The sequence below is a fragment of the Lactuca sativa genome, chromosome 9 (genome assembly GCF_002870075.4).
Source record: "Lactuca sativa cultivar Salinas chromosome 9, Lsat_Salinas_v11, whole genome shotgun sequence".
Taxonomy (NCBI): Eukaryota; Viridiplantae; Streptophyta; class Magnoliopsida; order Asterales; family Asteraceae; genus Lactuca; species Lactuca sativa.
The window spans coordinates 42,218,971-42,291,059 of record NC_056631.2 but is presented as its reverse complement, the minus strand read 5'-3'; the positions used below and the strand labels follow the sequence as shown (position 1 = coordinate 42,291,059).

The 72,089-nt window shown below is 34.6% G+C and overlaps 5 protein-coding genes and 3 pseudogenes across 11 annotated transcripts in view; 2 read left to right on the top strand and 6 right to left on the bottom strand.

Moving 5' to 3' along the window:
- Positions 1-4,625: 4,625 nt before the first annotated feature.
- LOC122194440 (heat shock cognate 70 kDa protein-like) lies at positions 4,626-7,237 on the bottom strand (annotated as a pseudogene).
- Positions 7,238-11,679: 4,442 nt separating this feature from the next.
- On the bottom strand, positions 11,680-13,940 carry LOC111898273 (heat shock cognate 70 kDa protein). The gene is made up of 2 exons (XM_042898292.1): positions 13,724-13,940; positions 11,680-13,466 (listed from the first exon to the last, which is right to left on the bottom strand). Exons 1-2 carry the CDS (start codon positions 13,938-13,940, stop codon positions 11,851-11,853), a joined length of 1,833 nt encoding a protein of 610 aa, XP_042754226.1. The 3' UTR covers positions 11,680-11,850.
- A 12,278-nt stretch (positions 13,941-26,218) lies between these two features.
- On the bottom strand, positions 26,219-26,599 carry LOC122196072 (zinc finger protein KNUCKLES). The gene has a single exon (XM_042898392.1). The coding sequence runs from the start codon at positions 26,597-26,599 to the stop codon at positions 26,219-26,221; it is 381 nt and encodes a 126-aa protein (XP_042754326.1).
- An 11,384-nt stretch (positions 26,600-37,983) lies between these two features.
- On the bottom strand, positions 37,984-39,328 carry LOC122196071 (uncharacterized). The gene is made up of 3 exons (XM_042898391.1): positions 38,833-39,328; positions 38,456-38,773; positions 37,984-38,366 (listed from the first exon to the last, which is right to left on the bottom strand). The coding sequence occupies exons 1-3, from the start codon at positions 39,326-39,328 to the stop codon at positions 37,984-37,986; spliced, it is 1,197 nt and encodes a 398-aa protein (XP_042754325.1).
- Positions 39,329-42,401: 3,073 nt separating this feature from the next.
- On the bottom strand, positions 42,402-44,274 carry LOC122194464 (heat shock cognate 70 kDa protein 2-like; annotated as a pseudogene).
- A 5,550-nt stretch (positions 44,275-49,824) lies between these two features.
- Positions 49,825-53,106, bottom strand: LOC111898274 (uncharacterized). Its single transcript, XM_023894196.1, has 5 exons — positions 52,959-53,106; positions 51,166-51,242; positions 50,724-51,120; positions 50,231-50,492; positions 49,825-49,936 (listed from the first exon to the last, which is right to left on the bottom strand). Exons 1-5 carry the CDS (start codon positions 53,104-53,106, stop codon positions 49,825-49,827), a joined length of 996 nt encoding a protein of 331 aa, XP_023749964.1.
- A 10,030-nt stretch (positions 53,107-63,136) lies between these two features.
- Positions 63,137-65,795, top strand: LOC111898232 (probable WRKY transcription factor 26; annotated as a pseudogene).
- Positions 65,796-71,230: 5,435 nt separating this feature from the next.
- The window catches only part of LOC111898234 (protein WHAT'S THIS FACTOR 1 homolog, chloroplastic), a 2,226-nt gene continuing 1,367 nt past the window's right edge, over positions 71,231-72,089 (top strand). Inside the window, exons 1-3 of one of the 7 annotated variants that reach the window (XM_042898093.1) lie at positions 71,231-71,588; positions 71,672-71,777; positions 71,908-72,089. The exon at positions 71,908-72,089 is cut by the window's right edge and continues 1,367 nt beyond it. The gene's annotated coding sequence lies outside the window, so the exon portion shown is untranslated. The other 6 variants (XM_042898092.1, XM_023894166.2, XM_023894164.2 and 3 more) reach the window with 6 other exon arrangements.

Here is a 72,089-nt window from a genome sequence, read left to right as displayed (position 1 = left end):
TTGGAATCACTGAATCTTCTTCCAATCAACCTCTTAGCATCTGAATATCCACAGTTAGTTAAGCAAATAGCCAAGTGAAATGAAGAAAATCAACTATAACACTAAATCAGTAAGGATTTTGATTAACTAAAACAGCTCTAGGAGTATATTTCTTGGTTGACATATAAAAGACAAACTAATATGTAGTAGAATACGCAAACAAACATTTAGTAGAAATCTCAATTTAACGGAATGAAAGCTAAACCAGCTAAACCTTGTGCTTAATGCGACCGAGACTTTCCACTATTTCCAAATAAAAAGCAGTCATGGTGTTGTTTAGTTAGTTTTCATCACAATCATGCAGATCCAAACCCAAAAAAAAAAAAAAAACACCCTGGAATGTGAAATTGGTGACAAAAACAAATAAGTCATGAAGTTAATAAAAGGTGTTTTGCTTAAGTTGTCATTTTTGAACTGTTATAGTTAAAAAGCTAAAAACAATTATAAAAGTCAGGTTTTACATACCGTCTAAAATCTCTTATTAAAGCTAATCGAAAAACTATTTTGATAAATCTTTTTGAGTTAGACAAACATTTTTTTTTTACTTCTTAACTTCTCAAAAAAATATCAATAAGTTGCTTTGAAAAATAATCGCAAACATCCCCTAATCATATCATTTTTTTTTTGGGTTTGTCTCTTAGGCATCGTTTGATACATAAAACAAAAAGAAATGAGTGGAACTAAGACCTATTCAATCCGACTAGTTTTTCAATTTCAAGTTCCATAAAGGAGAAAAAAAATGGAACTGCATTACAAAATAAAGTGATGCCCATCTTTTCCTACATTGCTCTTACTCTCGTCAATTAATTGATCAACAACTTGACCTTAGATCTAACTAGCTAGGCTTATATTTATCTGTTATACATGACTAATATAACGTGATAAGATATATTTATATGAAAAGATACGTTGGAGGTGACGGTGAAGATCGGAAAAAAAAAAAACAAACAAACAAAAACAAATTTAATTACAAGATTGAAATTTACTAGGCAGATAAATATAAAATATTATCTTCATTAGTAATAGCTATAGCATTTTAATCATTTTCAAGGAAAAAAGCTTTGTACTGCTGGTAATGGAATCGAGTAAAAAGGTTAAAATGTAAAGGTAAGATATTTTTGAAGGTTATATTGGGAAAAAGTTAGCCTTATGTTTAAACCTACAACATAATGACTTGAAAAGGCAACGAACATTCGATTTTGTTCATATTTAATCACTAAACTTTTTTTTGTTATCTATTTGTCATTGAACTATTGAAACTGTTCACATTTTACCCTTATACCGGTCATAAGGGTAAAATGTGAACAGTTTCAATAGTTTAGTGGCAAATAAATAACGAAAAAAAGTTTAGTGACTAAATGTGAACAAAATCGAAAGTTTATTTCCCTCTAAAAAGTTCAATGGCTAAATGTGAACAAACTTCCTATTGTATTATGTTTTAGCAAATTATTTATTTTTGTTTAATTGTAGCAACATTTGTTGATGAATAAATCTATGAAATAAAAAAACAAAATGTAACATCCGGATTTCCATGTATCATAATTTAAATATTTTTCTTTTGAGTTAAGAAGAGAGACTCGACGAGTTGACGCCTCAACTCGTCGAGTAAGGTCGCGACTGATGACTCGGATTAATGAATGAACTCGACGAGTCGGTGAGGCGACTCAACGAATCCGTGATGTTGGCAGAAACCCTAAATCTTTGGGCCCGAGCCATATTTAAAAGCACTTATGGCCTTCAATTGTGACTAACTTTCCCATAAGTGAGAACCCTAGCGAGCTTGTGTGTGTTGAGTGAGAGGAAGAGCTATCTTGAGCTTTTTGGTGTGATTTTGCAAGAAAGGAGAAGAGTTCCAGCAAGAGGGACCAAGGAAGGTTATTGTTCTGAGTTATTCTAGCAAGGAGCTTCATTCTAAGGTATAAAAATGAACCCCTTTCCTTCCCTATTGTGTAGATTCCATTTTGGGGTTAGGGCTTGAATCACTTCATCTTTGGGGTTTTGAATGCCTCAAACCCCTCTTGCAAGTTTGTGTTACAGATCTGGACCCTTCTAGGTCCAGAGAGCCGAGAATATGAAGCTTTAGTAGAGTAAACCTTGGGGTTTGAAGTTAGGAATATAGACCCTTCTAGGTCCAGAGAGCCGAGAATATGAAGCTTTAGTAGAGTAAACCTTAAGGTTTGAAGTTAGGAAGCATTCATGGGATTTTTATGGTATATATAGTTACTTTCATCTTACACATAGATATGAAGTATTTTATATAAATTACGTGTTATGTGTACATATTATTTGAATACTTGCTGTCTATGCTGGATGAATGATTTTATACACGTTTTAAAAGATTTAAACGGTATATTTATTTTATATCTATAAATATGTTGCCGATGAAATATGGGTAGATGAAATAGTTGGTGTGTGATAATTAGGTAAATAGATGATGATGAATATGTGATGTAGGATGAAAGGAGATACCATAACCTTAACCGGCAATGTGGCGATGTAGTCATCTACCAGAGTATATAGATGGCGACCACAGACTATTCTAGACAACCCAGTGGAAACACCAGCAGGCCCATAACCTGTAGGTGATGAATTACGAGTTCATGCGATGTTATAACTACGTATTCATGCGATGATACTCTAACCCCTTACTATGAATTACGAGTTCAGACGATGTTGTAACTACGTATTCATGGGATGTCACAAATTTCGCATACCAAACCAATGGTCATAATTCACATCAGTGAGAATGGTTCATTTTTTTGTAAAACCGAAATCAGATTAGAAAATTTTGATTTTTTATTTTAGAAAATGTCAAACCATTGGTTTTTTGTATCGGTTTCGGTTTTTTGTTTTTTTCAAATATATTTTCAGGGTTTTGTTTTTTTTTTTTTTCTATTTCATAGATTTCTTCATCAACAAATGTTGCTACAACTTAACAAAAATAAATAATTTGCTAAAACATAATACAATAGGAAATTTGTTCACATTTAGTCATTGAACTTTTTAGAGGGAAACGAACTTTCGATTTTGTTCATATTTAGTCACTAAACTTTTTTTCGTTATCTATTTGCCACTAAACTATTGAAACTGTTCACATTTTTACCCTTATGACCAGTAACAGCCGGTCATAAGGGTAAAATGTGAACAGTTTCAATAGTTTAATGGCAAATAGATAACGAAAAAAAAAAGTTTTGTGACTAAATGTGAAAAAAATCGAAAGTTCGTTACCCTTTCAAGTTATTATCCCTTTTTTTCCCTTTAAATCGAAGTGCAATGTTCGATTGGATTAAACTAAAAGTTTTTCAAAACAATACGGTCTATTAACCCATCGTCTCTCATTGCTTCCTGCCAATTATCATCAAATAAGTTGTAGTCGGAAAGTTCCATGTCGCTCTAATTGTAACAATCTTTAAAATCAAAATTTATATGATCATGAATTGGTCCAAAGACTCAGCCACGAGGCTAAATATAAGGAAGGTGTGTTCTAGGACCTATCTAATTTTTTTATTTATCTATAATTTTTATAGAAAATTTTTAGGGACCTATCTTAAAAAAAATTGAGGACCTACCTTATTTATAAAAAAAACTTTGAATTTGTATAGAAAGGTTTATATATAAAAAATAATGAACCATATGGTTTTAAATTCTAAACTCACCACTATCAAAGTCAGGATTCTTTCTTCAATTCATCCATTGCCAATTCCAAGTTTGACTTAGAAATTTATCAACAATCAAACTTCTTGTTAAAGTCAACATCAAATCTTACCTGTTACCATATCTTATTATATTTTTGGTTTAACACATTAGAATCGTATCATTTTCCACTCACACCATAAAACTCATAGAAATAGAAATTGTACCACACCTCACCACATTTTTTTCTATTTTTTTAAATTTAATTTATTAATTATATAAATATTTATAATAGTAAAAGATAAATAATCCATTAATTTAATTTAAGACGATAATTAAATAAAAACACTATAAAATAAGACTAATTGTAAGATTTTTTTTCATGATTTCCTATCTAACCTCAAAACCATATCAAGCTCTTATCCAGTTGCGGTCAATAAACTGACCGATCCAGAGGACAAATATTTGCACACAATTTGTTTCAACCGGATCTTGGGGGTGAAAGATTGGAAGGAGGTTTGTTTGGATTCATTTTTGAAATACAAAGGGTTGAGTTTTTGTATAACTTTAATGTAGTGGTGTGAAATGTGTGATACAAAGTATGGTATTTATGGTTGTTTGTTTAAAAGAAATGTCAAAATTCAAAAAACAGCAATTTGAAAAGGGTCACACATAACGATAAAAAAAAAAAGGTGTAAAACTTGTGTTCTTAAGGTGGAAGATTGAACACTTGCGCTTCAATTTCGCAACAACCAGATTTAATTAGTTTCGACAATTCTGTAAGAAATCTATGGAAAAATCAGCCAACCAATTACAAAATCATTCTAGGCATAGTCTGAGGCTTAGGTTAGGTCCATTTATGCACCTCCACTCAAAAAAAAAAAAAATGAACCTTAAAAGTATATAATCAGGTGTGTTATGTAAAAATAATTAAATTAAACAACCACTATATGTACCAAAATCACATGCCTTGCATGCAGCCGAAATAGCACTACAGATTTCATGATTTCGTTCACAACTGATAAAACTGAAACAAAATGGTTTGTTGGTTTAATGTTTTTTTATACCTTAGTTCAAATTTAAGAAGTTGCACGTTACTAGTTCACAACTGATAAGACTGAAACAATGGCCATGATTTGGGAACTAAAATTCTCACTTGCATATAGTCTCGAGATCTTCCTTCATGCGATGAACCTCATCAACAGATGCAGCTTGGTTGTGCTTGATCCACTTGGCCGTGTCAACAATGGCATCCTCCATTTTCCTCAACTTCCTACTTTTCTTCATACTTTTTATCTTATTCTTCATGTTGTATATGCAATCCTCCAATGCATTAAACGCATCTGCTTTCTTTTTGTATTCTTGATCCTCCTGTTTATACTTGTCAGCATCTTCTATCATTTTCTCAATCTCTTCCTTGGAGAGTCTTCCATTTTCATTAGTAATCATTAGTTTCTCCGTCTTACCAGTTGATATTATCTCCGATGTGACTGTGAGGATACCATTCGCATCTATTTCAAAGATGTCATTGAATTGTCCAAATCCTCTAGGAGCTGGTGGTATCCCAGAAAGCATGAACCTCCCCAGCAAATGGTTATCTGTAGCTCTTGCTCTTTCGCCTTGATATCTACACAAACTTGGTAGTCACAAACTGTTGAATGAATTTTGGATTTCTTGGTAGGTATTGGAGTGTTCCTTGGGATAATAACATCAAATAATTCTCCTATTAATTCTATACCAAGGGACAAAGGAGTCACATCCATTAACATCAAATCCCGACAACTCTTATTATTGTTGCCAGTTAACTTTGCAGCCATAACAGCTGCACCATATGCAACAGCCTCATCGGGATTCACACTCTTGCATAGTTTCTTCTTTTCAAAAAAATCTTGCAACATACACTGGACCTTTGGTATTCTAGTCGACCCACCAACAAGAATTACCTCATTTACACATGATTTCTCAATTGTTGCATCACTTAAACAAGCCTTCAAAGTCTCCATGCACTTATTGAAGAAACTCATGTTGAGCTCTTCAAATTTAGCTCGACTGAATTTCATGGAGAAATCAATGGCCTCATGCAAGCCATCTAGTTCAATTGAAGTCTGAGTACTACATGAGAGAATCCTTTTTGCTTTCTCACAAGCAAATCTCAACCTCCCCAATGCTCTTTTGTTCTCACTCAAGTCTTTATTATATCTTCTCTTGAATTCCCGAGCACAATGGTCCACCATGCGGTTATCAAAATCCTCACCTCCCAAATGAGTGTCACCACCAACAGCTTTCACCTCAAATGTACCACCCCCTTGTTCTATGGTCAATATAGAGACATCAAAAGTGCCACCACCCAGATCAAAGACAAGCACGTTGATCTTGCCATTAATGTCAGACTTGTTGTCAAGACCATAAGCAATTGCAGCTGCTGTAGGCTCATTGATCATACGAATGACATTAAGTCCAGCAATAGCTCCAGCATCCTTTGTTGCTTGGCGTTGCGAATCATTAAAATAAGCCGGAACCGTTATCACAGCATCTTTCACAGGTTTCCCAAGGTATGCCTCAGCAGTTTCTTTCATCTTCCCAAGAATCATCGATGAAATTTCTTCAGCCAAAAATTCCTTCTCTTCCCTTTTGTAGGAGACAACAATCTTTGGGGTGTTGGCAGGCCCTTGTATGACCTTAAAAGGCCACAACTTCATATCTTCCTGCACTTTGCCATCACTGAATCTCCTTCCAATCAACCTTTTAGCATCTAAATATCCAGAGAAAATTAAGCCAGTAGCCGAGTGAAACGAAGAAAATCAACTATAATACTATACGAGTAAAGCTTTTGATTCACTAAAGCAGCTTTTGGAGTATATTTCTGGGTTGATGCAAAAATGACAAACCAATATGTAGCAGTATACGCAAACAAACATTTAGAAGAAATCCCAATTTAACGAAATGAAAGCTAAACTAGCTAAACCTTGTGCTTAATGTGACCGAGACTTTCCACCATTTTCAAAGAAAAAGTAGTCATGGTGTTGTTTAGTTAGTTTTCATCACAATCATGCAGATCCAAACCGAAAAAAAAACCTAAAACCTTAAAACCCTAAAATGGAGAAATTGGGGTACACTTGCTTTAAAGATTAGTTTATTCATAACAACGATCAAAGAGTTCACTAGATTTAAATCTAGTGAACTTTGCAGAGATGTTATTCAGGAACAATTTTCTGAATATCGAACTCCGGATTTCACGATTCTAATCTATTGGTATGATTCTTACTATCCCTTCTGCTAAATGTGGAAGTTTCTTATGCTTAATCATAATAAGAATACCAGCATTCAAGAAAAACTAGAAAAGCTTACCAAATATGGTGTTAGCAGGGTTCATGGTCGCTTGGTTCTTGGCGCCATCGCCGATGAGACGTTCTGCATCAGCAAAAGCAACAGAAGACGGTGTGGTTCTGTTGCCTTGATCATTAGGAATGATTTCGATGCGTTCATGCTTCCAAACAGCGACACATGAGTACGTTGTTCCGAGGTCGATGCCGATCGCCGGTGCATTGTTTCCTTTGCCGTCCATTACAGTCAAAATTCAAAACAAAGTAATCTGTGTGCTTTCACTTTTCAGGTTTCACAGTGACTTATAGTATTTGTGAAGAGGATAAGACAAAATTCCTAGTTACCTTGTTAAGGGGGTTTACACAATATTACACTATACCTTGGGTTGCTAAAAATTCGTTTGTCATTAATATATCTTTGGAAAATAACTTGAAAGAGTAATGAAGTTTCGATATTTTTCATATTTAGTTATTAAATTTTTTTTCGTTATCTATTTGCCGTTAAATTCTTGAAACTGTTCACATTTTACCCTTATGACCGACTGTTACCGGTCATAAGGGTAAAATGTGAACAGTTTCAATAGTTTAGTGGCAAATAGATAACAAAAAAAAGTTTAGTGATTAAATATGAACAAAATCGAAAGTTCGTTTCTTTCTAAAAAGTTCAATGACTAAATATGAACAAACTTCCTCTTGTATTATGTTTTAGCAAATTATTTATTTTTGTTAAATTATAGCAATATTTGTTGATGAATAAATCTATGAAAAAAAAACCTGAAAATATATTTAAAAAAACAAAAAACCGAAACCGAAATAAAAAACCAATGGTTTGACATTTTCCAAAATAAAAAATCAAAATTTCCAATCTGATTTTGGTTTTACAAAAAAATGAATCATTCTCACTGATGTGAACTATGACCATTGGTTTGGCATGCGGAATTTGTGACATCCCATGAATACGTAGTTACAACATCGTCTGAACTCATAATTCATAGTAAGGGGTTACAGTATCATCGCATGAATACGTAGTTACAACATCGTCTGAACTTGTAATTCACCACCTACAGGTTATGGGCCTGCTGGTGTTTCCACTGGGTTGTCTAGAATAGTCCGTGGTCGCCATCTATACTCTGGTAGATGACTACATCGTCACATTGCCGGTTAAGGTTATGGTATCTCCTTTCATCCTACATCACCTATTCATCATTATCTATTTACCTAATTATCATCATCTATCTTTCCTCATTTTGTTTCATCACACACCAACTATTTCATCTACCCATGTTTCATCCGCAACATATTTGTAGATATAAAATAAATATACCGTTTAAATCTTTTAAAACATGTATAAAATCGTTCATCTAGCATAGACAACAAGTATTCAAATAATATGCACTCATAACACGTAATTTATATAAAATACTTCATATATATGTGTAAGATGAAAGTAACTATGTATAACACAAACTTACAAGAGGAGTTTGAGGCATTCAAAACCCCAAAGATGAAGTGATTCAAGCCCTAACCCCAAAATGGAATCTACACAATGGGGAAGGAAAGGGGTTCATTTTTGTACCTCAGAATGAAGCTCCTTGCTTGAATAACTCAGAACAATAACCTTCCTTGGTCCCTCTTGCTGGAACTCTTCTCCTTTCTTACAAAATCACACCAAAAAGCTCAAGATAGCTCTTCCTCTCACTCTACACACTCAAGCTCGCTAGGGTTCTCACTTATGGGAAGGGTAGTCGCAATTGAAGGCCATAAGTGCCTTTAAATATGGCTCGGGCCCAAAGATTTAGGGTTTCTGCCAACAACGCGAACTCGTCGAGTCGCCTCACCGACTAGTCGAGTCCATTCATTAATCTGAGTCATCAGTCGCGACCTTACTCGACGAGTTGAGGCGTCAACTCGTCGAGTCTCTCTTCTTAACTCAAAAGAAAAATGCTTAAATTATGATACCTGGAAATCCGAATGTTACATTTTGTTTTTTTATTTCATAGATTTCTTCATCAACAAATGTTGCTACAATTAAACAAAAATAAATAATCTGCTAAAACATAATACAATAGGAAGTTTGTTCACATTTAGTCATTGAACTTTTTAGAGGGAAACGAACTTTCGATTTTGTTCACATTTAATCACTTAACTTTTTTTTCGTTATCTATTTGCCACTGAACTATTGAAACTGTTCACATTTTACCCTTATGACCGGCAACAGCCGGTCATAAGGGTAAAATGTGAACAGTTTCAATAGTTCAATACCAAATAGATAACGAAAAAAAGTTTAGTGATTAAATATGAACAAAGTCGAAAGTTCGTTACCCTTTCAAGTCATTATCCCTATATATCTTGTGTATTTACTATTTAGTATACTTGTAGATAAACATTCTTCGAGTGGATTTTATGGTTTAATTTTATTTAATAATTTTGATTTGAAATTCCTATTTTATCTATGTTTAAACTTTTTTTTTTCCTTTTCTTTAGTTTTAAAATAATTTATACTTATTAGAAATATACTATCTTAACCCTAAAATCCACCACCTTCCACGAATTTCTCTCTTCATAGTTACCATATTTCTCCACTTTCTCCCTAAAGAACCACCACCTTTAGTTCTAGCCTTTGTGGCCGGCCTTTTTTAATTAGCCACCGCCTTCGACCTCTTTCTAGCCACTACGCCGACTACTACCACCTCTACCTCCATCATGCATCATCGTCACCGCCTTCAATCTCCACGATGCCCTATATCTCGTTTGCCACCTTCGTCCTAGCCTGTTTTTTTAGTGACACTTTTTATGTGCTACTAATTGTCATTTTATTTGTAGTGAATTTAGTTTCAAAAATCTATAAATATATATTATTATCAAAATATAAACATAGATATTAAACAACAAGTTACATCGCAAAAAACAATCTATATTTTGATATGTAATCTCACATGGGTGATGCTTGTATAGTGACATTGAGCGATGGGTGTATAGTGACATGGGTGATGGCTGTATAGTGACGACACTGAGTGTAGAGCTTCCCATATTTCCATAAAAACAACAAATAAAATGTACTAGTTTATTTCTATATTAAATCACATAAGTCGGAGGGGAGTTGTGTCGGCCAAACCGGAGCTTAAAAAATCGTTGTAACACTCCAACAACTGGAGCTTAAAAAATGGTTGCATTTAAGTTGATGGTTGCAGATTGAACTTACATACGGAATAGTTGAGGATACAAGGGAAATTCATACTTCATGAAGTTGATAGTAGTTGTGGTTGGTCAAGTGGCACACATTCAGGCTTCAAACTTCTCAAATCATCTTTGTCCAAATCTCATGGTGGTCTGCTTTTGGAATTGTTGTACAATTCTTGCTATTCAGTAATTAGATTTACACCTCAAATCTGCAATATGCAAGTCTTGTACTTACACTCCAAATTTGCAAGTTTCTTTCTAACTGAAATCATAAGTAAAATACAATCAATTGTGAGACTTCCTCTTTGTATTTTAGTAAAACACTTTCATATATTTGTTTACTAACCAAAACAATGCAGAAAAAAACATCATCCTCGTTGCAAGGCACGGACTTTTTTACTAGTTTATTATTAATTGTAGTGAGTTCACAAATGAGATTCAATAGTTTTTATTTGTACGGCAATTGCACAAGGTGCATGGTATAATATAAAAACAGGTTGTTCTATAAAAAAAATTTCATTCAATTTATAAGACCCCAAAAGTCTCAAAAAAGTTGTGGGTAATTTTCGGGTATACCTGAATTAAAACCCACTCTACCTGAATCCGAATACCCGAAGTGCAATATAGGTAGTGTATCAATTATTATTATTTGTACAAAAAGAACCCCGGAACTATCCAAAACCCGAAAGTAATACCCAATCAACACCCCTAAATTTCACTCCAATAACTTGTATATGTTTGACCAACGTCTCTCATTGCTTCTGAATTATCACCAAACAGATTTAGTCGGAAAGTTCCATGATTCTCTGATCATGAATTGGTACAAAGACGAGGGTTCTTTCTTCAACCAAGTCCAAGTTTGAGTTAGAAAATTGTCAATGGTCATATATCTTGTTCGTTTTTAACATGCTAAAAAAGTCAGCATAAAATCTTACCTTCCCATAAACCAAAAATGTAATATAATTAACCAAAAAAAAAAAAAAAATTGTGTAACCTGGGGCAAATAGGTGTGGGTAACTGATTTCCAGGCAGAGTGTGATCCACCCTTTTGGGTGGGAAAAGAATTGGTCCCGTTTGAATTATAGTCAAAATCTCATTTTTGACCTAATCCAATCTATGTCAAACGAAACTCAAAAATCGATGTTCTGTCCACTCTAGTCCTACATACCAAAAGCTATCTTACATTTTCAATTCAACAAATTGCCAAATCAACATTTCACAATACATATTCAACTTTCTTTCAATTCCATTGTGGATATGCACAAGGAAAAAAATGTAGTCTTCGCTCAATCTTAAAAATGATCATCTTGACTTGTTAGGCCATGATGAACTCAGTTGGAACATTAAAGCACACCGAGTTGAAACATAAATCTTGAAAGTCTAGAACCAAGTGTGTTGCGTAAAATATTATAAATTAAACAATCAACACATGTAGATGGTAATCAAAATTTTCCAAAAAAAAATCTAACAAAATCAAGTACCTTGCGTGAGCAGTTGAAAAAGCATTCCAAGATTTTCATGCTTTTGTAACTGATCAGACAAATACAAAAAGGTTCTTGGTTTAACATTTTTTATTGGTTTAAGAAATTTCCCCTTAATTACTATTAAACATCATCTAATGAAAACAAAACACGACTTTAGAAGATACACGAGTTTCATTACCATGATTTATTGACTAAAACTCGTCCATGCATAGAGACTCCAGATGTTCCTTCATGCGTTGAACCTCATCAACAGATGCAGCTTGGTTGTGCTCGATCCACTTAGTCGTGTCAGCAATGGCATCCTCCATTTTTCTCGACCTCTTACCTCTCGTCATATTTTTTATCTTATACTTCATGTTGTATATGCAATCCTCCAATGCATTCAATGCATCTGCTTTCTTCTTGTATTCTATGTCCTCCTGTTTGTACTTCTCAGCATCTTTAACCATCTTCTCCATTTGTTCCTTTGAGAGTCTTCCATTTTCGTTAGTAATCGTGAGTTTCTCAGTCTTACCAGTTGATATTATCTCCGATGTGACTGTGAGGATACCATTCGCATCTATTTCAAAGGTGTCCATAAATTTTGTAACTCCTTTTGGAGCCAGTGGTATTCCAGAAATTGTGAACTCTCCCAACAAATGGTTATCTTTAGATCTGGTTCGTTCACCTTGATACACCATGATAGTTGTCAAAAATTGATTGTCCTCACTTGTACAAAAATTTTTAGATTTCTTGGTAGGTATTGGAGTGTTCCGAGGGATCACAACACTCAATATATCTCCTTTTACTTCCACACCAAGAGATAAAGGAGTGACATCCAATAACAACAAATCTTGACAACTCTTATGATTGTTACCACTTAACTTTGCAGCCATAACAGCCGCACCATATGCAACAGCCTCATCAGGGTTCATACTCTTACACAATTCCTTCCTTTCAAAAAACTCCTGCAACATACACTGTACCTTTGGTATTCTAGTTGAGCCACCAACAAGAATCACCTCATTTACACACGATTTCTCCATCTTTGCATCCCTTAAACATGCCTCCACAATCTCAATACATTTACTAAAGAAACTCATGTTGAGCTCTTCAAATTTAGCTCGACTGAATTTCATGGAGAAATCAATGGCCTCATGCAAGCCATCTAGTTCAATTGAAGTCTGAGTACTACATGAGAGAATCCTTTTTGCTTTCTCACAAGCAAATCTCAACCTCCCCAATGCTCTTTTGTTCTCACTCAAGTCTTTATTCCATCTCCTCTTGACTTCCCGACCACAATGATCCACCATGCGGTTATCAAAATCCTCACCTCCCAAATGAGTGTCACCAGCAACAGCTTTCACCTCAATCGTACCCCCTTCAGCAATGGTCAAAATAGATACATCAAAAGTGCCACCACCCAGATCAAAGATGAGCACATTGATCTTGCCATTAATGTCAGTCTTATTGTCCAGACCATAAGCAATTGCAGCTGCTGTAGGTTCATTGATGATGCGGACGACATTAAGTCCTGCAATAGCTCCAGCATCCTTTGTTGCTTGACGTTGTGAATCGTTGAAGTAAGCTGGAACTGTTATCACAGCATCTTTCACAGGTTTTCCAAGGTATGTCTCAGCAGTTTCTTTCATCTTCCCTAGAATCATGGATGAAATTTCTTCAGCCAAAAATTCCTTCTCTTCACCTTTGAAGGAGACAACAATCTTTGGTGTGTCGACAGGCCCTGCTATGACCCTAAAAGGCCACAATTTGATGTCATCCTGCACTTTGGAATCACTGAATCTCCTTCCAATCAGCCTCTTTGCATCTGTACATCGATCCACAGTTAATTAGGTGATTATAGCCAAGTGAAAATTTTGAAACCAACTATATTATTTCTTGGTTGATATTTAAAGGAACAAAGTAATATATATGCAGTAGAATACGCAAACAAACATTAATTGAAGTAGATCCGAACGGAATGAAAGCTAAACCTTGTTCATGAAATATTGGCCGGTTTCTTGCTATTCCTTAATTAATAAGAATAACATTATTCAATAAAAACTAGAAAAAAACAAAGTTTACCAAATATAGTGTTAGCAGGGTTCATGGCGGCTTTGTTCATGGCGCCATCGCCGATGAGGCGTTCGGCATCAACGAAAGCAACACAAGAAGGTGTGATTCTGTTGCCTTGATCATTGGGAATGATTTGGATGCGATCATGCTTCCAAACGGCGACACATGAGTAGGTTGTTCTGAGGTCGATGCCGATTGCTGGTGTGTTGTTTCCTCTGTCGTCCATTACAGTCAAAATTCAAAATATAGTAATCTGTGTGCTTTCACTTTTCACCCAAACTTATATAAGATAATAACATTGGTCAACCTAATTAACTTATCTATTTTACAGGAAATTGATATTTTATAAATTTGTAGTATATTGTGTTTAAGAGCTACTTACACCATGTCAAACTCTATGTACAACCCGAAAATGCTAAAGCCAACTAACTTTATTCCGATATCAATTTTATCTTAGGTATCGATTTGGTACGGGGAATAGAACTTGACTGAATATAACAAAACATTTTTAATTCGTATATATGTTATGGATGGATGAAAAATCTATGAGAGGAACAAACTCACAAAGACCAAGTCCGTTTGATTTTACAATTTTTAGTTCCATAAAAATAAAGTGGATTTGAGTGGAACAAAACTAAAAACCACAAACAAACCATTAAACAAATCCACTTGTTAGGTCCATGGCTAATAGAAGTGTGGTGTGGGGAAAAATTAATCATCTAAAATTATACCTCAAACCACTTCAATATTGACCTTACACTTTGTTTCCCAGTTTTAATAAAAAAGAAAAATATAGAGAAAAAAGAAGAGAGTAATTGCTTTCGCATTTCCAAGTTTGAAGGAAATGGAAGGAATAAAAATTGTGTTTCCGAGATTACAGGAATATAAAGGGAAAAAAACAACTTTACAATTTTACATATAATCTATATTCACACCTGACGACACACGGTTTATATGACTGAGTCCAATCCAACGTCATTGGTTGCTGTGACAACTAGAAAAAAAAAATTAGGGTCAAACCAAGTCTAAGGGGTCTTGTGTACAAGTGTATCCACAATGTAAGATGTAACCTTATTGCAACAAAAAAAACATTTGAAAGCCATGTGGAGATTGATTTTATTAGCTATCATATATATATATATATATATATATATATATATATATATATATATATATATATATATATATATATATATATATATATATATATATATATATATATATATATATAAATAAGTATATATAAGCCTTGAGGAACCATGTTGTAATTAGCCTTGACAAGTCAACAAGAAAGCACACATTAAACAATTCCTTAGGATTTATAGCATAATACCCCGCTAAGGCCGAAAACTCTTCCATGGGGCATCCAAAACCGAAAACAAACCCAAAACAAAGTACCTAAGACCGAAATCACCTTAATGGATCAATGTTTGGTCGAAAACTACCTTAATGGATCAATGTTTGGCCGAAAACTACCTTAATAGATCAATATTTGGTAGAAATCAACATGTGGGATCATGCACCATGGGATTTCGGTCACCACCTTCTTTATGACCGCAAACTAAAGTGAATTCCCCAAGAATGCTTCCAGTAGATAAGGTTAACTTTAGGATGTGATATCCATTTCTATTTTCCCATGCAATTCACAGTTTTCTATGTATTATCCAGCATATACCCAGGAAGCAACCAACAGTTCTCAAGGTAAACTTCACGTCAACCTTACTCCTCTTATTTGAACGAGATCATCCTCAGTAAACCTCACCATTCCTTCATCTTGTCCTCTAATTAATTCGTACTCTCTCAAGAATCCCTCCCTCACTACTAGAAAAAGATCTGTTTACGACGCGCAAACCTCAACACTTAGGTGTTGTAAGTTTTTACTGAGGTAAAATGTCTGCAGTCTGCAGACCATATATGTAGACCTCTGCAGTAGAAGAGGTGGACCAAAAGTCTGCAGTCTGAAAAAAGAAGACTGTTTGTTTTTTTAATATCTGCGGGCTACTAAAATCAACTGATTTTTTTTAAACTTCAAAGTGATTTTTTAATATTTTTATGATTTTGTTATAAATAATTAACGAATCCAGATCAACTTTTATGTATTATTGCATAAAAAAATAAAAATAAAAATGGTATTAACGTATATATATGATAAAAACCAACAATTTTGGTTGCATAGTTATAACTAAACATTATAATTAGTGGTCAAAGAATTTGATACATAAATAGATGGAAATAAACTTTGATTTTTTTTTCAATTAAATCCATTAAAAACGTACCATAAATATTTTCTTGAGAAATTGACGATACTGTATTAAATAATGTTTTACAAAATTTGGCAAAAAAATATAAGAATATATTATGATTTTTTTTATATTTATATAAACAACTTCAACGACTATTACTGTAATAAATCTTTATTTATAAATTTGTCAAAAATATCATGTTTGTATCGTCGAACGTTTTTTTTAAAGTTTGTAATTTTTTTTTCAAAATGTTTATCATTAATAAAGTTGGAAAAAAATACAAATTAAAAAAAACTTGAAAATATATATATATATATATATATATATATATATATATATATATATATATATATATATATATATATGTTTTTTTAGGCTAGAGGATGTCTGAAGATGTTAGAAGACTATGGTCCATATCTGCGCCAAGAAGAGGGCGCGCAGACATTTTTAGGTTTGTAGTCTTCAAAAATACAAACAATCTGCGAAGGCTAATGTCTGTGCGTGGTCTGCACGACGCAGACAGAAGAGGCCACGCGGATTTGCAAACAAAAAACAAACACTACCTTAGTGATTTATGTTACGCAAAAGAGGGTGACCTTAAAATGGTGTCATCTCTTCAAAAAATTTAAGTGTTTAGGTCACACATTATTGCGTGCCCTTAAATTAATGTCTCAAAGAAAAAAATCAAAAACACGGAGGGCGCTTTATATTAAACGTGTGTCCTCTATAATCGTCGCCTTTTTATTTTAATGAAATGCGCGCTTGTTAAAAAATCGAGGTATCTGCTAAAATACCTAGGCTTTTCAAACAAAAATCAAAACACTCACTGATCATCACTCAATACACTCTCTACAATCGATCGTCGACTCGCCTTGCAGACAACGTCTCCTCCGACGACGTTAGGTTACTTCTCTTCCTGCTGACTTCGCCTCGCCGACGAGCTTGGGCTCTCCTGCCATCGTCGGAGACTGTTCAATTTTACGTGCCCTAGGTTCGATTAAGGTATTGGATAAGTCACTTAAGCTTGGTGTTCCTTTTGAAATGATTCAGGCAAAGTCAACTTCCCCGGTTGGCCAGAGAACCAAGTAACAGAAGAGCAAGAGCAGAAGAAAGTCGACACAAGGGGAAGAAGCATCTGGTATCCATGAAATCGATGATAAATTGAACACAATCAAAGGTTTCTCACCTTCTAAAGCTTCTCAAGTTGAACACAAGGTAACATTTCAAGAAAACCGATGCTCTTAGTTGAGTTTTCTCCTCATGTATATGCTTGCACTTAGTTGGGTTTTCTCCTTCGATTGTCGATTATAACTACTCTTTTCATGGTTTCGTCTTGTGTAAACTTCCATGGGAGGTGAATGAATTCAGTGTCTATAAAGTCCATCTCTTTGGCAAACACGCTCCACATCTCTTTCTTGTTCAGCACAGAGTTCTTTTAGTTGATTTAGGGTGTCTTTATTCTTCTCAACAACCTGAAAAATGTACAATGTTACTATTATGATATTTTGGAAAATGGGTGTTCATTATTTACGTGATTGTCACCGTATGATATCAAATTTATATGTTCTTTAATTTGCTAAGAGCAAATATATCTGTATCTATATATCTATATCATACATCATACATACTTATAAAGCTAGCATTTTTTCTTCAATGTCATGCATTTGAAACCCACTTTTTTAACCCCCTCAAACCACATTCATTTGAAACCCCCTTTTTTAACTAATTCAACTCAAAAGTTTTTTAATTATCAGGTCATTTCCGAAGAAAAGTATTTTTATTCATTTTAAATCATTTGGGATATCATCGTCAATACATAAACATAAGCATAAACATAACTTGCATTCATTATCACTAGTGATTTATATCTCCTTAATCTGCCAGTGTAATGTGACTCCATATCAACACATGTGATATAAATAAACTGAGTGGGTCAGGTTGGGAAACCTGGTGAGTACATAGGGTTTTCAACCCACAATAATATAATTATTATGTTTAATCATCAAACAGTTAACCCAATTAACCATCCTCATTATTTTCTTTACTCTTAAGGGTCTACCCTAAGAATCAACTATTTCTCATTCATTCATTCCTAAGGATTGTCCTAAGGAATAGGTACGAAGTCCATCGTTGTCAATGATACAGCTGTCAAGCACATCTGCTAGTTCTATCACTTAGGCGCAGCTGCCATAATTGTGATATTCTATATGAGGCACAACTGTCAGTATTGTCCTTCGAGCACAACTGCTAGGGTTATATAGTTTATTGACAGTATCGTTTTCGAGAGTCCACTCGCAATACATGTCAATGGGTTTTTAGAGTACACCGGTGAATACATTGTTCACAACACCTACAGGTTGCGAGCCTACTAGTGTTCCACTGGATTGTCTAGAATAGTCTGTGGTTGTAATCCATACTCTGCTAGATGACGGGGCCAGCATTTAGGAACAAGGCTCCTCACATCGTCCACCTCTCACCCTTACCTCATGGTCTATATCACCTCTCATCTCATCATCCAACTCATATTTCATCTACCCATGTTTTACCCAACATATTACGTAGATATAAATACATATACAGTTTAAATCATATAAAACTTGTATAAAATCGTTCATCCAGCATAGATAACAAGTGTACAGATAATATGCACACATAACACGTAGTTTATATAAAATACTTCATATCTATGTGTAAGACGAAAGGGACCATGCAATCACTTGAAAAGGTGGTGATTCCGAACTCAGATAGCGCTTCGCTTCTTAAAAATAATTTCCTTCGACGAAACCTAGTATTATTACCACTAGAGTTTAGTCTATTATTCGCCGAGACTAATTAATATTCTAGCTATTATTACTATTATATAATCGTTAAACAATACTTATATAACCCATAATAATAGCCCAAGTACTTATTATTAGTTCCTAATAACGTTACTATAATTAAATAAAACCTATATTAAAAATAGCGTAGGATTGGCTCACTTACAGTGGGTTTTATAGAAAACCGGGCTTTGCTTGGAGTAGCGTTCCCGAGCCGAAAATCTCTTCTTTTCAGAGCCGTCGATCACTCTGGGACTTCCGCCACGTGCTAGGGAGGTTCCCTAGGCTTTTTGGGGGGTTTCGGGGCTAGAGAGAGGTTCTAGAGAGAGAGTAAAGAGAAGAAAGAATGGGAAATGTGTGAAGAAAATGAGGGTGGAAGGGGTTGTATTTATAGAGTGAAATATGGCTGAAATTGGTGCCACATTTCACCATCTAGTGGCAATCCTTTGGGAGAAGGCGACGGCCAAGATTGTGCCACGTCACCCCTTTTGCGGCAACACCCTTACGACTTCTAAACACCGTAACTTTTGCATACGAGCTCTGTTTTTGACGTTCTTTATATTCACGCGTAGGTAAAAATAAGATCTACAACTTTCATTTTGACTCCGTTGGCTAATTCTTGACCGATCTCAAATTTAACAGTACGAGGAGATAATACTGTTAAATGTCCGCGTAAAATTAATAACTTCTACATACGAACTCCGTTTTCGTATGTCTCTTTACTGTTGAGTTTCTATTAATGAGATCTTCAATTCTCATTTAGGTCACGTAGGCCAGAAACCGCTCGATCTAAAATTCGAGTTACGAGGCGTGCACTACTATGCCAAATCTTAGAAAATTCATAAATTACTTATACGAATTCAGATTTGGGCGTTCTTTTTTTTTGTATGTTCTCGGTTTAACGTATACTACAAATTTTGTTTAGATCACTAAGTCTAAAAATTACTTTATCAAAAATTCACTATTTATGTCTCCCGGTGTCGTGCCGATTTTGCCGTAAAACTTCGACGGACCATAACTTCTTCGTTACTACTCGGATTTCGACGTTCTTTATATGTACGGAACCCTTGAGACATATTCTACAACTTGGTGAAGATTATTTATTCTAAATAATATTTTGTCGAAAAGTCGTTTTCAACTCCTATTATCTCTAAATTGACTAGCCCAGATCTACGGGCGTTATAATTATCTCCCCCTTAGGATGATTACGTCCCGAAATCATCAACGAAACAAGGCTCACATGATGACTCCATACTTTATCTCTTCATCCTAAGTAATAACCATTACTTTGATGTTTCTTCGAACGAGTATTTAACTCTACGACTTCCTGATTGCAGGCGGTGCTCAATCTTGCACTTGCTCCCTAACTCACATTAGACTCCAAATTATGACCTTCAAGTCATAATCTCGATCCTTACTGGAGACTGCTTCTTCTTCTTAACAAACTTAAGATAAGTTATTTTATTACTACAATGGACCGATGTGTCATATTCTAATGACTTATCATCGTATGTTCCCACGTTTAGACTTAGGTCTCTTAGAGTCTTCCAGAACAGACTATACATTTCTTCATGTCCTAATCACATTTTAAAAGGTAGCATTTCTAGCTACAAGCAATTATCGCGATACCTCTACCGATCGCTTTGATTACCTTTTATTTCAATCTCCCGACTTAAGTCAGATGTTACATAAAACTTGGTTCTCTGAACCACGTAACATACTTATCGTATCCGGACTCAATTCGATATGACCACTAGGGTCGGAATAACAATCATCCTCTTAGTCATTACTGAAACGATGGTAGCGACATATTTGAATAAAACGGTATCAATTACTAGCTTCTTGGTAACCTTGTGACTTTCCCTGATCCAAGCGTGAGTCCTGTGCTTCCGGTAGTATAGGCCTCTACTACCTTTCACACCTACTCATACTCATCCCAAGTATTGTCTCTCAGTTCACCCAAGTCACCATACAAGAAAATCACATAACAACTTGACAAATTAGATAACAAAACGAAGGTTTTACATTATTCCTTGAGACGATAACATAGGTGTTCAAGTTCAACCTATACTATGCCTCTAATAGGCTACACCACGTGGTACTATTTACACAACTACTTCATAGATCCTCATTCCTGATCCCTTTCATTTCCATTTTCTTCGTCAAGGATCATATGGAATGCTCTTGCCTTCGGTTTTGGTGGAATGTTTGGTCTTGCTGCCTCTTTCTTCTTCGGGCAATCCTTAGCAACGTTGTCAGACCCCAAAACCAAGAACGGCGGAAACGTTCTGGGGCGGAGGACATCATGTAAAGTATCACAACAATGCAAAGTAGTAAACAAGCAACAACATCATCCATTGCATTACTAGTATAATTTTAAATACAAGTGTGTTCTTTCATAGAATAAAACAACATAATGAATAATCAAAATAAAAGACGAGTATTGACTGCTCCGTCTTCTCAAAATCTGGTCTTCGTACCTGTCTAGTGGTGACCTGAGAATACAAGTTATTTTGAAAGCGAGTATCAGCATAAAGCTGGTGAATTCATAAGTATTTTAATGTCATTGATTTGTAAATAAAACTTGTAATAAAAGACTTGTAATTGTGTTGAGGAAAAGTTTGTATAAGTATGAAAACCCTAGAAAATCTCATATTTCCTACTAATATAAAAAGTAGTCTTCTACCAAGACTCGATTGTTTTGAAGGTTTGAACCTCTACATAAGTGAAGGTTTTTCCCTTGTACAACTATTATTCTTCAAATCTAGTATACCTCATCGATTATGTGAATGTGACACAAAATAAAGGTAATAAGAAAAAGAATATAATTATTGAAATCGTATCCTTTTGCACTAGGATCTTCACTGCATGGTAACTCGCCGAACAGTACAACTGTAGAAACCCGTCGATGTACATTTTCCCACTGTAGCTAACAGCTGGGTGTGGAATGGTAAGTCCTGTATCGTATGTAATAGTATCTAAGTAATAGTATCTATAAAATAGTATCTATGTAATAGTATCTCTGTAATCGTATCTCTGTAATAGTATCTCTGTAATAGTATGTAATAGTATCTCTTCATATTGTATGTAATAGTATCTCTTTATATAGTATGTAATGTATTAGTATAGACTCATGAATGAACTGACTCTTGTGTGATTCCTTGTACTTGGAATAGTAAGTAGTATCTCCTAACTATGCCTATTATAGTTACTAGTAATGTACGTGTATAACCGAACGTATGCCTTTGCTACCCAAAGGTACTGAATTGACTGATAGAACTTTATAACTATATAAAAGTATAAAAGAAATTTTGTAAAACCTTTGAAAATTTTAATAAGAATTGATGACTTGATGTCAGTTTATAAAATGATTTGAAAACAGTTTGTTTGATAAGAACAATTTAAAGTATAATAACATACCCTTTTCTACTGACTTGTAAGCGAGTTTGAATAATTGAACTGACCTTCATTTATTTTTTTGTACAAATCGAGTTTCTAAACCATAATAACATATCCTTAATCGGTCAATTCGTTGACATTGCAACAAAATTCTAAATGTAATGACATAATTGAGAAAAATAAACTTGGTGTTAAAATCGAATTTTGTGGTAATATAATGACTTTCTTGCAAACTGAAACTCGGTGAAATCGAAATTTTAATAAACTTAGTGACTTTATTTAAATTTGCGAAAATGGTTACCGGGAGAACACGGACAACTAGTTATTTGGTTGATATTACAAAAAAAAAATTATAAATAGTCACATAACTGCGAAAAAAAATTACTTAGTGTCAAAATCGAAATTTTGTGGTAATATGGTGGTCGGATCCTAACCTTAACCCTAACCTTAGCTTCGTCGGTATTATACCTCAGCATCATCAAAGTTAACAGAAGTGGTCGGATCTTGAAATCCTAACCCTAGATTCATCACCATTAAATTCCTTATGTTCTATTCATCTTGAAACTGTCGTCTCCTTGTGGTCTCACTCCTTATGGATCTGCAACACCCACCTAGATCCTCATCGTTGTATGTTGTCGTTAGAATCGTCATCGCTATACGTCGTCTCCTGAATTGATGTATCGTCGCCGCCTCTTCAAACTTGTGTTTTTTGGACTCTGATGGTGGTGTTGATTTGTTTTTTGGTTCTCAATTTAGATATGTTCACCTGAGAGCAACCACAACCATCACTGGTCAACAGCACAGCCACCACTACCACCATAAGTTGTTGCTGGTTACAGCAGCGAAGCTACTCTTTTCTAACCTCTTTCAAATCTAGAAGCCACCCCTAGAAGGAAGGAGACAAATAAAACCATAGACAAAAAATTAAAACGCCACCCCAACCATCTGTCAGAAAATCGATTCAACTAACCACCTTCCGGATGCATCAAAACCGTCGTTACTCCTAACCTTAACCTTAACCCTTACTTCGTTGATCTTGTACCCGAACATCATTAAATTTGACAGAGGCGGTCTGATCTTGAAACCTAACCCTAACTTCGTCACCATCCTTATGTTCTGTTCATCTTGAAACTGTTGTTGTCTCATAGCCTCCCTCGTTACGGATCTACAACACCCACCCACATTGCAACTGTTGTACGTCGTCGTCAACGCTATACGTCGTCATCAAAATCGTCACCATTGTACATTTTTGCCCAAATCGATGTGTCGATGTCGCCACTTTAAACATGTGTTTGTTGGACTCCGGTGGTGGTGTTGATCTGTTTGCCGGTTCCTAGTTTATATATGTTTGCCTGAGAAGGTGACATGAAGACGATGTTGTTCGCATGAACTCCGATGAAGGGTTTGTTAAGGAAGATGTTGGCGACGAGCTAGGGTTTGCTGAGGAAGATATCTGCCTCTCAAAACTTGTTTCCAGGTGGTGGTGGCGTTCTGATTCTTCGTCTTTTGATATGTTTATGTGGCAGAAGAGATGGCCGAAGTTGTTTCCGGCAAGAATGATATGGTCGCCGACGACATTCCCAACGTGACGGGTGTTGTGGTTGGCGATGTTTTTCTGCTACAATAGAGGGAGTCAAATGGAGAGTTGTGTGTTAAAAGAGAAATATGAGTGGGTAAGAGTAGTATTTTATTTTTTATTTTCTTTTTAACTATTGTAATGAAAGGAAAATAAAAAAAAATTAAAAAGGGTAAATATGTTATTTTAAAATTTTTTGAATATTTTTGAACCAAAATCACAACAAAATTGTTATCTTGGACCAATGATGCTAGTCACTTTTCAGTTACAATAACAATTTTTGAATAATCACAAATATTTTTTTCTGTAGTTTTGATTAAAAGATAAATGTTGGATTTTTTAATATGGTAAAAATGTTAAAAACTAAAAGATATAACTTTATCATACTATTTAATTGTTATTTACTTATTTATTTAAATTATATATTAATATTAGATAATATTATTTTTAAACATATGACGTAGATTGGAAAATTGGAAAATCATATAACCCGCTTATATAAAATATATAAATGATAAAGATAAATTAGTTAATTTTTGAAAGGAGTTTTTTTTTTAAACAAAGCTAACTATTGAAATGACTTTATAACGTAGTTTTTGTAGGACAAAACAAAAACATTTCAAAAGCTCACTATTATTGAAGATGTACAATTGGGAAAAATTAAAAACTTGTGTGTGTGTTTAAACAGAGAGATTCAATCGGCGTATGGAGATTAATTGAGTAAATTACAACTCTAGTCTCTAGTATATGTCAAAAAATTATAAATTTTGTTCAAATGTTTCATTTGTTGCAAAAGTAGTCCCTAAAATTTACTCTTGTTGTATGTTAACTTCATTATAACTTCATTATAAATGAACAAGCTAGCCCAGAGACATCAAACGTATAAACATATCATAAAACCAAAATTAGAATTAAACTAAAGCAAAAGCTAAATCAGAAATCTTTTTCCGAAAACAAATATTTTTATTAAAATACAATGGTCATTGAGGAGTTGGATATGGAGCTAAGCAGCTAGGATTGTGAATCTATCAATAAACGTCAAACCTTTTCAACTCAAATTTCTATTTCAAGCTCTCCAACTTAAATGATTACTACTTCAGAAACATGGAGTATACCTATATGCCTTCCATTAATTCTCATCACTTACCTGCCAACTTTATTAAAAAAATGGAGATTGCAAAGTGTCATAAAAAAATCATAACATAGTGAATTTTGATTGACCTTCATTTTGCTCAATTTGTTTTAATCTTGATTATGGTTTGCTTTATTCTAGATATTGTTTTGATAATTTAACTGAATGATGTTTTAAATTAGGATTTGTTGACACAACGAGATAAATAAAATGGAGAAGACATGGACAAAATGATCATTTCTCATGCATGTCTTTAAATTAATTTTACTGTCTAATGCTTGACTTGGTTTATACAAATTCATATAAATGATGAATAAAATTGAGAAAGGGTATAACGATGTGCGTGATATACATGCATACTAAAAGGATCAAATTTGGATTATTTTCTATTCCCCTTGTTTTGGCATATATATATATATATATATATATATATATATATATATATATATATATATATATATATATATATATATATATATATATATATATATATATATATATATATATATATATATATATATATATATAGAGAGAGAGAGAGAGAGAGAGAGAGAGAGATCGTACGTATATATGTGATAAGTGGAACGAAGCTCTTAACAGAAAAGGTTACGCATGCATCGATCGATCATGTATCATGTATGTCATGTACCATGCAGCTGTATGTATAAACATTTTTGTTTGTCGGCCTTAACTCCCGGTTCTTCCCTTTTATTGGCTAGCTTGGAACAAGATATATAGTTACCTTTTTTTTTTATTATAACAGAAAATATAAAGGAAACAAAAAAAAAAGGTTGTAAGAATAACTCTGGAAATGATTATTTTTATCCGATACGTAACAGTCAATTTAAGGGAAATTAATGATAAATTAGATATAGAAAAATGAATTTAATTTTTGAGATACATCTTTTATCTTAATATGGATGTTCATAATTAAAAGCTAGAATGTACAACTCGGTAAGAATCAAGCGTTTCCATTAAAAGGATATACTTATATTGTCAAAAGAAGAAATGAAACAATATTAGATCATTGATTGTTCAAGTGGAGAAGGATGTATCGACGTTTTACATAATTAAATGAGCAAGTTAAAATTAGTACTCCATGGATGAACACAGACGAATTTAAACAAGTTTAGTGAGTGCAAATACATATGCCTGAATTGATCAATGAATATTAAAAATTAAGAAGGAATTAAACATATATATATCAACTCATTCTTGTAGCCAACTACATTTGATTCCCTGAACAACTACACTATCTAGTTTAGCCGCATATATGTAAGACAGACTTGAAGAAGATTAGAATGTGTTAATAATAAAGTGATGCTACGCGTACGTTTACAACCGGAGAGTCAGATCCAGGACGTCGGTGGTGTTGTCTGTGGGTGGAGGAGTGATATGATGGAAGACCAGAGAGGTGGTGGCGTCGGCTTGAAGTGGGTGGTCGAACCAGCTGGTATAGGCCGCGGTGGAGGTGGACACTGTGTTTGGAAGGTGGTTGTCGGCGGTGCCCATGTAAGAACGGCTGGCAGCGGCTCTCTCACGCTTGTGGGCGTTCTGGTGTCCTCCCAATGCCTGAGAAGTGTAGAACTGGCGAGGGCAGTAGAGGCAACGGAAGAGTCTGGAAGATTGATTCGGTTGCTTAGCATCAAGTTGAGGATGAGGCTGAGCCGCCGGAGAATGCAGCTTTAAGAAGTCATAAAGCCCTTGCTCCGCCATTGATTAATCTTTTGAAACAGATCGACACAGAGAAAGAGCGTGTGAGAGAAAGAAAGAGGGAGAGAGAATGCGGTTTGGAATGATCGAGCGATTTACATTACATGTAAATATATATACATGGTGAATGGGTGTATGGTGATGATGGGTTTATCTTGAAGCTCTTTAAATTTGTCTTTATCTACACAAGCTTTTCTGAAAGATGATTGGTTCTGTTAGCAAAGTGACAGCACCACACCCCTTTCCACTACCCTTGATCACTTCTTCAGAACATCACTGCTTAATTACATTAATAATACATTTTACCTTCCTTTAAATTTCTTTTATTATCTTTAAAAAAAAGTATTTATGAAACATCAAATCATATTTATTATACATGGTCATTCTTGCCAAACATAAATTATTCGTTATTGAACATAATTTGATCATCAAGTTAATGTCACTATATTTTACGAACCACAATGGCCGGTTGTAACTTGTAAGAGAAGGACAAGCGCCTAAGAATAATATTTGTTCTTTGAAGATTTAATATTTAATTATTTATTAGAGTGTAATCAAAACTCGAATATGTTTAGTTTAATGGAAAACACGAATTTATAATAATTTTAGACTCCTAACTGCTAGAATTGTGGAGGAAAATATGGTCACTTTGATAATCAAATAGGTACGTTTATATATTCGTGGATATATTGTAATGTTCACTGTCTTTAATTGATAATTCGGTTATATGCATTAACTAATACGATTTTGGTATAAGATAATTCATAAAAGGCACTTTGGTTTTTTAGACAAAAATTAAGAGGAAACAATGTACCATAGTTGTGTAAGGATTATTTAGACATCTTAAAAGTCTAAGGAGTATTATTTATGAGTATTTATACTCTTGTTGTCCAAATATTGGATAAGATAATGAAAATTGCGGTTTTCATAAGTTATGAAACAGTAACACAAACTTTTACAAAAAAATTTAGGCCTTAAGCTGACCGGTCATCCCAAGTCGACATTGTCCAAATTAACTGAAGTCGGCCCTAACCAAACAAGTTACGTCGACTTAACAAGTTAGCTTGAACTCATCAACATGAGTCTTATGCCATCCATTATCCATCCATCAATCCATTTATCACTATCTATCCATTTGTCCATCCATTTATCACTATCTACCTATCAATCAATCCATCCATCCGTCTTTTATGGATGATCAAGAATACATAAAGTTTTATGTTCTATAAAATGGTTGTTCTTTTAGCATCATTGCTATTTTATGGATTTCAAATTATACAAAGTAAAAAATAAGTTGTTAAGATCAATATCTTACCTATGATTGTTTTTTGCTCCATAAGATTGTGTAATTATAGGATCAAATTCCGATCGAAATCTTACCATTATGAGCTAGTTTGTTCTCTCTCTCTCTCTCTCTCTCTCTCTCTCTATATATATATATATATATATATATATATATATATATATATATATATATATATATATATATATATATATATATATATATATATATATATATATAAGCAGTCAAATGAAAATTATAACATATTTATAAAAATATTTGAATTTAAACACTATAGTTTATATTGAATGAAAGTTATAAATGCATTCATAAATTATTTGAACTTAAACGTATAGTTTCAAACGAACCTAGGTCCAAGTTCCTAAGATAGGATATGAATACGTAACATGGTAAAAAGTAAAAACCATATGATCAACTACATTTATTCGGTTATATTCATAGAAAACTAGAACAAGAGTGATGAAGTTCAAATCGGGTAGAGGGAGATCCATGAAATCAGGAGCATGCGATATGGTGGAAAAGGGTAGTGGGAGTAGGATGAAGTCGTTTTCGGTGGTCGATTCTGGCAACGACAAAGGATCCGACATGGTCGATTTCAAGTTGTGATTTGGAAAGCGGGATCAGGGAAGGGATTTCTCAATCTCAGAGTTTAAAGATAGGGGGAAACTCAAAAGATTTTGGGACGGAGAGGATGTTAACGAAAAGAGTTATGAGTTGTGTTCCGCTTTTTTTTGGTATTAAAATTGGGACGGGGAGGAAGTTAATGAAAAGAGTTATGAGTTGCTGATTGGGTTAGAAGCTGACTGAGTTAGAAATTCTGAATGAGTCCACATCTGACTGAGTTTATGTTGTTTGATTATTTCTCTCACCAGTTGTGTTGAATGATAAAAATGACAAATTTACCCTTTTGTTTTATTGCAACTTTACATACATAACTAATCACTTGTAGAATCCATGACTAACATTTATGCACCATAGATCATTTTTATTTTCTAATGGCATGCCATGAGCAACATGAAACATATAGATTCAGATTTTTTTTTCTTTTTTGAAAGTATGATATTATTGTTCATATTTTTTAGAATATGAAAGCTAAAGGAAATACAAAAACACATACTATTAAATGTTAATCTCGAAACCAACAAGCTTAAAAAACAACTTACAATATTGTTTGTAGTTAATGTACACAAAATCAATAAGAAAACATAAACCAATCTTCATTTTTAAAATTAAATGTCATATCAACAAAATACTATTACTTTTCTCCCACAGCCATTCAATATCAAAAATACATAACCTAAATTGCAATAAAAAAAGATCACATTTTGCAAAAAAAAAAAAAAAAAAAAAAAAAAAAAAAAAAAAGCACATCATCATGTGTATAGTGCAAGACTCGCATCACTGATTCTCAAAGCTTCTAGTGACCTACAGTTAAAACCAACGAAAAAAATTGTAACACCCTGGGCTTTCAGGTACTTTCAAATTTTTCCATTAGTTTTTAAATATGTCATTTTGGGTCCTTGGAGTATAAAGATGTAGCCCAAAGAAGCCCTACTAGCAAAATGGTAATTTTGGGAGTAGGAGTAGTACGTTGGGCGTACATGTGGGTACGCTAAGTGTACTAGGCTGCACCCAAGTATGATAGGCATACACATATGTGCGTCGGGCGTACTAATGTCCAGGTGAAACCCTAATTTTTAGGGTTTGAAGAGTATTTAATCACCTTTATGGGTCATTTAGCCTCACTCTTTCAGCCTCCACATCCTTGAGTCATTCTTAGCAAACCTAACTCCATAAGAGAGTGTTTTAAGCTTAAAGTGTGTTACTTATGTGCTTAAAGGAGAAGGAAGTGCATCAAGGAGCCTAGGAAGGAAAGCAAGCTTGTGGATCTTGGATCATCATCTTCTTTGGAAGCTCCAAAAGGTAAAAAGTTGCCACCTTTATTCTTGGTTTGCTTAGATCTCATCTTGATAGCTTTATGATGTTCTTTTGTCCCTAAATGTCCCATTGTTGTGCATGCTTGGTTTTAGACGCTTTAGGATGTCCTTCTAGACCCTAGGAAGGGTCCTTAGTCATAAAAATGAGGTCCCAATGGCTAGAAATGTCTCGTGCATTTGGAAAAAGGGTCTTAATGGATTAATACCTTGTATTAAGAACTTATGGATGTGTAAACTCATAAAGTTGGAGACTTTATGACTCTAGGGATTATTTGGACCTTGGATATGTAATTTGGGCTTAAGTGCTTAAGCTATTAAGCACTTTAATGGACTTTTGGGATCTACGAGGGTACGCCCCGAGTACTCGGTAAGCCACCCCGATGGTGGTGAATGTAAGGCTTGTGTAAGCCCTGCGTACCTCCGGTATACGCCCAACATATGTCGTTTGTTGGATTTTTGAGTTGGGTTTCGAGTTTTGGGCCACCTGTTAGGCTTGAATGCTTGGGCCCTCATTGGAGTATCTATGTATGAGCGTTTTGGGCAATTTGGAGAGTTGGTCCTTATGATAAGGCCCAATAAGATGTTTGGGCCCAATTTGGAAATTGGACCAATTATGGGCCTTCAAGTAATTTGGGCCTTTTGGATCAAAAATTAGACTTGGGCCTTGGCCCAATTAGGGAAAGAGTGAAGTGGACATTTACCTAAGTATGAATCCTTAGTCAAGGATGGTAATCCAATTCTTAAATTAGATGTTTGTTTTGCCGTGATAGTTTGGGATTTTTCATAAGCCAACAACAGGAGGTTTTCAGTGTGGTTCGACATTGTGAGATGAGTTTTCCACATTGTACTTTGGGTCGAAGGCACCAATGTCGACCCTTGGGTTGATATCCTGTTGTGCAGGTTATGCTATAGTGATTTGTTAGATCAGTATCCTGGTAGATAGGATGATGTTATGCTTAGTGATCTGCAAGATCTGTCTATTTATTTGCTAGTTAATTAATAGTATGGTTATCTATATTATGTGCACATGATTGGTTAGTGGCTAAGTCTTCACTGCTTTGTGTGTAAGCCAACATACCAGGGCATTCCCACCCGATGGTTGAGGGCCTAGGGTATTCCATCCCGATGATGATTGGACCCATGATAGATTGACATTCCAACCCGATGGTTGAGGGGCCTGGGGTATTCCAACCCAGTGGTTGATTAGACTCATAGTATGTTGGCATGTCAACCCGATGGTTGAGGGGCCTGGGGTATTCCAACCCGTTGGTTGATTGGACCCACAGTATGTTGTTTTGTATTTTATGCTATTTGTTATGTATTGGTATTTTGGGAACTCACTAAGCTTTGGGCTTACAGTTTTGGATTATGTTTCAAGTACCTCAGAGGATCGTGGTAAGGCAAATGCGCAATCGTGCACCTCCTCATGTTTTGTTTATGATTTTTGGATTTCTCTGATATTGAACTGATTTTGAAAACAATGATGGTTTTTGGGCTGTTTAGAATTTAAAACTTTTCATGAATTTTATGGATGTTACAAGTTGGTATCAAAGCCTTGGTTTGAATGAATTGGAGTAACACTCGTGTGAATCCAGTCTCAAACTAAGGAAAAGATTTTAAAATGATTTTCTTCAAATGGTTTGCAAAATAATAAAGGAGGATGCGATGTGGACGATCAGTCGGAGCCAGTAAGTAGACCCCAAAATACCACACTGGTATTGATATTGTGATATGTTAGAACAACATGCTAGTGATAGGCTAAGGATCTTCATGATTTTGCATGATAGAATTGCCTGATTTTATATGATGACTGATAGCATAGGGTTCTTCTTTGATGGAATTGACATCATTACTGTAGTTGCTTAGTTTGGCCTTATTTCATGTTCTTGTTTGATGAAGGGCTTAGGTTAGGATCAGATATTTGTCTGTCTATAGGGTCCGGTGTTATGTATGACTAGCATACACGAGTGTTGCAGGGTTGGTGAAAGTTTTATGGATGTGTTATGTGGGGTCAGTTGGCCAGTATCGAGATGTTTAGCCTTCCTCTAGGATGTGAGGATTGAGTGTATGTTTATGTTATTGAGTGTTGTTAGGGTGTTGTGATGACCCTTTGAGACAAATACGGGTAGGTGTGGAAGGTAGTATGGGCTCGTACTACCGAAAGCACAGGACCCATACGTGTAACAAGGAAGTCACAACCCCTAGGGCTTTGTTGGGAGTTAGTTCCCCATTATGATATGCATGTTATATAATATCCTTCTGGTTTATTTTCAATATGGTGACTACGTGTCGAGCTGAGACAGGATCCGGTTCGGGATCAGGAGCTGGCCGTCCGGATGAGTCGGATGCATTGGATAACAGGATCAGGGCGATCATGCATGAGGAGGTTACTACTCTCTTCTGAGCCCAGTTTTCAGAGATGTTTGGGTCTATTAAGACCGCTATGACTGAGTACTTCAATGAGCGTTATGTTGCTTTGTCTGAGACTGTTGTTGCTGCAGCCATTGCAGTCGTGGCGGCTACTGGGATTGGCGCTGGGAGGGCTTTCCAGTATCGGGACTTCGACAATACGAAGCCCCCTACTTTTGATTGGATTCAGCATCTGATTGTATCCATGAGCTGGCGATCCGATGTGGAGGGCTGTTTCTTTACCTGTTCTTGCCCAGTTCACCAGAAGGTCAGGTGTGCTCTGAACCTCCTGAGGATCGGAGCGAAGGATTAGTGGACGCTTGCCACTAGTTCATATTCTGCTGCACAGAGAGATGTTGTGACTTGGGAGAAATTCTTGGAGATGTTCCGCTCCCGATATGTGTCGTTGGTGGAGCAAGAGAGGTTGGACCGAGAGTACTTGGATTTGAGGCAGGGTTCTGAGTCGGTGACGGAGATCACTAAGATGTTTACGGAGATGGCTATGTTCTGTCCTGAATTTGTTGCATCTGAGCAGGCTCAGATGACCTGATACTTGAGCATGCTCAAGACTGAGATCAGACAGTTTGTTTCTACCCAACGCTACGATACTTTGTTGGAGATGCAGGAGGCCACTAGGCGGCATGAGAATTGATATTGATTTGCAGATGAGGGAGTCGAGACCGGCCCCGACGCAGTTGCAGCCTTCGTCAAAGCGGTTTAGGGCCGATGATACCAGATATTTGTACTTAACTTAGTAGACAACAAAGATTTGTAATTATAACCTTTTATCAGAAAGCAACTTAACCAAGTAAACGATAGAAATAAATGCACTAAACAACAATTATTCTTAATCAAAAGTACTAGGTTGTATTTTATCAAATTTGCATTAGTTTAGAAAAAAAATGGTTTATGAATGCAAAAAACACACAACTTGTTACTCATGTCGTTTTATGATTGCATAAAACACACAAACAGTTACACACATCACCAACAAACAGGTTGTAGTCGGAAGTTTCATGTCGGATGTGGCTCTAATTGTAAGAAATTAACAATCTTTAAAATCAAACGTCTGAGATCATGAATTGGTACAAAGACGAGGGTTCTTTCTTCGGGTCACCCTTTCTAGCTAACAAATCAAGTCAAAGTTTGACTTAGAAAATTGTCAACTATCATATATCTTGTTCATTTTTAACATGGTAAAAAAAAGTCAGCATAAAATCTTAACTTCCCATAAACCAATAATATAATTAACGGAAAGAAATTCAAAAGATAAATAAGAAAAATATGAAATAATATAATTAAAAAGATAAAAAAAAAAAAAAAGAATAAAGATGCAATTCAAATTTAAATAATTAAAATTATGTCACCAAGAATTAGTATCATTTGACTAGTCAATATCTCATTGTGATCTAGTCCAATCTATGCCCTAAAGCCTCTCCGAAATGGTTGTTCTATTCTACCCACTCGAATCTTACAAACCAAACGCTACCTTACACTCTATTCAACAAATTGTCGAATCAACATCTCACAATGCATTCAACTTTCTTTCAACTCCATTGTGGATATACACAAGAAAAAAAATATAGTTGTCTGATCACTCAATTTTAAAAGTAGGGACACACGTAACTTCAAGGGAAGGGGAGGTGCCCCAATGAATCAAAAAAATTTACATTATACTAGGTTGAATTTTTGACAAAATAATATATATATATATATATATATATATATATATATATATATACACACACACACAACCCCCAGCCTAATTTTCGTTTAGAGTAAATTACACTATATGAATGGTACATGTGGTTTGGTGTAGTTTGCATGTTTGATTCGTAACTTAACTTTTAACTCTTACGATTCTCATGGTTTCATTTTGTTGCGTGTTTAGTCTCTATCATATCTAAAATGATAATATTACCCTTACTAGATTTGTTTTATATTTTTATTTGGTTAAATATATATTTAAATAATAAATACAACCATTGATCCCACCACCCCATCCCCCTACTCGGTCCACAATCCAACTCCCACTGCATTACCTTCTTCGTCGACTCCTTTACCTCCGGTTAACCATCTCCACATCCTTTGTCTTCCCCGATAGGACTGCCGCCTTACCCTGCCCCCCAAAAAAAAAACAAATACAATTGACTTTTAATTGTTTAATTCAAATATAAGTGTTGCAACAAAAAAAACCAATATACAATTTATTCTCACAAAAAAACTCATACACTATATATATATATATATATATATATATATATATATATATATATATATATATATATATATATAACAAGATGCGATCTATTCACAAAAAAAACTCATCTGCACTAGAAGCTTCAACAAGAACTGTTCTCCACAGACCCAAGTAATAGCAACAAACTTATTAGAGTGAAATCAGACCGTTATTTTTTTTTATTTTTTTTTTTTTGAAGTTCTTGACAAGAGAACATAATGGTTCTTCGATTTCAATAATTTAGACCGTTACACTCAGTTCAACTTAATGAGAGAAAAGAAATGAAATGAGTAGAAAGGAGAATAAAAAAAAAAGAAATTCGTGTTCCCGAGTTTCATTAACACCCCGTTCCCAAGTTCAACTTAACGAGAGAAAGGAAATGAAATGAGAGAAAAATAAAAGAGATTGATGTTCCCGAGTTTCATTAAAGGAGAGAAGCGGAAGGAAGTGAAGGGAAATGTGAGGATCACTTTCCCTCCTAACTTTCCTTCCGATTTGGGAGGATTTGGAAAGAAAGAACAAAATGATTTATTTTCCTTCCACTTCTCTCCAACTCGAGAACACGAAAGAAAAATTTTGTTTTCCTTTCCTTTCTCTTCTTTTCTCTCGTGACTTTCTTTTCTCTTCTCTTCTTTTCTTTTGTTAAACTCGGGAACGAGGCGTAAATGAAGAAAATGGAAGGAAGTAGAGGAAAATAGAAAGATCACTTTCCCTCCTAACTTTACTTCTGATTTGGAAGTATTTGGAAAGAAAGAACAAAATGATTAATTTTCCTTCTACTTCTCTTCAACTCGGGAACACAAAATAAATTTTGTTTTCCTTTCCTTTCTCTTCTTTTCTCTCCTTAATTTCTTTTCTTTGTTCAAACTCGGGAACTAGGTGTTAGGGTTCTTTAATTCAATGGGTTCTTCTATTTCACTCTGCAAATTGTTGGGGTTCGATTTCAGCGGGTTCAAAGATTAGGTTTCTTTGATTCCGCAATTACTTTATTTCTTTCTCATTTACCATCAAATGCAACCAAAATCGAAAACCTCTGTGTCTCAGTGTTCTTCTATTTCTCTTTACAAATTGTTTGCTAACGATAGAGGCCAGGGTCGATTCACATCACAAGCGATGGAGTTTTGCTAATCTTGATTTATCTTATTTTGGTTTCTGAAAAATTGATATGGATTCAGCTGAAAAGTACCTACGGTTGTAGCTATAGGGTTTGTGAAATCAAGCAAAGCCTTTGTTTCTTGAAAAAGAATGATGAAGAGAAAAGAAAGATGCAATGACAATGGCTTTAGGAATGGTGGTTTAGGGCTCTTGTACTTCTTGATTTCTGATGAAAGAGAGATAAAATAAGAAGGATATAACAGTCATTTCAGAGTTTTCACAAACAAAAAGACGTAATAAAACAAAACTTTAAAGGTCTCCCAAGTTAAAAAAAATAAGTTAGGGACTAAATATGTAAATTATCAAAAACCACAAGGACTATCTGTATAATTACTTTTTTGTTTAAGCTGTTGGACTAAGACTTTTGGGGCATTGGGTCAAAATATTCATTAACTCCACCACAACTCATTATGATTATTTATAGTTGACTTTTTCGGCAATACGTAGAGAAAGAAACAAAAAAGATTCTTGCCTTGCCTCTTGCCTTTTACTTGTGTCCTGCCAAGCAACAACGATTTTTTCCCTCTTATGTCATCACTCTCATTCACCAAGAAGAAGCTGACAACTACCAAAATCATTAATTCCAAGCTTGTAGGCTATAAAATACATTGAATATTTCAATTCTTCTAAATTTTCTTTTAGATAATTTTATAACCTAACTCTTATTTTTTGCTTTTTAAGATTACAAACACTAAACTTCTAATTATATGTGGTTATAGTTACAATGTTAACTTAGTTTATAAATTGTGAATTTTATCTTTAATTTATGACACCTTTAATGTTTATTTTGAAAGTTGGAATACTAACATAGTGAGCTTGTAATTTATTAAGTTTTATATTTTTAGTTTTTATATGTTATTTGTTAAATTAGATGTTTAATTTTATATAGTCTATGAAAATTAAATTAGTTGATTAATTGATATTGTGTGTATTTTCATTTTGGACAGAAATATGGAAAATTACTTCAACAAGATAACATCTACCAAAAGGAAACACCATCTCCACCTTCTTCAACTTCGACTCCAGATATTGGTACTTATGTTCCATTTCCTCAAAGTACATCTAATTATAAAATGCCTATTAATGTAGTTGATATGGATAATCTTCCTTCGGATCCATCCGAAAGGCTAAGAATCTTGAGTTATAATGTTAATCAAGGAGATGAAATACAACGTTGTTATTGGCTTAAGGTACCTTGTCAACCCCACGACCATAAATTCCCAAAACAAAAATTAGGAATAAGTTAAGAGGTTTTATCCCTACATGGTTTGATCAATATGGTGCTTAGCTAGAGTACAATGTTAAGAAGAATAAAGCATTTTGTTTGTGTTGTTATTTATTTACAGATCATATTGGAAAACAAGTCGATAATGATGAATTTGCTACGAAGCTTGTGATGTCGGATTTGAGAAACCGTATCGGTGATAATTTTTTGAATGCTTCTTTGATTTGTATAATTGAAAAAGAAAGAATTAGTGAATCTTACAAATAAAGTTGTAATGGATCGTTTCCAAAAAAATGGCAACTCATAGAGGACAATTATAATCTTATGATATGTATTTGAACTTTTGTAATGTAACTTGTTACTCGTATTTAAATGAGTTTTGACCTGATTCGGAAAACAATATTAGAAAATTTTTGTGCCCCCAATCTATTCGATTCCTAGATACATCACTGCTTAAAAGTTATCATGGCGACTTGTTAGGTAATGACTCATGAGCTTAGTTGGAACATTTAAGCACTCTGATTGGAAACATAAACCTTCAAATTCTAGAATCAAATGTGTTGTGTAAAATATGGGAGATGATTCATACACAACATATTTTTGTCATACACAACATTTTTTTATGAATAGACAAGTTTACCCTTTCCTCTAATTTACCATACTTTACACTTTACCCCCTTGACTATATAAATATATATATTTCTACCATATATAACATTTTTTTGCAAAATTTCCAAATTTCATTTGTATCTATTTTACCAAACTTTACATTTTACCTCCTATCACTAAAAAAAACATACTTTTTTGTCCCTAGATTTCTTTTGTTACACATAAATATAGAAAATATAAAACAGTCGTATATATTTCACTTAATAATAACGTTTAAAGTCAAAAACTTAGTTATATGTCCAAATTTTTACCCCAAAAATAATCAAACAACCGTCCAAATAGAAATCTAAACAACCATCCAAATCAAAAATATAAAGAACTAGTTGTTAAAAAAAATGACAGACTCAAAAAAGACCGTTCAAATCAAACGTATCTAATGGATATACGTTTAAATCGATTGTGTTGTTTTCACTATCCACTTTATTGCGTCTCTGTGATGATTTCATCAACTCAAATCTTGAAGGATCTCGTGTTGTGGAAGTTATTCCTTTTTTCTTTTTTTGATTTTGGAGGTCTTCCTTTTGGTCGTTGAATCACGGGCTCAAAAACGGTATCAGATTGGTTCAAAAGTTTAGTGATCACTGAAAATACATGTTCTTTCTTGTTTAAGGGCCACCTTTGATACGCCAAACACAATTCGTTAAGCAACTCATTGAATCTACCGGTTCCTTCATCATGCAAATCATTTTGTAAATTTAGCGATAGTGTGTCAATCCTCCAATGAGGATGGATTAAATCCAACGAAAAAGTAGTTTCTTGCCAATATTTTATTTTGTGAGCACATGGAAGACCCATAGTTGTTATAAAGGTAGCGGTGCATGGAGTTATACTACCTAAAAAATATACCAAATAATTAATAAAGGTTAGTAAATGATAAAGATTAATACACAATAATAAAGGTAATAAAAAATGTAAACATTACCCTCTTTTGTAGCTAGATATTGCTTATTTATCTCCTTTAAGGCAAAGTGAGAAATGTGATAAAGAAGCTCTTTAAAAAATAACATATTGCAATCGTGAGGAACTTGAAGTTTCTCACTTGAGAGTTTGACCTTAATCTCATTAAATTCATGCTCAACTGCAAGACAAATTTTCTCTTTCACTTCCCTTAAATCTCCTGTAGAAACTTGCAAATATTGCTTAAGTTTGGCGTGAGCACCTTCAGCTCTTGATGAAGATCGGTTGCCAAAGTGCAAGAACTTATCGGTCCAAAATACTTTTTGTAATTGGCTAATACGTTCTTTTCAATATGCCAAACACATAAAAGATTTGTTGTCGTCGGAAAAATATTTTTTATGCCATTCATTAACGCCAATTCCCTATCTGACATAATCACACACGGTTGATTATCATGTCCGATAATCTCCTTAAATGCACGTAATGCCCAAGAATAATTTTCTTCATCTTCTCTTTCCAAGAAAACAAACCCAGAATAAAATGATGTATTGAAACATGAAACACCAATGATATCAAGGAGTGGCATGTTATATTTATTGGTTTTGTAGGTGCAATCCATCACAAAGATATGAGAGAAGGCTTTTATCAATTTAATCGACAAAGGATGTGCAATGAACAAACGAGATATATACCCCTTCGGATTATGTGAAATGTCATATGTAAAACCACATTCTTCAAGCTCCTTAAATAATGCATTGATCATGGACTGATTCCCTAAATTTTCTTTTCGTATTTTTTTCTTCACGTTATATATAGTTCTGGAGATTGCTGGTAAATCTGGGGTCTGTTGACGCAAAGATGAAAGAATTTGCCTTGAGGGAATTCCAGCCTTGGTCATTTCTTTAACATTTTATATGCTCTCCGGTGGTAATTGACGAAACGATGGATGCCCGGAGATGTCGGTAGATGGCTCATGGTTATGTGACAGGTCCTTTACATTAAAAATCCAAGCACCATCTGGTCCATCGCTACACTTTTTGCCCATAATCTTGAAAGGACAATTGATTAAACGAGATCTAGTAGTTTTTTTCCGTTTGCTTGAAATACCTTGTATATCTCGATATGAACCACCTTTGTCACATTGCAAAATAACATGTTTGTCTTGTCTTGAACCACGAATAGATATCCCATATCCTTTAGAATAATAAAACTCTCGAACACTTTTTACTAAAGCATCACAAGAGTCAAATTTCGAAGTAGTTAAATAAACTTTTTCCTCTTGCTGCATCGCAGTATTCGATTCTGTTGTCATCTATTAGATAATCACAAACACATTAAGAAATTTAGTAACATATAATCACAAAACATGAATAAGCTATGTAATCAACATTCTTATAAAATCTAGAAAGCAATTAAATAATAAGCAGATCATCATTAACTAATTACAAACCAGTTTATTTGGAACCACACTTCAAAACATATTCGATTACGTATGCTGTCAATACTAAACCCAAAACATGAAAATTATTAAAATTAATTTAATAAGAAAACCTTCAAGATTGAATGAACCAAATAATTATGAGTAGTCTTTAACAAATAGGATGTAAAAAAATACAAACGTATGCTAGCTATTGTTTTTGCAAAAATATTGTTTCTTCAAGGAACACCCACGTGAGACTTAACCATAAATTACACGAGCATTAACACACACACACAGGAGCATTAACAAACATGAGCATTAACAGATGATAATATTGATAAAATCATTATCAGCAGGAACATTAGTAAACAGGAGCATTTAAATCAATACCGCAACATATTATGTGGGTTTAGTATTGATAAAATTATCATAAGCATCAACAGGATGAAAAAATACTACGTATCAGAATTTAATAGGAAACGCTCAAAATTTTAGAAAAAAAAACACAATTAGCGCTTACCTGTGGAGCATGCCAGGGGCAATTGGTGGACGAATGCGATGCAGTGGAGAAAGTAGGAGGCGGCTATAACTGTTGAGCAAGTCAAAGGCGGCGATGGTAGCCGATCAAGAGGGAGGCGACGATGGGAGAAGGGGGTGAGGCAATGGTTGAATATAAGAGCCGTATCCCAATCGTAGGAGTGGGAAACATGGTGAAGGGTTTAGAATGGGAGGGGGGTAGAGTGTAAAAGGAAGAAACGGTAAAATTGTCTATTTTAAAAAATTGGGAAAATGACTCTTGAGGGTAATTAACTTTTGCGTTTGTACTCATTTGGTCCCTTTTCTTTTTTTTGTATTCAATATACCATCGAACTTGTTGTCGGTGTTTACCATAGCCCTTTTGACCGGCTTTTGACCTGTGATAGCCGGTCAAAGGGCTATGGTAAACACCAACAACAAGTTCGATGGTATATTGAATACAAAAAAAAGAAAAGGGACCAAATGAGAACAAACGCAACAGTTGGTTACCCTCCTGATTCATTTTCCCTTTACTCATTTACAACAAATCCCACATCATCTCCTACTGATATTAATAACTTTTATGAGATTCATTCTTGCTTCTCTTCAAAACATAACCTACGAAAGGACATTATTCATACAAGTACAACTTTGTAATGCACTTGGATATTTATTAGGGGAATCTTGACTAAGCAGGCGCATTTCATGACTACATTTACATTTCAATCAAATGATTTATCGTATCATGGATTCTAGACAAGTCTACAAACGAGTGGAATCATAAGTGCTATGATTTTTGAGTTTACTTAGCTTTAAGATCGAACTCATGGGATAAGATACAACATCAATATGTACAATAATGGTGTATTGTACATATTGATGTTGTATCTTATCCCATGAGTTCGATCTTAAAGCTAAGTAAACTCAAAAATCATAGCACTTATGATTCCACTCGTTTGTAGACTTGTCTAGAATCCATGATACGATAAATCATTTGATTGAAATGTAAATGTAGTCATGAAATGAGCCTGCTTAGTCAAGATTCCCCTAATAAATATCCAAGTGCATTACAAAGTTGTACTTGTATGAATAATGTCCTTTCGTAGGTTATGTTTTGAAGAGAAGCAAGAATGAATCTCATAAAAGTTATTAATATCAGTAGGAGATGATGTGGGATTTGTTGTAAATGAGTAAAGGGAAAATGAATCAGGAGGGTAACCAACTGTTGCGTTTGTTCTCATTTAGTCCCTTTTCTTTTTTTTGTATTCAATATACCATCGAACTTGTTGTTGGTGTTTACCATAGCCCTTTGACCGGCTATCACAGGTCAAAAGCCGGTCAAAAGGGTTATGGTAAACACCGACAACAAGTTCGATGGTATATTGAATACAAAAAAAAGAAAAGGGACCAAATGAGTACAAACGCAAAAGTTAATTACCCTCAAGAGTCATTTTCCCTAAAAAATTTGTTGTATATGGCAAAAACTTATTGTGTACGAATCAGCTCCCGTAAAATATCATCAACTAAACAATCAACTTATGTAGATGGTAGTCAAAATTGTCAAAAAAACAAAATTTCACATAATCAAGTTACATTGCGTGTGAGCAACTGAAATAGCATTCAAAAATTTATGTTTAATTTATTTTCACAACGACGAGACAATTACGAAATGATTCTTGGTTTAGCATTTTTTATTGGTTTATAAGAATTTGCACCTTACTGTTAAACATCTGATGAAAATACTATATAAAAACTAAGATACCTCAGTTTCACTAATGTCACTACCATTATATATTTCGTACCTAAAACTCTTCCATGCATATAGACCTGGGGCCGGTTTTAAACTTTTTGGCGTAGTACAAAGTTTTTGAAGAATTTCCCGGCATAGTGTAATTTTTTAGATGTACTACTCTTAAAATCATGTGTGTTATCCCTCACATTTTGTTTAAAGTCCGCTACTGACTCCAGATGTTTCTGCATGCGCTGAATCTCAACAATAGATGCAGTTTGTTTATGCTCCAGCCACTTGGTTATGTCAGTAATGCATGGCGTTTTCCATTTCCCTCAAGCTCTTACCATGCGCCATATTTTTTATCTTTTTCTTCATGTTGTATATGCAATCATCTAATGCATTAAGTGCATCTGCTTTCTTTTTGTATTCTTTGTCCTCCTGTTTATACTTCTCAGCATCTTTTACCATTTTTTGGATCTGTTCCTTTGAGAGTCTTCCATTTTCATTGGTAATCCTTAGTTTCTCTGTCTTACCAGTTGATATTATCTCCGATGTGACTGTGAGGATACCATTCGCATCTATTTCAAAAGTATCCATAAATTTTATAACTCCAATTGGAGCGGGTGGTATTTCAGAAATTCTGAACTTCCCCAACAAATGGTTATCAGTAGATCTGGTTCGTTCACCTTGATACACCTTAACAGTTACACAAGTTTGGTTGTCCTTAGTTGTAACGTAAAATTTAGATTTTTTGGTAGGCATTGGAGTGTTCCGAGGGATCACAACATCAAATATGTCTCCTAATACTCCTACACCAAGTGACAAAGGAGTCACATCCAATAACAACAAATCTCGACAACTCTTGTGATTGTTACCACTTAACTTTGAAGCCATAACAGCTGCACCATATGCAACTGCCTCATCAGGGTTCAAGCTCTTGCATAGCTCCTTCCTTTCAAAAAATTCCTGCAACATACTCTGGACTTTTGGTATTCGGGTTGACCCAACGGAAAGAATCACCCTGTTTACACACGATTTCTTCATCTTTGCGTCACTTAAACAAGTCTCTACAGTCTCAATGCATTTACTGAAGAAACACATGTTGAGCTCTTCGAATTTTGCTCGGCTGAATTTCATAGAGAAATCGATCCCCTCGTGCAAGCAATCCAGGTCGATTGAAGTCTGAGTACTACATGAGAGAATTCTTTTTGCTTTCTCACACGCAAATCTCAACCTCCCTTTTGCAATGGTCAAGAGAGAGACATCAAATGTGCCACCACCCAGATCAAAGACAAGCACATTGATCTTCCGAATAATATCAGACCTCTTGTCTAGACCATAAGCAATTGCAGCTGCTGTAGGCTCGTTGATGATGCGAATGACATTAAGTCCAGCAATAGCTCCAGCATCCTTTGTTGCTTGGCGTTGTGAATCGTTAAAGTAAGCCGGAACCGTTATCACAGCATCTTTTACAACTTTTCCAAGGTATGACTCAGCAGTTTCTTTCATCTTCCCAAGAATCATGGATGAAATTTCTTCAGCCAAAAATTCCTCTCTTCACCTTTGAAGGAGACAACAATCTTTGGTGTGTCGGAAGGCCCTTCTATGACCTTAAAAGGCCACAATTTGATGTCATCCTGCACTTTGGAATCACTGAATCTCCTTCCAATCAGCCTCTTTGCATCTGTACATCGATCCACAGCCTCTTTGAATCACTGAATCCCCTTCTATAGCCAAGTGAAAATTTTGAAAACCAACTATATTATTTCTTGGTTGATATTTAAAGGAACAAAGTAATATGCAGCAGAATACGCAAACAAACATTCCCAGTTCCGATCGGAATGAAAGCTAAACATTGTTCATGGAATACTGGCTGTTTTCTTACTATTCCTTCTGCTGGATATATGCTTAATCTTAATAGGAATAACAGCATTCAATAAAAACTAGAAAAAAGTTTACCAAATATAGTGTTAGCAGGGTTCATGGCTGCTTTGTTCAGGGCGCCATCGCCAATGAGACGTTCTCCATCAACGAAAGAAACACAAGAGGGTGTTGTTCTGTTGCCTTGATCATTGGGGATGATTTGGATGCGATCATGCTTCCAAACAGCGACACATGAGTAGCTTGTTCCGAGGTCGATGCCGATAGCCGGTGTTCTGTTTCCTCTGCCGTCCATTACAGTCGAAACTCAAAATAAATTGATTGTGTGGTTTCACTTTTCACCGTAACTTATATAGAGTTGAATTATTGGCCGCAATTTGAATAATGACATTTTCCATATTTTTCTCCTAAAATTTGTTGGGAAATCTTTTCGGTATAACCATCTTATTAGTTTAAAAATTCCGGATATGTTTGCCACATTTAATTTTCCATTATAAATCTGGATTATTAAATATTCAATCTAACTTCTGGATATAAAAGCCCTATAAAAATAGATTCCACTTTAAATCGGAAATTTCAAATATTAATTTTGATTTGCATTAATATCTAATTAGATTATGACCCGCGTGGGAGAACACATAAAAAACATAGAATTATATATATGTACTAGTTTATAACCCGTGACAACTACGGTTATAAAATTAATTAAACTTTCATATAAAACGTCAAAATTATTAATTAATTATTTTAAATAAATTATTATTTAAGAGATATCTTTTTAGTTATATATAATTATAATCGTTGATTTAAATAAATACATGAAGTTATATCATCTTATGATATGTATTAATTTTATTTTATTTTTCAATCTAATGTTATTAATTTAATATAATTAGAGTGGGAAAATTTGAAATTTGAAATTTAAATAAAAGTTTCAATTATTAGTTTAATGTAATTAGAATGAAAAAATTTGAAATTTGAAATTTGAAGTGAATAATTAATAGGTTGACAAGTGGCATGATAAATGATATATAACATTAATGAGGTGTTCTGATTGTATGACACTTGTCAATAGGAGATTAAACATATTCTTTTATTAAAATAGGGATTACACCATTAGCAAACATAACAATTAAAATTACATTACCATCGCAATTTAAAATTCATTAACATACATTACAATAGCTATTTTAACTTCATAACAATTAAAACTACATTACCATATTAAATAAATCCAAACATTATTTTCCCATTCCTGGTGCACCTTTAGCTTTTCATTTGGGAAAAAAACATTAAATATTATTTATTTTTATGTTTTAATGAAAAAAAAATAAATAAAGGTTGACTTACTAAAGTACAATGTTATTTGTTTCAAAGAATTATAACAACCGAAAGTAACACATTAATGTATTTTAGGGTAAAACATCCGATAGGTGGAAAATATATCACTTTAACTATGTAAGGGCAATTATGTCCAATATGTAGAAAATATGCCAATTTGACTGTGCATATCAGATATGGAAAATAGAACCAGACGGAAAAATATGTCAACTTGAATGTGTAAGGGCATATATGCCCAATAGGTGGACAAAATGAAAACTATTTTTTTATTTAAATGATATTTACACTGAATAACGCAGACAAACCTTCAATACCCACGTAAAAATAAAAATGTACTTCTTAGTCAGAAGTAGATGATATTGTGGAGTAGGTATTGAAAGTTCACTGCTATTTTAAACTTCAATTCGTGTTGACATTTTCCTGAAAATGTTATTAAAGTCAAACAAAAAGTAAGATAATCTGGCAGAAAAATATTGTGCTAATAATATGATTAATTAAGTAGTTTTGGAGCAAGGGATATATATATATATATATATATATATATATATATATATATATATATATATATATATATATATATATAGAGAGAGAGAGAGAGAGAGAGAGAAAGAGAGAGAGAGAGAGAGAGAGAGAGAGAGAGAAGAGAGAGAGAGAGAGAGAGAGAGAGAGAGTTATGTTCAAATGTTTTTAGCAAGTATTGTGTGCCTAAATGTACTAATGAGAATTCAAGAAATAATAAATCATTAAATAAATCATTAAAGGGTATTTAGGACATTTTGTACTTTTAATTAAGGAAATCATTTAATTTAAATCTTACAATTAAGGAAATAAAGTAATATATTTGACCTAGTCATTTGTGTTCTCGTTTATAGGCGTGGATGTTGTTCCGTTCCAACCCTAGCACATCTATTTCTTTTTTGCAGCCTTCTTTAGCAACCAACGAGAAGAGAGGGCGAGATCGAGAAACTCGCCGGAGCTACCTGTCGGAGTTGTAAAAGACAACCGGAGAGAAGAAAGGCTGGAAGGTCTAAGGCAGATTATTCGTTTGGTAAATATTGTATGTCCCTGTTTCTTATTTTGTCTTCTACCTGTCGAAGTTCTAGAAGACAACCAGTGAGAAGAGAGGTTTGTTCCTTTTTTGCAACAACTCTTCTGCTTCGTTTTCCCTCCACGAACCGTAAATGGCATCTCAGGTATCATGTTATCTTCTTTATTCAGGTATCATGTTTATTGTGGGTATTTGGAAGAAAGTAGAGTGACAAGGATAGCCCCATAAATTATAAATTCTCGATTCCAATCAGCTGAGATTTTTATATGGTTCGATTTTTCTCTAAATTCCTAGTTCTTGATTTTAGGTTCAAATATATAGAAGAATATCATAAACAATGGCATCCCTATTGGTGGAATTGAAAATATTTCGATTTGCACACCAACTGTTTGTTAATATGTCTCAGTAAACTTCAGTTACTTATTCCAAAATTGGTTCTTTCTTGCTTAATGAGTCACTTTAAGTTAGAAGGAAGCATAGAAAAAGATGTAAGTTCGTATGGTTCCAGCTCCTGTATCAGGGCCTTATAATGTAAGTAACATTCTTTATTCATGTGTTCAAGCTGATGAGTTTCAATTTCTCTTATGTGGATGCTCTTCTTTCTTACAAAATAATGTTTTCAAATCTTATATGAAAACCATGTTTCTATGCTTTATTGGGTCTGACATATATTTTTTTTCTTTCGGTTATGGAATACAATTCTATGTTGTTTGTGCCTTTTTATTTTTCATCAACACAAATTAATTTACTCTTTGAACTTTGTGGTATGCATTCTAAATCAAATATGTTGCTGGAAATTATGTATTCTACCAGAATAAAATCGATGTATTCTGCCAGAATGTATTATATGTATTATGTCATATTCTATTTATTCTACCATAATATATTAAGTGATAGTTAATTGCAAGTAACATGTTTTTAACAATTATTAGTTTTTGTTGTATTTGTGATAGGAATGGCTGGAAGAAGGCGTTGAAGACCTTGATATTCTTTTAGAATATGTATAATTATATTAAAATGTATAAAGTTTTTAGTCTGTAGGAATATGTATGAATTTGTATTTAAGTTCGGATGTATAAGAATATATTAGAATGTTTGTTATTTTTCAACATATGATTCAAGAATTTTGTTTTTCTTCAATGATATTCTATTAAAATAAAATTCTTAAAGAGCATCATTTTAACAAAATAATATTCTATTAGAATAAAATTCTGAAAGAGCATCATTCTAACAAAAAATATTCTGACATAATATAATTGGTAAAAAATGAAATTGAATTAATTAAAAAATTCAGATTTTTTTTTTAAATTAGGAGAATTAATAATCCCTATTTATTCGAAAATTTCCTTTTATAAATGTAGTTAATTGTCCAAAATACCCTTTTGCTAAAAATTATGTGATTATATGGTACATGTTACTCCATTGTAATACCATACACTCTCAAATCATGTCCATTGATTAATATCATCCGTTGGTCCAGATCTGTGCATTTTGGCACACAATACTTAGTAAAAACAAAATAACCTAAGCCTATATATATATATATATATATATATATATATATATATATATATATATATATATAAAATTAAAATTAGTTGTTGAGGAGGGGTAAAACAGACACATTTGTGGGCATTTATTAGATTTTAATCCCGTGGTACAATGACTTTATGTTTATTATATCTTTGTTTTAGGAACAACAAATTCATGCTTTTATTAAAAAATAATTTTCGAGCAGGGTCAAAATAGTCAAATTCGTTGCCATTTTCTATTTTTATCCGATACATTGAAGTCCAAGTTTATTAATCCTAATGCTTTGACCTGATATTGTTGTTGACAAAAACTTTGAAGGGCAACTACAGGGCCGGTTCTGAGGATTCAAATGCCCAGGACGAAACGGATAAAAAAGGCTCTTAGGCCTTAACGTGTAGCACTGTAACGAATTAAATTACATAAACTATTTTTTTATTCAAATGACGATAAACCTTATAGCAATAAACATAGCGAAATCATAGTGTTTTAATGACTAAGGGCTTGTTTGATATGTAGCTGATTAGGTCCGGTCAACACTTTTGGCTGACTCGGTCCGGTCAGCCCGTTTGATAAAGGGCTAAATATGTATGACCCCGTCCAATGTTCTGATTCGGTCATGGAAAATTGGTTGATTCGGTCCTAAGTAAGAAGGTGACTGACTGGAAAACTTCCCCATTCTGTCCCCATCGTGAACGATAGACGCTCCCTTCTTCCATCGACCCTTCCTAGTTTGCAGCCTCCTTTCTTCGCCGTCTCTTTCCTCCGCCTCCACAGAGAAAGAACGTTATCTCCCTACTGTTGCATAAACCTTCCGACCTACTGCAGCCGGTGACCGCCCCGTCGTCTTCCTCTGACCAGTCGACCGGAGACCATCATTCTTCTGACCAGACGAATATCTTTCCCAGTTTGCTCTATTTTTGCTGTTCCTTTTCGATTTTTCTATGAATTTTTGATTTTGTATTTTAAAGGAAATGGTTTCGTATGAATCGTAGTAGTCGTATGAGCAGGGAATAAAGTGCACAGCAAGTGTTCGATTATTTGCCTATAAGAGTGACTAATTAGTATAGATTGTGCTAATTGCTGGTATATCCGTACTGTACAAGATTTGATGCATTTGTGGGGGTTAACTGATGCATAGTAATGAACAATACTATAATATTCATAGCCTTTAAAACAAATGAATCCTAAATATCTATTTCCTAATAAACTTCAGAAAACTAGCTTAACTTGGTCTTGCTTTGCATACCAAATGTGTTGTCATCATTTTACTTTAAAACAAATGAATCCTAACATGATTTGTTGTCATCGTTTTACTTTAAAGGTATTATATGGTAAACATTTACAACCAAATTAGATCTGATCATAGGTACTAAGACAAGTTATAACACTTCAATTCTTGATTAAACCTCGATTTTATATTTTTCAAGGCGGAGGAAGTGAGGGCCAAAACGTACAAGGGTAATATGGTCATTGTTCATCATTCACTACAGTCAGTTAGAAAGATAATCAAACAACAGAAACTCAGTCAGATGTCGACACAATCAGAACTTCTAACCCAGTCAACTTCTAACCCAGTTAGCAACTATCAAACGACCCCTAATAACATATCCTAACAGCTAATCGACGATCCTTGAAGCTCTCTTAGCATTCTTGATTACAAATTGGTTGATCAACTTTTCGTAGTCTATATTCTCTAAGATTTCGTTCTCGATATATATCATCGCCAAACCGCTAAGTCTTTCTTGGGTCGTTGTGGAGCGTAAGTAAGATTTCACAAATTTCAATTTGTAAAAACTCCTTTCTATAGATATGACCGTTACTGAATAGTCAACAATATTCTATATGCAATGCTTGCATTTGGAAAATAATCAATTTCTTTCAAAAACTTCAAAACATTTGTTAAATTCATTGGTTTCCAATGTCTCAAATAATTTCAACTCCGTATTCCTCGGCATCAATATCCGATCTTTCTTCAAACTTGAGTGCTTTTTCAAGACGATGACAATATAACTTAAGATCTTTATCTTCAATTCCCCTCAAATTATGTGGAAATAAAAAACCAAATACTTTATCATACTCTTTGAATTGTTCAAATCTTGTCTCAAGAGAAGAAATAGTTTGATCAACAATGTATAAGAAATAATTGACTCTGAAATTCTCTTCAGGTGTAAATTAAACTTCTTCGCTACTTGAACTCTCATCAAACCTTTTTTCCTTTCAATCAAACATTTTTTGTGGAAATATTGGATCAATACCCATTTCAATAACAATCTCCTTAGCTTCAACAATCGCTTTTGAAAAAACAGTTCATCTATCATCCTTGAAGTACCCAATCAATTTGTTTATTTCTGTAATAGCATTATCAAGATGCATATCCTTTGATTGTAACTTCTTACTCAAAATATTCACACAGTTTAGTACTTCATACCAAACAACAGTTGATACCAAAAATTCAAAGTCACTAAGTTCTTTTTCTGCTAGTGAAGTTGCTTCACCTGCAGTTGCAGCATCATTATATTTTTCTCCAACTTGAAATAAAGCTTCCCAATGAGTTTGACATAATGACTTAAGACTCCAAGCTTTAACATTATCTGTCAGATTTTCCTACCTCTTAGTAGAATTTGCAAAGATAGTATAAATACGTTGGATGAATCCAAAAAAGTTCTTTCCTTTAACACACTTGTTATCCATATCACATAAAGTTAGATTAAGAGAATGTCAACCACAAGGAGTGTAAAATGCTCTAGGATTTATATCTAAAAATCTCTTTTGCACTCCTTGGTGTTTTCCTTTCATGTTTGATCCATTATCATAGCCTTAACCACGCATATCATCAATTTGAAGACCAAGAGACTCTAACTCCTCAAGTGTAATATCAAATAATCCTTTTCCAGATGTATCATCAACATTCAAAAAATCTAAAAAGGACTCCTCGATAGTAATAAAATTATATGATAACTTTAAATACCTCACTATTATAGTCATCTGTTCTTGATGACTTGAATCGGGAGTACAATCAAGTATGATTGAGTAGTATTTTGCTTCCTTTGTCTTTTTGATAAGTTCTTTTTTAATTTCTTCAGCTAGCAAAGCTATTAGTTCGTTTTGGATTAGGTGGCCAAGATAATGCACATGAAGCCCTTCACTTGTGATCCGTCGCACATGCACTTTGATAATCGGGTCAAACTCTTCCAATATTTCAATGACACCCAAAATACCCTATATGTAAGATGATCTAAACACTTTACAACAGAAACAAAATACCTTATCTAGCTCTTTCGAATATACTAGCCATTCTCTATCATACTTCTCCAAATTTGATAAAGTTCTTGTATATAAAGCTGCAGAAAATCATCTACACTTGTTTTAGTTATTGATTTCGGTTTTGTATGCTAGATTAGGGTTTGCAAGCCTTGGATAATTATTGCATGTACAAGTAGAAAAACTAGATCCAAGCATTAGGTTTTGCATGTACACCATAGGATTGATGTATTGCTCATAACCCAACAATATGTAAAGCATGGAAAGTAATAATAAGAAATGGAAAGTAATGACAAGAATTGGAAAGTAATGACAATAATATATTATTCGAGCCATGATGTCCCCGTAACAGGATATAGAGGAGTCTATCATGGTGGCGCCTCCCCTTCATGAGATAGATGTCCTACGTCAGGCCCTTGGTCGCGCACCTGTAGCGTATCGCTTGGTACGCCCAATGTACCAACCTGGTCAACCTTTCTTCTCATCAAGAGCTTAATACATGAATTCCTTACCTCGAAAGTCAGATCCAAGCCCCAAATGACGTCCTTGACCATAAAGTTTCCTACTTTATGGTCTTGCATGGCCAAGAAGTGCTTAATACTAAAAACCTTAACTACTTAACCCATTAAGACCTTATAGCACATGCATGGAAGGGAAGAAATGATCAAGACCACATTTTTATGATTCTAAGCAGCTTAAGTTAGATCTATGCATAGCTTCATCAAGTTCAAAGCTTTTTACCTTAAAGTGATGACAAATGATGATGAGATTCAGGATCCAAAGATTCCTACTCCTCCAAGATGATCTTCTTTTCTATCTCTCTCCTTCAAAGTGACCAAAACACACACTCAAAGCTCAATATTGCTCAAAATGGATTAGGGTTTGTTTAGGGTCATATGGAGGTGTTGGAGGCTGATGAGGGATGAGTTTTGGAGACCATAAGTTGATTAAATATGGTCCAAGCCCTGAAAATTAGGGCTTGTTTCTCACACACATACGCCCCGCGTACGTGAGTCCGCCATAAAATTACAAAAATGTCACTATGGTCCATTTTGCACTCTTTCTCATGCACAAGGGCCAAAATGCAATAATCCTTTATAGTTAGGGTTAAAATAGAAAATCCATCATCAACGGGATGTTACATTTAATGAATGGAATTTGGAAAATGTCTATTTGAAATATGTTTTGCATAATGAAATGTTTTTGATGAAAATGTGATAAATGTTTTGGGTCACAAACTCACGTAGCTCACGAGACATTATTATCTTACGTATCTCTTTTTAATGTCATGTATCCCAGGTTATATGCAAGGATAGAGTGTTGATTGATAGAAGATAGATGATATGTCAATATAGATGGAGTGGAACTTGTTGAGTTTGTTAATATTGGTATCGATGTAATTCATATTTCTTGATATGGTTGTATTGATGCTTAATGGTAACACCCAATGTTTTATATGTAAATGTTTTTGTGGGGTCGAGTTTTGTTAAATGCAGGTTAATCCAAAAAAGATTTTAGACAAAACTTCAAAAATGGTCTCTGTGGTTTTCGAAAATATCAAGTTTGGTCCCTAATTTACAAAAACCTCACGGATCGTCCCTGTGGTTTCAAAACTTTTAACATTTGGTCCTTTCGGATAACTCCGTTACCATTTAGCCGTTAAGTCAAGGGCATTTTTGTCATTTCACTACATAGGGACCATTTATGAGGTATTCAATTACCTTTTTTTAAAAATAAATAAATAAATAATATTTAATATGCAAGGGGTCCCACCCCCCTCTCTCTCTCTCACTTACGATTCCACACGGTAGCACCACCTTCCGCCATAAAACCACCACTGCCATCACCTCCTTCCCCACCAGAAACCACAACCCAGCCACCTATCTTCCATCCCGTTTGATCACTCAAACCCACCCTCAAATACCACCACTTACTGCCTTCCATTCACGTTTTTCTACTGCCCTTCCCCTTTTCCTTCACTACCGAGAAACACCACCACCCCCAAGGGTGGTGTTGCTGTTGTTGTAACCCAAAAACCTCATCGAGTGTAACGACCCAAAAATCACGACTAAAAATTTGCTTTAAAGCATTACTAAAACCATATTTATAAAACTATATCATAATTCATAACATAAATTTGGAGTATCAATTCAAAACATGTTCTTATTATCAAAGTAAAACATCCCAAGCTGACTAACTATGGTGTCTGTCGTGCGCTCACCCCGAGCTCTTCCCTCCGCTACCAGAAGTACCTGAAACCAAAACTGAAAACCGTAAGCACAAAGCTTAGTGAGTTCCCCCGAACTACCACATACCATAAAATAACATATAAAGCACATACTGGGCCTTGCCCACTGCATCGGACTGAAGTCCGGACTAACTGAGGACTTGCCCCCTGCATCAGACCAAAATCCGGACTAACTGGGGCCTTGCCCCTTGCATCGGATCGAAGTACGGACTAACTGGGGCCGTTCCCCCTGCATCGGACCGAAATCCGGACTAACTTGGGCCTTTCCCACTGCATCGGACTGAAGTCCGGACTAACTGGGGCCTTGCCCCCTGCATCGGACCGAAGTCCATACTAATTGATCATAGCATATAACATAAGCACATATACTGCATACTGCATCGGACCGAGGCCCGGACTAACTAACACATAAACATGCATGAATCACAAAGACATCAAGCATACTGAACTACTGCATCGAACTAAAGTTCGGAACTACTGCTATTTAAACGGGTCGGCATTGTGGCCGTAGACCCGTTCCTGCTAGAAGGAAAACTCACCTGAACTGCTGAACTCGGCCGATAACCCTCTGGCTGCTAGCCGACAACTCTCCGAAATGCTGCTCCTCTAGCTCCCTAAGATACTAATACCAATAATAACACTTAGACTAAACTGTCCTCCCAAGGTCAACTAAGTCAACTCTAGTCAAAGTCCTGGTCAAAGTTAACCTTACAGTTGGCCCGACTCGCCGAGTTGTTCTACCAACTCACCGAGTCCATGCTCTTCTATCTCAAAACAACCCCGAATCCACTTGTCGAGTCTGGAAATAACTTAACGGGTTCTCCTTCAACTAACACTTCGGGACCATATTCAACCGACTCGCCGAGTTCATCATCATAGCATGAATGTCTAGGCTTTGACTCGCCGAGTTGTATGAACAACTCGTCGAGTTTATTTTCATAACTAAGAAGATTATCTTGGACTCGCCGAGTTCCTCATTAGACTCGTCGAGTGTTATGATCTTGATGATCATTATGGGTCCAGGCTAACTGAATCCTCACTAACCCCACTCATAAACATAAGGGTTTGGGTTTGCGACCCTATTCGCCGAGTCCATGAACTGACTCGCCGATTCCACCTTGTGACACTTCTATTCTGTCGATCACAGCCTATTCCAACACCTTCAACTCATAGATTTGGACTTCTAATGCTAGCTTTGCACATAAAGTTGCTAATTGTACGTGCATGCAAGGTGTTATGAGGCTAGAACACTTAATCCAAGCTTCAAAAAAGGCCTAGGTCATGAAATGAAGACATGGATGGAAAAAAAAGATGCCCCCTCAAAGCTCCTCAAGCTTAAAAATGCTCAGATCTCAAGTCCTTTTCGTCCTCAAGGCTCCAAGTTCGGATTGCCTTTGGAAATTGTCCAAATGTGACAAAATCTATGCTAGAAATGGATATAAATGTTTAATAGACAAGGCATAAGCTTTTTACCTCCAAATGGTCTGAAATGCTACTCCAACTCTGGATCTATATCTTCTTCTTTCGCCACCAAGGTCCTTCTTCCTTCTCCAAGCTTCAATTCATTCACAAGGTAAGAAACTAGCTCAAGAATGAGGTTGGGTGGCTAGGGCTTCGAGTTCTGGACTATAGGGGCCGCAAATGAACCCTAGGGAAGAGAATGAGATGCTTAAATAGGGTGCCAAGTCCCAGAATTAGGGTTTCCCAACCCATACCAGAATCGCCGAGTCCAATCGCCGACTCATCGAGTCGGTCACTTAATCTTCCACACGGAGCCTGCTCTGACTCGTCGAGTTCTTCCTTGGACTCGACGAGTTGACTCTTTCGACTTAGGGCTTTTCTTTCCTTTATTGGTCTTTCTGATTCTGGGTGTTACAACTCTCCCCCGCTTAAACTAGACTTCGTCCTCGAAGTCCACCACGGCCAACCGTCCTCCAATCTCCTCACAAAATTCATGTACATTGCACACTTCATCTTCTCGGTCCAACCCTCGGGGTACCGCCTTCAATGGCCTTCTGCCCCGTCATCCCGGCTAAAACTAGTTCTTGTAGCTAATCACCTTGAGTGCACTCTAATCCTCAACAATCCTGAGAACACATCTTACCCAACTGACCATCCATCTGGTACTTCCCGAGTACTTATGATGAACCTCCTAGGGGCTCACCCCCTTTTCCTTGCGCGTTTTCTGGCTTCCCGAAGGCAACTCCCCATAACTAACCACCTCCCCTGCCACTGCGAAGGACATACCTTTCACATTATCCATTACTCCAGCCATTTAAATTATATTTCATCCTTGGAATCATTCCTTACCAATCCTTACATGCTAACTACTCCAGGTTCCCACTAGAACAACAGAATTCACAGATCCATTTATCCCTGTGATTCACTTATACTTGGCCATAACTCAGATAATCGTGCTATGAGTGACTTGCCACTCCCCAAGCGATCCATGAAAATCCAAAATACAATTACCGCTGGAGACCCAAAACTTTCTGAAACACTGATCTGCCTGAAAACACTAAACTGCTTAGAACACTGACTGCCTGAAACACTGAACTGCCTAAACACCGACTGCCTGAAACACTAAATTGTCTGAACATTAAACTGCCAGAAATAGCATGTTGCTACATGGTTGCTTTCCAACATCTCTCGAGACCTTCCTGGTCTCAATTCATTTGTCAGTCATCTGAAATATCGGGTTCCAACCCGGCTGCAGAGCCAAAGGACTCCCTATTTTAGTCGCCTCACACGACTTCCGAACAAAATCCTTCTCTGGAACTAGTTGCCACTAGTTATCATGTCACTAAGGCTCTAACAACCTCCTGATCTAACTGATCGGGTCCGTGCGTCAAATCCAGATGTTACCAAACCATGGCTAAACGTGATTGCTACATGACCAATTGTAGCCTTATATAACAAGTAACCTGGAGCAATCCATTGCTTCTTCGATCTCAAAACTGCAGTGGCATTCCTACAGTCTTATCACTGGCTCAACTAGGTCTAATCCATCCAGATAATTCCGAAATCCACTTCGTGGATTTCCACGTGCTTACTGCTACGCCCGAACTGGGGGGGGGGGGGGGGGTAATGTTCCTTCCACGTCCTGAAAACGCGCTCATGCTATCTACCAGCCAAGTGTATTCTAAGGCTATGCCCGCAGTCTCACAATACTCTAGCACTACCTAATTGCTAGTGAATGCTACGGCTACACCCGCAGACTTACAACACTCTGACACTATCTGGCTTATAGTGAACGCTACGACTACACCCGCAGACTTACAACACTCTAACACTATCTGGCTGCTAGTGAATGCTACGGCTACACCCGCAGACTTACAACACTCTAACACTATCTGGTTGCTAGTGAATGCTACGGCTACACCCACAGACTTACAACACTCTAACACTATCTGGCGGCTAGTGAATGCTACGGCTACACCCGCAGACTTACAACACTTTAACACTATCTCATTCGTTGGTTACTGAACTGAACACATCCGACGACGAGTATACACACGACCTATCATTCAAGACTGAACCCATGCCCTGACTGGAATCCCCAACTTGATTCCCTAAGGCTTGCTGGCAAACGTCACGGGAATGCGATCTCCTTACTGGCAAGTTTTTCCAATCTTCCATCTCACACTATCCTCAAACCACACAGTTGCATGGGTTGTCATCCTTTCTGATAAGGATGTGAAACTTATCCCAATTTCAAAACTACTCCTACTTCTAAATCCTTGGATGATTCTCCCCCACTTTGATTCAACTAACGTCTTACAACACACAATACTAGAAGGATTCTCAATCCTTCTTACCATTCTCTGCGAAATCTGCTGAAAACCACGCTTACCATTGCTAGTGTGTCAATACTAACCAGTCCAAAAGATCACACCACTTTCAAGAATCCAAATACATCTCTGGTAATAACCTGCTAGACCCAGGTAGCTCTGAATCTCAATTGGAGACCTCAGAAACTCCCACTGTATCACGTCCTCTATCTTAGCCGGAACGACTATAATACCCTTCTGATTGACAAGGTACCCAAGAAATTGCACCTCGCACAACTAGAACTCACACTTGGAGTACCTTGCAAAAAGTCTCTCCTTCCTCAAAGTCTCTAGCACCTCCCTCAAGTGCTCCTCGTACTGGAATATAACTGATTTATACCCGAACGACACCTTCCTGAAGGTAGTGAGATACTACCGAGTCTCACTCATACTTGCTACAGTTACTAAATCCGAAGTAACCTGCTCTACAGGGGACGACCTCGAGCTATCATTCAAAATCCAAGATATGCAGATGGCATATGACTTACTCACAAGTAGGTAATATAATATTCCAATATATGTACCTACTAAATCGGTGTAGTAACATAACAACAACATCATAAATAATTGACAGGAAGGTAAAAGATATGTACCTCCAACATCCCGTGCTGCTCGAATCCTTGCTGAAATCAACCGGAATGCTCTACTCCGAGCCGTGGGCACCCTTGCTCGACCCTGACGTCTGTTGGCGGTTCTCGAAGTCATAGGGGCAGGAGCTGTCACCTGCCCTGCTGAACACAAACTCGGACAGTGGGCCTTCTTGTGGCCCCTCCGACTGCAATGGAAACATATTGAGTCAAGTCCCTGGGTGATGGTAGCAGTATAATCTCTGCTAAAATGACCAGTCCGGCCGCACTTGAAACATTCAGGATCGTCACCTCTACTACTCCTACACGCACCCCCGTGCGTCCTACCACACTTACCGCATCGGCTGCGGCCCTGGAAGTCTCTCGATCTCGAAGTCGGCCCTTTGGTTCTTTTACCCGAACCTGTGGGCCACTGAACCTCACCCGGTTTCCTCTTCTTTTCTGACTCCCGGTCAATCTCTCGCTCCTGCGTTACCCCGTCGTCCCCATCAATCATCTGAACAACCGCTGTCTGATCCTGGAGCTTCTCGGTCAACCTATCAGTGACCCTCTTGACGATGTCGGGTAGCTCCTCGCGAACGACTCGTGAAACCTCTACAACAACCCAATCATGCAGAGAACTCTCCTAGGGACAGGGTTCCCCACTCACTCCCGAACCCTGATGGCAAGAGCTAAAAATAGGACCCCTGCTCCCTGATGGATCCCTAGGATCCATAAGAATCGGGCTCTAGCCCCAAACTGCCCTGAAATTATCCCGACCTTAAGGGCCTCAAGACGACTATCCAAAAGCTCCACGATAGCCTCCCTAACCGAACCGAATATCACAGGAGTCTGATAATTGATGTTGCGCATAATCTCTACGGAAATGACATCTCTCATATGATCATCAAGTTGTCCGGCTCTAGAGCTTGAGCCAAATCCCTCCCCGACACTTGAACTGCCAACTGGTATCTCGTGCAACGTCACCATGCTGAAAACATATCACATTAACGGTCAGAATAATCATCGCTACTGAGGGATCTCACACATACTCTACAAATTCCCTGGTTTCGTCTTGGCCCCTCTTGAATCGAGTACGGATCCTCTGCTTTCAGTAGTATGGGCCCATACTACCTTCCACATCTATCCGAACTTTCCTCAAGACCGAAATTCGGACTAACTTGGGCCTTGCCCACTGCATCGGACCAAAGTCCGGACTAACTGGGTCCTTGCCCCTACATCGGACCGAAGTCCATGCTAATTGAACATAGCATAACATGATCATAGCATATAACATAAGCACATATACTACATACTGCATCGGACCGAGGCCCAGACTAACTAACACATAAACATGCATGAATCACAAAGACATTAAGCATACTGAACTACTGCATCGGACTAAAGTCCAGAACTACTGTTATCTAAACTAGCCGGCATTATGGTCGTAGACCCGTTCCTACTGGAAGGAAAACTCACCTGAACTGCTGAACTCGGTCGATAACCCTCTGGCTGCTAACCGACAACTCTCTGAAATGTTGCTCCTCTAGCTCCCTAAGTTACCAATACCAATAATAACACTTAGAGTAAACTGTCCTCCCGAGGTCAACTAAGTCAACTCTAGTCAAAGTCCTGGTCAAAGTTAACCTTACAGTTGGCCCGACTCGCCGAGTTGTTCTACCAACTCACCGAGTCCATGCTCTTCTATCTCAAAACAACCCCGACTCCACTGGTCGAGTCTGGAAATAACTCGACGGGTTCTCCTTCAACTAACACTTCGGGACCATATTCAACCGACTCGCCGAGTTCATCCTTGAACTCGTCAAGTTCATCATCATAGCATGAATGTCTAAGATTTGACTCGCCGAGTTGTATGAACAACTCGTCAAGTTTATTTTCATAACTAAGAAGATTATCTTGGACTCGTCGAGTTCCTCATTAGACTCGTCGAGTGTTATGATCTTGATGATCATTATGGGTCCAGGCTAACTGAATCCTCACTAACCCCACTCACTGATTTGACTCATAAACAGAAGGGTTTGAGTTTGCGACCCGACTCGCCGAGTCCACCTTGTGACACCTCTATTATGTCGATCACAGTCCATTCCAACACCTTCAACTCATAGATCTGGACTTCTAATGCTAGCTTTGCACATAAAGTTGCTAACTTTACGTGCATGCAAGGTGTAATGAGGCTAGAACACTTAATCCAAGCTTCAAAAAAGGCCTAGGTTATGAAATGAAGCCATGGATGGAAAAAAAAAAGTTGCCCCCTCAGAGCTCCTCAAGCTCATAAATGCTCAGATCTCAAGTCCTTTTTGTCCTCAAGGCTCCAAGTTCAGATTGCCCTTGGAAATGGTCCAAATGTGACAAAATCTATGCTAGAAAGGGATCTAAATGATTAATAGACAAGGCATAAGCTTTTTACCTCCAAATGGTCTGAAATGCTACTCCAACTCTGGATCTATATCTTCTTCTTTCACCGCCAAGGTCCTTCTTCCTTCTCCAAGCTTCAATTCACTCACAAGGTAAGAAATGAGCTCAAGAAGAGGTTGGGTGGCTAGGGTTTCGAGTTTTGGACTATAGGGGCCGCAAATGAACCCTAAGGAAGAGAATGAGATGCTTAAATAGGGTGCTAAGTCCCGAAATTAGGGTTTCCCAACCCAGACCAGACTCGTCGAGTCCACTTGTCGACTCGTTGAGTCAGTCACTTAATCTTCCACATGGAGCCCACTCAGACTCGTCGAGTTGACCCTTTCGACTTAGAGCTTTTCTTTCCTTTCTTGGTCTTTCTGATTCTGGGTGTTACATCGAGTGTGGCCTGTTCGAATTGAGAGCCAATCTTCTTCTCCAGGTGTGAAATTATACACTTTCAGTTTTGTGAAGGAACATTTCTTTCAGGTGTTTCATCGAGCACCTGGAGTGCATTGTTCTCCTCCTTCATTTTCTGATTTATTTAGTAAGAGTTATCACCATTGGAAGCATACAATTCCAATTTTCTGTCCAGAGACATCCAATTCAGCAAATAGATGAACATGTATAGAGATGGGAATAAGAAATTAAGGAGTTAGAATTAAAATAAGGGAAAATTATAAGAGACTTGGATACAGGCATGAAGAATTGTTGGTGCTCTGCTTATCCATTATCATTCCCTTCACCTTATCCCACTCCTCACATTCTTGTGCTTCTTAGTCCTCTACCAATCCTTCCAAGATCCTTCCAGAAAAGGTAATTTTGCATTGTAAATCGATTGAAGCAGTAGAAGGTGGTGGTGGCGGCTGGAATCATGGTGGCAGCAGCAGATGGCAGATGTAGTGGTGGCCGGAGGTTGCTCCGGTTGCCTTTCTTGCTTCCTTCTTGCTTTTACTCAGCGAGGATGACGAGAGGGAAAAGCGATGGACGATGTCAGATGGTAGATGGTCAGAGTAAGGGTGTTCCAACAGTCACTGCGGTGGCGGTGGTGAAGTGGGTTTTGCCAATGGTGGGTGGCAGCTCTGCTGCCCGGTTATTTTGGCATCCGGCGGTTCACGACGAGAAGGAAGGGGAAGGCTGCAATGTTGATGGCATTGGAGGTGGGTTAATATGGCCCTTTTTATTTTGGCGGAGAGAGGGAGAGAGAGAGAGAGAGAGAGAGAGAGAGAGGGTGGGATCCATTGCATATTAAATATTATTTATCTATTTATTTAAAAAAAAAAGTAATTGAATATCTCATAAATGGTCCCTGTGCAGTGAAATGACAAAAATGCCCCTGATTTAACGGCTAAATGGTAACGGAGTTAGCCGAAAGGACCAAATGTTAAAAGTTTTGAAACCACAGGGACGATCTGTGAGGTTTTTGTAAATTAGGGATCAAACTTGATATTTTCGAAAACCACATGGACCATTTTTTAAGTTTTGTCAAGATTTTATAACCACAGATTTGAAAGAGTTTGAAAAAAATTTGAAAAAAACTTAGGGTGTTACAAAAGAAGGGTAAATGGTTACCCTTATGTCAAGTCATTTATTATGCTACATGTAGGATCTTGATTGTGTCGGTTTAGGTTTCAAAGGAGATGTACCGAACAAATTGCTTACTTTTTTCCTTTCTCATTTTCCTTCATCAGGAAACCCTTTCTCCAATTTCTTTCTTCTACACTTGAAAAATGGCAATATACACCATCGTAGATCTATACTTCCAAGGTATCTTTAGCAGGTACCCTATAATATACATTGATGGTATACCTAATAAGCTGGTTAACATTGATTCCATCGGCATGGATAATGATGAGTGTTATGCGTTCAGTTAAAGATTCACAGATGAAAATTGTGATAAACTTTATGATTTTATTCTTGATATTTAATTTTCAGAAGGTTTGAAGTTAATTCAAATTAACATTGACCATGCCGAATACGTAGGCATTGGCGCATTGCGTATGAATATGGTGTTGAAATCCATATAGACCATTTCGGAGTTACTAACATGTAGGAACGATTGGTAGAAGACAAAGTTGAAGTAGTTCATGATATTCGACTATAAAAAACACAATGATACTCCAAACGAAAAAAAATAACACAAAGATAGTCCGAACGAAAAGAAATAACATATGGATAATTTGAACTAAAAAAATAACACAATAATTGTTTGAACGGACAAAAAGATAGAAAAAAACAACTAAATAACAAAAACAAAAATAAAAAGCAAAAAACAAACAAAAAACAAAAAAAAAAATCAAATTAAACAACATAAACCAAAAACCATCAAACAGGGGAAGCAATCTGGGGAGTAAATAACGAATTGCTCTTAAATTAGGATATATTTGAAAATTTTGAAATACCTTGTACTCTGAAAAATAAGATAATTTTGTGGCGTCAAACACAATTTTAAATTTGTATTATGGAACAAAGTTTTTTTCTTTAATTTATGTTTTCATTAAAAACCAAAAACTTTCAAATACTCTTGACGAACACATATAAACACTCAAGATATTAGGTTTTCTTTAAAACTATTTTTTTTCTAAGTCAAAGTGCACCACATTATTAAGTGGATAAAGTTTAACTTTTTTCAAAAACACTCGTACCATTAACCCGTATGTGGGGTGTAGTCAGACAGTTGTCACAGTTCTCTGTCGTTCTAATTGTAACAATCATTAAAATCAAATCTATGATCATGAACTGGTCCCAAAGACGAGGGTTCTTTCTTCAGTTCACCCATTCTAGCTAAGCAACCAAGTCCAAGTTTGACTTAGAGAATTTGTCAACGGTCAAATTTCTTGTTCTTATTTCACTTGCTAAAAAGTTAACACAAAATCTCACCTTCCCAGAAACCAACAAACCCTCGCAATTTCAAATCATTTAAAAGCAAAATCCCAAAACATAATGCACATATCTCTCTTTGTTTTACTAGGTCTCTGACTATTTTGCTGATCATATCAAGACTTTTCTGTTTTACACAAGTAAATACAAAAAATAACAACCATGAATTCTTTCGGTGGAAGATTAAACACAAGATTTTCTTTTGACAATTCTTCAAGAAGTCTTGTTTCGAATGACAACAAGAACGAAGAACGGAAGTGGGATTTGTTTGAGTTCAACAACGGAGTTGAAAGTCCAAAGCAGTCTTTTATTACACCGTTTTATACTTCTCCTTTCACCTCTACAAACCCAAATCAGTTCTTGGATCCTCCTTTCTTCTCCTTCAATTCCAATGTAAGTTTTCCTTTTATAAAGAAAGTATTGATCTTTGATGTGATTGGGTTAATGGGTACTTTCTGATTTTGGTTATTGTCGCAGATTATTTCATCTTCAGGGAGTTATTCTGATTTTCATTTCAAGGAGGAAAAAGCAAATGATACTAATTTAAATTTTCAATCTCAAATATGGCCTACCTCATCTTCCATTTCCGGAAACAAGAAGGTAAGTGTGTAGTTTTGGTTTCTTTATATTTTTTATAGCAACATTGTCAACGGTTGTAAATTGAGTTTTTAATATGAATATTGACATTTTGACTTTTTTTGGTCAATTGTTGTATTCTTTTCCGTTTATCTACTTAGAATTGTGCAATGTTAATAGAATTAGGTTTAAGAGGTGTTGATGTTTTGTTGCCTTTTTGTTTTGAAGCAGGAAGAATCTACGAAGAGTCAAGCTCTGGATTGGAATGTTGAAAGTCAACAGAAACCAACTGATTTCTCGATAGAAATCAGCAAAACTGAACCGAAATCCATACAGTCACCTCAAAGCCATAGTAATTTTAACTCAATTCAAGCTACTAATGAGCAAAACCGATATCAAGATGGTTACAATTGGAGAAAATATGGTCAAAAACAAATCAAAAGAAGCAATAATCCTCAAAGTTATTATAAGTGTACTTATCCTAATTGTCCAACGAAGAAGAAAGTAGAGAAGGACTTGAATGGGTTTATCACCAAGATCATTTACAAAGAAAAACATAATCATACAATGCCTACAAACTTTCAGAAATCTTCCTCAAACTCGTTTAACAACACAATATTTGAGCATTCAAACCGTTTCCAGCCCTATTCTGAATGCTCCTTCATAGAACACGAGCAAGAGCTTGGATCTTTGATTTGCAAATCGAGAATTGATCATGAAAATGAGCCCGAGGCTAAGAGATGGTAAGGTTTAATTTCTTTTATTTACATATATATCAGTTTCTCTTGCATGTTATGAAAATCCATAAATAAATAAAAAAAAAAGTAAAGTACAAGTTCAAGTTTTCAAATTATTTCCTTATTCCGAAGATATTGTGATATATCTTTTACATGTTTGACAATACCATTGAGTTGGTGAGACCATTAAGGTAGTTTATATTTGTAGGCTATGTTAATGTGAAGATAACGATTACATTTTATTTGAAGACCCTATTGTTATAATGTGATGGGAAATTAATATTTAAATGGATATGAGAGAGAAAATGTAAATGTTATTTCAAGACCTTATTGTTATGATGTGATGGGAAATTAATATTTAAATGGGTATGAGAGAAAAAATGTAAATCAGAGATACCCAATAAATAACAATTAAGAAAACTGAGTCACATATATGATATTCTTCTTTTTCTTTTGCAGGAAATTAGATGAGGTTGAGAGTGAAGTGATCTCTTCTAGTTTGAGTAAAACCCTTGAAGAACCAAGACTAGTTGTTGAAACCAAAAGTGATATTGATATACTTGATGATGGATACAAATGGAGAAAATACGGGCAAAAAGTAGTTAAAGGAAATATGAATCCAAGAAGCTACTACAAATGCACATACGTAGGGTGTCGAGTACGAAAGCTTGTCGAACGAGCCTCACATGATTTTCAGTCCGTGATCACGACCTATGAAGCCAGGCATAACCATAGCGTGCCTATGCCACGTCGTGGTGGCAATTACGCCATCAACCAAGCATCTACATCTACCACAACCACAACTAGTAACAATTGTGGGGCGGTGATATCTAGGCCTGTACCAAACTACTCAAATAACTTTCATGGTAGGAAGGGTTTCACCGGTAGTCAAACTCATATTCTACAAGCATTAGAGAACTCGACAAATTATAGTTATTCTGAAAAATTGTATCTGAATATAGCACCGGAGCGTTAGTGTCAACTACTAAGAAAGAACCCGAAATTGACTTCATCTTTAACTCGTTTTTAGACTAAAATCATGATTACATTTGTATCTTGTATCTATTGTATAATACTTAAACCTGGCAAACGTGTCGTGTGATGTCGGGTTTGTGTCGTGTCAAGACATTAAACGGGTTGAGAGTGTTTGACCCTAACCCGACCCGTTTAATTATCGTGTAGTGTCGTGTCAACCCGTTTATTTTCGTGTCGGATTTCGGGTTATGGTTTAAACCTTATAAATATGTTGTGTCATGTCGGGTTGAAACATTTTAAAGGTTGAAAAGTAAGAGTCATGAAGGGAAAAAAATGAAACAATGAAATGCTGGAGTTGGGAGGTGGAAAGCAAAAAAAAGTATATTCTCTCCGTCCCATATTTATTGTCCATTTTTTACTTTTAAAGTTTTTATTTTTCAACTGTGACTTTAAACATTTTTATTTGTGTAATAAATTAATTGATAAAACTCATAACAATGAAAAGATATTTAAAACACAATCTATTCATACATTTTGAATTAAGTGTTATATATAAAAAACAAAAATATTTAAGGTCAAATTTGAAGAATAAAGACTTAGAAAGTCAAAATTGGACAATAAATATGGGACGGGGGTAGTTATAACTTTAGAAAGCAAAATGAAAAGAGTTAGAGTTGGGAAGCAAATAAGATAGGTAATGAGGATCAGTAAAATTAAGCCACTTTGAAAGTTTGAATTTTACTTTAATTTTTGAGTTTGGGCTACTACAAATGTACAATATTTAAAATATTTATAAAAATATGAAACTTATATATATATATATATATATATATATATATATATATATATATATATATATAAAACTAAACGGGTCATCTTCGAGTTGAAAGTCTTGACCCTAACCCTACCCGTTTAATTATCGTGTCGTGTCGTGTCAACTCGTATACATAAACGGGTCAAAATCTCTGACACTAACCCGCTAACTTCGTGTTGGGTTGTCATGTCGTGTCAGATTTTGTCAGGTCTAATAATACTTTAGGAAATAGATCTATTTGTGTTAGTTTAACCATTAGAATGTGAAAATCCATAAGTAGGCTTCAAATGTGGACACCATTTCCTTGCATGTTGATACATTGTGATTTACTTTTACATGTTAATGGTGGGGACCTCTGGGATGACTTTACCATATTTTTTCGTTTTCATGGATTATATGAGGAAATTTTTACCGACTTTTTTGATAATATGTTGATTTACAGCGACAACCTAGATAAGCACTCATGAATTATCAAAACTAATCATATTGACTACTAGAGTGTTGGGCATTAGCAACGGCCAAAGTCATATGGTAATTTGTTGTTAATGTCAATTGACAACAGAATAACAACAAATTTTGCAGATAAAACGAATGTCTCACTAGTTGACATTTTTTTTCTTAAGTTCAAATTTTACATGTGTATAGTTCCACCAACTAAGTAAACAGGGGCGGAACCAAAAATTTAAGATAAAGGAGCCTTATATCGTAATTAATTATTAAAAAAAATTTATATCCAAATATCATAATAGAGTCTTTATAATTCAAAAGGAAATTGAATAAGAATTATATCGATCTTTGTAAAAAACAATCTTTAAAATTTTCAAACAATCAAAATCATATTTGTCGTCCGTTAACCTATTATTATTAAAAAGAACTAGTTAGAACATAGATAATATCATATTATATTCCATTTTAGAAGAATGCAATTAAATAAAATTTATAAAAATATACAAAATAGTATATCACTTTAAGTTAAATTGTAATTAAATTATTAGTTACAAGTTACAAAAAAAAATAAAATATATAATAAGAATTAAAAAATTACGTTTTTATTGATTAGAAATAGCAATATAGCCAATAACTCATAATTGGATCCTCAATAAAAATAGTTACGCTATCAAGGTCAAAATTAAAAAGCTATTTTTAAGGTTTTTTATTGGTTGAATTTACATTGTTTTTTGAAAAAATAAATTATAAATAGTTTATTATAGATTGACCTTTATTAAAAGTGTTTATAAGATATCTAAAGAATGTCAATTTAGCAACCTGTTTATAAACAAGACTTGACCAGTTAACATGGATAAGGTATAAAATTAATAAGCCATCAAAATAAAAATATTTGGCAATGTGATTTTAGACAAAAGTGGGCCTCAATTGGTCATAAGTCTCACAACTTCATTGTTTTCTAATAAGACAATTGATTTTATAAAAATAATTGGGAGGGCTCACTTTAATAACTACAGATGAGGGATAAGTATTTACTCGTAGGCGAATTTTATATATTTCATAACTATTCTTTTAAATGAGATTGAGGGGAGCAAAGCATACGACAGCCCCCTAGTGTCTCCGTCCTTATAAGTAAAAACGCCCCAATACAAATGGAATAAACATGTATCCGAAACAACAAAAAATAGAAAGCTACCTAGACATAGTTTTGCTTTACTAATTTGTACCCCGATAAAATGGCCAAGATTCCAAGAACAAAGTAATATATATATATATATATATATATATATATATATATATATATATATATATATATATATATATATATATATATATATATATATATATATATCCTTATTCTAATAAAAGAATAGTTTTAATATCCTTTTGACATGTGTCATCATATTAGGCCTCCTAATTAATACACATTTTTTTTTGTCATGTGTCACCATATTATGTTTCATAATTAATACATGCCACTTGTCAACTCAATTTCAAATTTCAAATTTAAAATTTTCACTCTAATTACATTAAATTAATAATATTAGAATAAAAATTAAAATTAAATTAATATAAATTATAAAATGATACAATTTCACATATTTATTTAAATCAATGACTAAAATTTATATAACTAAAAAGATCTCTTAATTAATAGCTTATTTAACATAATTAATTAATAATTTTAAGTTTTAACTATAAAAATTTAATTAATTTTATAACCGTGGTTTCCACGGGTTATAAACTAATATATATATATATATATATATATATATATATATATATATATATATATATATATATATATATATATATCCTCCTTAATAAATGAAGGTTTTTTTTTTGCAACATGTCAATCTCTCATTATTTTTGACATTTGTCATTTTGTGTTATTTTTAAAATAAATATTATTCACTTGTCAATTTTAGTTTGTCTCAATTTTTAAAATTAAAGTCATATACTTATATATGTAAAGTATTAAATATCATATATATGATATTAAATTGTAATAAATATGTTTTTTCTTTTTTTTTATTTTAAAGTTATACATTAAAAATATTTTTTGTTTACGCTTTAATGTTTAATCCTTTTTAAATCAGTCTGTGTAATACACGGGTTTCACACCTAGTATATATAATAAAAAAAGTCATGCTAATTGACGTGGCTAAAGAGTCCGTAAATGCGTTATCGGCCCCTTCCCTTATTCTATTTGTCATCGGCATAATTGATGATGTTGTTGACATCAATAGGTATGTCATGATCTCCATTTGTAAATTGGGATGTTATTGTTTGTTTATCAGAATTGTAAAATGATCAGAATTTAACTATCTAAGACAACAAATTTGATCACCAACGGAAAATAAAAGTAATCTCCAAGCCAGTAATCCTATATACAATGATGATAAGATCCTTATTGGCAATTCATACATGTTTTACAAAAATAACAAATTATAGTAAAAAGTAATGTAAAAGTATGATATATATATATATATATATATATATATATATATATATATATATATATATATATATATAGGTTCAGGTTCATTTGAGATATCATTCTAATTTTATGAGACCGTGAGACTAAATCTAAAAATAATTTTAAAATGCAAAATAAATGGAAAAATCCAAAAATTCTTTTTTTAAATATTATTTTCGGAACTTGAATTAACTAAAAAAAATCCCCTTTTTTTTAAAAAATACGTGAAATATTCTAATAGAATACTACACTGTACATATTTTAAAAAATAATTTTAAAATGCAAAAATAAATGGAAAAATCTAAATATTCATTTCTTAAATATTATTTTCGGAACTTGAATTAACTAAAAAAAATATCCCGTTTTTTTTTTAAAAAATACGTGAAATATTATAATAGAATATTACACTGTACATATTCTAAAAAATAATTTTAAAATGCAAAATAAATGGAAAAAATTCAAAAATTCTTTTTTTTAAATATTATTTTCGGAACTTGAATTAACTAAAAAATCCCGTTTTTTTTTTGAAAAATACTTGAAATATTCTAATAGAATATTACACTGTACATATTTTAAAAAATAATTTTAAAATGCAAAATAAATGGAAAAATCTAAAAATATTCATTTTTTAAATATTATTTTCGGAACTTGAATTAACTAAAAAAAATATCCCGTTTTTTTAAAAAATACGTGAAATATTCTAATAGAATATTACACTGTACATATTCTAAAAAATAATTTTAAAATGCAAAATAAATGGAAAAATCTAAAAAATTCTTTTTTAAATATTATTTTCGGAACTTGAATTAACTAAAAAAAATATCCCATTTTTTTTAAAAAAATACGTGAAATATTCTAATAGAATATTACACTGTACATATTCTAAAAACTAATTTTAAAATGCAAAATAAATGGAAAATCCAAAAAAAAATTAAATATTATTTTTGGAACTTGGGTTAACTAAAAAATAAATAAATAAATAAATAAAATCCTGTTTTTTTTAAAATACATGAAATATTCTAATAGAATATTACACTATACATATTTTAAAAAATAATTTTAAAATACAAAGTAAATGGAAAAATCTAAAAATTATTTTTTTAAATATTATTTTCGGAACTTGAATTAACTAAAAAAAATATCCCGTTTTTTTTTAAATACGTGAAATATTCTAATAGAATATTACACTGTACATATTCTAAAAAATAATTTTAAAATGCAAAATAAATGGAAAAATCCAAAAATTCTTTTTTAAATATTATTTTTGGAACTTGAATTAACTAAAATAAATAAATAAATAAATAAATAAAATTCCGTATTTTTTGAAAAATACGTGAAATATTCTAATAGAATGTTATACTGTACATATTTTAAAAAATAATTTTAAAATGCAAAATAAATGGAAAAATCTAAAAAAAAAATTTTAAATATTATTTTCGGAACATGAATTAACTAAAAAAAATTAAAAAAAAAATCTCGTTTTTTTAAAATACGTGAAATATTTTAATAGAATATTACACTGTACATACTCTAAAAATAATTTTAAAATGCAAAATAAATGGAAAAATCCAAAAATTCTTTTTTAAAATATTATTTTCGGAATTTGAATTAACTAAAAAAATTTTAAAAAATGTGTCTCACGTTCTCACAAAATTAGACCGTCTCACATGAAACTAACTAACTAACTAACTAACTAACTAACTATATATACATATATATATATATATATATATATATATATATATATATATATATACACACACACACACACACGTACCGATCACCATGTTTGTTACTAGCCATGATGTTGATGAAAGCAAGGAACGGAAAAACCAAACGGGAGCCTTATAATCCTAAGGATCATTTTTTGCCATGTCTTGATGACTCCAACTTCAAAGGATTCCTACGACGTTATACCATGACTCCAACTTCAAAGGATTCCTACGACGTTATACCATGTTGTGTGATTCCAATTATGATTTTGATTCTGGTTCTGATTTTGATTCTCCACATCGGGTATGTTTGTTGGCTTTGATAATGATTTTTGTGAAATACGATACAAACACGGTGGAAAAAAAAAAGACTTCTAACAAGTTTGATTAGAGAATAAGATTTTTGTTATTATTAATTTTTTTTGGGTTTTTTTGGTATATCGGTTTAAGGTTTAAATTTGAAGGGTTAAAAGCATATGACAATCGACTTACCCACGGCTCCTTCATACTCATTGAATGGTAAATTGTTGTGGGCAATGAGAGTTAGGGCCAAATATTTTATCTTTGCTCACTTGGGTAGGCACTAGGCAGGTAGGCAGCCATCGGAGGCGGGAAAAGATAAATCAGAAAACCAATTGGGAAGACACCGATTCAAGAAATAAAAACTATCGAAATAAATCTTCATTCATGGAAGGCTGAAAATCTTAAACAAACAGATCAAATGGTTTCCGCCAACCAATTAATTTTCTAGTAAGAACTCCAAGTAAGCATTTCAATTCTCATGCTTCAGTGCTTATATTTCGATTTATAATTGGTTTTCCTACTTCTCAAAGTGACTTTTAGCATCCCGGGTTATGCACATAAGCTGTTTGATGAAATTCCTGTTAGAAGCAATGAAATCGGTGTGACCAAACGAGTGCCTCAGGACCATGACAAAATGTGATTGTTTAAAAGATTCTAAATAAAAAAGAACCGTGAGGAAACTCTTGTTATTTAATTGGAGTTCTTCTCTTCATGTATTTAGTTAATTTTCTATGTTTCTTCATATTTAAAACATCAACTTTTGCAGGAATCAGCATATTACTCTATGCAAGTTTAGCTTCTTAACAAAACGAATGTATCTTCATGATGGAAAGTGGTTTTACTCTATGCAAGTTTGATCGATTCTTCTCCTTTTCCTCACTGGGCTACTTCTACTTTTTTGGCAATGAAAACCGGCATTAATCGTTAAAATTTAGCCACTGGTTTTAT

What these genes read in the sequence shown, in the direction of transcription:
- LOC122196071 (XM_042898391.1), bottom strand. Translation starts at nt 39,328, where the DNA reads ATGACCAAGGCTGGAATTCCCTCAAGGCAAATTCTTTCATCTTTGCGT. An exon ending in GGAATTGGCGTTAATGAATG is followed by an intron (nt 38,774 to 38,832) that starts GCATAAAAAATA and finishes CATATTGAAAAG; the next exon opens with AACGTATTAGCCAATTACAA. An exon ending in ATATCTAGCTACAAAAGAGG is followed by an intron (nt 38,367 to 38,455) that starts GTAATGTTTACA and finishes TATATTTTTTAG; the next exon opens with GTAGTATAACTCCATGCACC.
- LOC122196072 (XM_042898392.1), bottom strand. Translation starts at nt 26,599, where the DNA reads ATGGCGGAGCAAGGGCTTTATGACTTCTTAAAGCTGCATTCTCCGGCG.
- LOC111898273 (XM_042898292.1), bottom strand. Translation starts at nt 13,940, where the DNA reads ATGGACGACAGAGGAAACAACACACCAGCAATCGGCATCGACCTCAGA. An exon ending in CCCTGCTAACACTATATTTG is followed by an intron (nt 13,467 to 13,723) that starts GTAAACTTTGTT and finishes ATCGATGTACAG; the next exon opens with ATGCAAAGAGGCTGATTGGA.
- LOC111898274 (XM_023894196.1), bottom strand. Translation starts at nt 53,106, where the DNA reads ATGGAAGGCAGTAAGTGGTGGTATTTGAGGGTGGGTTTGAGTGATCAA. An exon ending in ATTCGAAAGAGCTAGATAAG is followed by an intron (nt 51,121 to 51,165) that starts GTATTTTGTTTC and finishes TCTTACATATAG; the next exon opens with GGTATTTTGGGTGTCATTGA. An exon ending in GAAATAAACAAATTGATTGG is followed by an intron (nt 49,937 to 50,230) that starts GTACTTCAAGGA and finishes ACATAATTTGAG; the next exon opens with GGGAATTGAAGATAAAGATC.